The sequence below is a fragment of the Leptopilina boulardi genome, unplaced genomic scaffold (assembly GCF_019393585.1).
Source record: "Leptopilina boulardi isolate dan_hultmark-lab unplaced genomic scaffold, ZJU_Lbou_2.1 LbouV2_213, whole genome shotgun sequence".
Classification (NCBI taxonomy): domain Eukaryota; kingdom Metazoa; phylum Arthropoda; class Insecta; order Hymenoptera; family Figitidae; genus Leptopilina; species Leptopilina boulardi.
Window position 1 is genome coordinate 3,368,304 of NW_026137767.1, and position 57,953 is coordinate 3,426,256.

Genomic DNA, 57,953 nt, shown 5'->3' on the forward strand with positions numbered 1-57,953 from the left:
AATTAAAACGAATAAGGAGTACAAGACTGATATGAAGACGAACAGTGAGAATAGTTTATGTATGTATAAAATCAATTTGTGCTATTTTAATCTCTGACTATAAAGTAAAGAGAAAATTATTTTTAATTTCAATAATTAATTATCCATACTCAGTATTGTATAAAGTTTTTTAACTGCTGTTTTTAGAAAAATCGACTCTTTTAAAAAGGGCAACACGAAACTTGAAATTTATCTAATAAATAAAATTTGAAAAATTTATAATCAGCAAATTTTCATTTGTCTTAAATTTTCATCAAAAAGAAAATATTATTTTTGATACATATATGTACTCTTATCCAATCTTCATAAATTTGTATTAAACATTTTTTTAATTTTGTAAATAGATGTCTAGATAATATGCATTGCCTAACATTATTTAGTATAATAAAATATCTTGAGCTTTCTTATTTAATTTGAAAAATATATATATATCGATATAACCTAATATTTATTTCTGTAGTAAAACAAAGCTATTTGTAGAAATTAAAAAAGCATTTAAAATGCTCAAAGTCGTCTGTTATATAACCGGTGATGTTAATCGCTTTGGGATTTAAATATTACATTAAGTACAAAGTATATTTTTTATATATCGAAAATATTTGTAAAATTTTTAATTATTACTGGTAGTACTGGTATTTTATGTCATTATATTGTCTTAAATTTAATATCAACACTGTTCCCTCGTTAAATATCAGAACAATAATGTTTGTATACTGTTTTATGTTTTTCTTCTTCTTAATTTTTAAAGTACTACTGCCATTATGCGTACTTTATCATTTCTCTTTAAGTGTAATTATTATTTATCATAACATCTTCATTTTAGAAAATTAAAATTTTATTTAAATAATTTTATAAAAATTTTGTAATATATTCAAGTAGCTATAAGAATTAATCAAGTGCAATCTTTAAAACTTTAATTAATTAATATTAATGTTATTATAAGAAAATTATATTATTAATCATTACACTTGAAAAGGATCATTTAAAAAATAAATTATATTGTATACTCTATATTTTTCAATTTAAAAGGAATAACAAAATTATTTCCACACTATAAAATAATTTATTAACAAAATAATAAGTATGTATTGTTTAAAAATATTTTTAATAATATATAACTTTTATAATTGAAAAAATGATTACTTTAGAAAATATATTAAAATAAATATTGTTAAATAATGTCTTTAATATACAAAATTGTACTATTTGGTTTATGAAACAGATAGAAAAAAATTTTTTTTTTAAATGACCTACAATTCGTCGACTCGAAAATGTTCAAGTTCTTGATTTACTAAAAGCATTGTAAATTCGAGTTACTTTTAATTAAATTATTTATATTTATAATTGCAATCCATATACTCAGATACCAGAAATGTTTTTATATATTTATATTTTCTACGAAAAAGTATACCGTTTACGTAAAAAAAAGAAATAATAATAATTGCCATTTAACAGATTATATCTTCTTTAATTTATGTAGTTTTTTTATCAATATTATTAAGCTTCTTGCGGATCAAATTATAATAACTATTAATTTATAATAAACAGTTATAATTACAGATTTATATATATATGTGACACTATGTTTTATAAATTAAAATAATAATTATTTATTAATAGGTAATTTTTTATTACTTTATGTTAATTACTACAAAGACCGAATTTAGGGAGTTTTATAAAAGAATTTCATAAAAATCTGTAAAGATACCTAACATTTTATTTTTTTTGTCAATTTTCAATAGACTTACAATTTTTTTATATCGTATTATTAATTTTATTCATGAAAAAAATATGAATTTAAAAAAAATTATAGTTCAATAAAAAAAATAATGCGATTCACTATAATTAAAAAAGTTCGAAATTTCGAATTAATAATTTTAATTTTTATTTATTTATTTTCTCACTTTTTAATGGTAATAAAATTGACTTAAGGAACGCTTCGAAATGCCCATGTAATATTTGTATACTGTCTGTAGTAAAGTATTTTAACTTTAATATTATTCTTTGTATATAATATCATATTTTAATAATAAACTCTTTTTTATATGAATTTTCTAATTGTTTCAATATTTATTCATGTAAGTGAAATTTAATACTTCTTTTAAGATTTAATATTTTTTTTTGTTTAGACGATAACTTTAACAGGTTTTAATGGATTTAGATAAAATTTGGTAGGCTCATTTATCATATTAATATCTCAAATCTGACCAAAGGATTTTGAAAAATACCTCAAAAAAAAAAAAATTTATCCTCTTTTTTCCAAAATTTTTTTTTAATCGAAAAAATTTTTAAATAGAAAAATTTAAGGTTATATATAATAAAATCGTATTCCTTACGTCAAGACAAATCGATTGGTATATATAAAGTACCTATAGTTTCAATTTAAATTTAAAGAATTAATGAAAATTAAAAAATCAAAAATTCACATTTTGGCAATAAAATTTTGTGATTTTTAAAATTGAAGTTTATATATAAAATAATTGTATTCCTTGCATAAAAATCAATCGATTGGTATATATAAAGTATACATTTGAGGTAAATTTAATAAATTAATGAAAGTTAAAAAAAAAATTCCCATTTTAGCTGAAAAATTTTGTATTTATTTAAATTCAAGTTTAAATATAAAATAATTGTGTTCCTTGCATTGAAACAAACCGATATAATTGTAAATAATTATAAATTATATATTATATTTCATTAATTTTTAGAAATTTCAGCTAAAATGTGAATTTTTGATTTTTTAACTTCCATTAATTCTTTAAATTTTACTCAAATGTTTATATTATTATATTATTTTTGTATGTTTATTTCAATGTTAATGCTTTCTCCACGAGGAAGCAAATTTTTTTGCTGATCGTAAAGAGGAAAAAAATTATTTTCTAAAAATATAATTCATAAAATTTGTTCATTTTTCCATGTTAGGTATATATACTACTTTTGCTACTTTTTGATCATTCTGAATAAAAATGATTGATTAAACTCATTTCATTATTCCCGAGATTATTCCTTTTTTAGGGAATTATGTTTTCTTTAAATAATTGTTTTAGTATTTATTCACGTGTCTTGAAAAAATACGCTTAAAAAAGTAGATAAATATTTTGTTTAAAAAAATGTATTATTTTCATTATCGAGGATTCATTTCATAGACACCACATTGACAAGCAATTCGCATTTATGGTCTCTAAATTGATTAACAATGTAAATTCTAAACTTACCTTATATAATTCATGTTTATATTTTAAATTAATATATATATATATTTATATTTATAGGTATATTTACGGTGTTTATTGAAAATAATAATTATGGTGATTAATTTTTTTCCGTGTAATCGATACAGTTATTGTTTTTCTGCTATAGTCTAAAATTACAATTTTCTAAAAATGTTTTTTTATTTCTCCGTTTAACACAATAGGTATCTTGTAATATTTGTAAGTTTTATATTTAATATTTGAAAAAAAATCTCACCTAGCCTGGGATACACGGACTTACGCATAATGTATAATAAATTACAGAAATGAAATTTTACTCATACTTAATAAAAAATAAAGAAGTATAATTCTCTCTCATTTCACTGCACATTTATCTAAGGAATACTATGAAATAAAATGGAAAATTTTATTTAAAAATCAGTGCAATATTGTATATTCAGCATCGTGTTTGGAGATAAAATTTTAATGGAAAAATCGTTTTTTAGGGGAAAAAGATGCAATTTTTTCAAATCCTTAATAAGAATATGTTTTAAAAATTTCAAAATCTTGAAATCCTTTTCTTTTTATCTGGAACTTGTGAGTGGACACGTGACCTATTGAAAGCACGAAGCTGAAGTACGCAACGTTTATGATAAACGATTTTTAAAGAAATAATTTTTTAAAATGAAAAATTCTATAATTTTTTGCCTATAAAATATTTTTTTATAATTTGTTGATTAATGAAAACTACAAGAAATAATATTTAAGAAAAAAATTATAGAATTTTTCATTTTAAAAAATTATTTCTTTAAAAATCGTTTATCAAAAACGTTGTGTACTTCAGCATCGTTTGAAAGCTGCAAATACGTTATTCTTATCTATAATCCCTTTTTTAAGTTTAAAAAATTAATTAGCATACTTTTTTAAATACAAACACTTTTCTGCATTGAGTCAATAAAATATAAACGTGAAACTATTATTTTGAAAGAGATACTTGAGTTAAATTTGAAAATATGTGTATGCGAAAGCCATAAAAGTTATTCTAAAAACGAGTGGGAAGTACTTTTTTTATTAAGTTGTATTTAGGTACTCTTCTTTATATAGTTTCCATTATTTAATGTTTGCATTTAGCCGATTACACTTATCACCTTATGACTAAATTATCGTACAAATTAACATTCGAAGAAATCTTGTCATTTCCTAATGCAAAAAAAATACTCCACTAAAAGGTTATCTCAAAACAAAAATTATTTTAGAATGAAAATTGCATTTAATCATCGAACCAATAAAATGTAGTAACAAATTTTTATTATTATTCAAAGATTGTTCAAATATTACTTATTATGGAATCTAATTTTTCAATATTTTCCCTTTCCCACAAAGAATATTTACAAAATCACAAAAAGATCTAATAAAAATAATTCTTATGTTCGATATTTATACAATATTGTGCTACATACAGCAAATATTATTTAAAGTTTTAGAAAGAAAAAATTTCAAAATGATTCATAATAAACACATTTTTAGTTCAAGTTTAAATTCTAAATTATAGTAGAAAAAACAGAATTTTTAGGTTAGGAATCCTGTGAATTGACTTAAGTACAAGTGCCAACCATGCAACAAGAAAATGTAAATAATAGCGCTAAATTTTAAAATTGTTCAAATAAATTTTAGTAGGTAGTTAAAAATTATATTAATAAAGAGAAATTTTTAATATTTTCAGGAATTATTTTATTATACGAGAATGGGTAACATATAAAAATTTCTTAAATGCAATTTGCCCTATAATATATATATATTTTCTCCATAATTTTACAAGGTCTTGCAGTGCTACCAATATAAGAATATTACAATATAGAACATAACCTACAATTTGACAGTTTATCTCTAATATGAAAACTTGAAATAAAACAGATAAATTTTGACTCAAAAATATATATCAAACGATAAGCCTTATTTATGTAATTTTTGAACAATCCGTGATTATTAAATTTAATGATTGCGGAAGAATAAAAAGGGAAAAAAAAATACTTTGATAAAAATATGTTCGGAAAAATTATATTTATGTTTCCCATACAATATCTATTTCTATCAGTGTCTCGGAGAGAGTAAATAAAAAAGTTAATTTAAATTTTGAAAAAATTGCCAATTAATAACCAGAAATATAATTTATATATAGTATAATATTATAATCGTTGCTCTGCAACCATGCTAATCCTGCTAGCACGTTTATCTCGACTTGACAAATATATTCCTAATTAAAGCGTGCGATTATTGTTTTTATAATTCGCAATTTATAACAATTCGAAAACAATTTTTTACAATTACATATCGTTAAGAAATAATATCGCAAAAAAATATTGTACGATGTCTTTATAGGTGAATTAATAATTGTACATTGTTTTTTCCTATAAAGCTTTCTCTTCGTGAATGATAAAATATTCGATTTTAAAAATATTCAATGTGGTCGAGTGCGAATCGCAGCACAATTCGTCCTATCCGTTCGTCCTATCCGTTCGTCATCATCATCTTAGTCTACATTTTAATGTCACTATATAAATCGTTGTTAATTAGATATTTATATTTCATATATACTAAAACTATAAAAGAATGTCGTAGATTAATTTATTAAATTTGAATTCTATTTTTCCCCCAGACTTGGTTTTAGCGATTATATTATATGAAAACGTATTTTATGTTGGTCTTATATGGTATATGAATGCGTATACTGTACAATGTACATGCTCAAAATTAGATTTACAAACTTCTCTTTATTATTATAGGAGCGTTTATCTGAAAGCAATCAAATCTTCACTGCAAAAAGAAACATCTTAAAATAAGATACTTCTTTTTGCAGTGTTTTAATGTATTTTAAATAGAAAATGAGAAATAAAACCAACTTTTTATCAATGAGTCAATTTAAAAAATTTAATGTAATTTTCATTCAAAAATTATTTTTTTAAAGAATTTTACGGTTCATTTTTATTTAAGTCAAATAAATTTTATTTAAATCAATTAAAATATTTCTCTGGCTGTAAAGACGTTGCGGTCTATTTTTTGAAAAATCTTATAATTTCCAATAATTATTTTTGATATCCATACAATTCATATTTGACAATTATTTACATGGAAAAAGGTTAATTTAACTGCGAGGGTAGAAGAATTTCAAGGGGAACTAGATTGTGAAGAGAATGACCTGCCTAGGAATTATTCAAAAACAAGGACATCAGAAGACACACATCTTAACGCGGAAGGAATTAAATTAACAAAATTTTGTGACGAATTTGGAATGATTATATTGAATGGAAGAATTAAGGAGGACTTAGAAGGTAAATGGACACACATTGGAGAAAACGGAGGCTCGGTGTTGAATTATTTAACTGAATTGCAAGAGGAAGGAGACAGCATTATTAAAAAAATGGAAATAATAACAAGAGCAGAGTCTGACCATTTCCCTGTGACATTTCAGATAAAAGCGAAAGAGAAAAAAGGAAAATTGAAAAAAGTAGAAGGGAAATTATTAGTACAGATAGATTTGAATGGAATGAAGAAAAAGGTGAAGAATGCAGAACAGCACTGAAGGAACCTTGGGGAACAGAGAAAATTTCAGATGATGGGAAAGGTCAAGATAGATAAGAAAGAATAATATACTGTATTAAAAAAGCGGCAGAAAAAACGGGAATGAAAAAAACTCACAAAATATTTGAAGGGAGTATAAATTGCAAAGCTAAAGAATTTAAAGAAGATCAAGAGTTGAAAAATCAAAGGAAGGTAATTTGGTCTAAAATTAAAAAGTATACTAAATCTAAACAAGAAGTGGACAAGGACGATTTGAAAATGGAAAAAAGAAAACTTAGGGAAATGATCACAAAGAAAAAAAATGAAGAAAGAGAACAAAAATGTGAAGAAGTGAGAAAGAGCAAAGATATGCAATTCTTCTGGAAAGCTATAGGAAATTTTAGAACAAAACGGAAATCAAAGGGGAAATCTATTGGCTTAGAAAAATGGAAATCCCATTTTATGAATCTATTGGAGGGAGAAGAAATAAAAGAAAAAGAACAACAAAAAGAGGGAACAAAGGAAACAAGTCAAGAAAAAACCATATTTGTCCCTGAGGAATGAAAATTAATTTTTAAACTTACCTGTACAGTGTCGAAATTTAAAACATTTCGATTAAACTTTTCTAAAAAATTTGTAAACGGATTTTTTTATTAAATATAACAATTATCTTTATATTATAGAAATATGAAAAAATTTACCTTTAATGTTGAGGTTTTGAGAATTTTTGCAGAGTTTGAACCTAGAAAGCACAATAACTGAGGTAGAAAACTACCCCAGACAAATTTCAAACTACGCTCCTGGCTCTGTCAGCTCAACTGTCATGATGACACCCTAACCATAATTTGACGTAGTTAAGGCCTGAGCAGAATAAAAACGTAACCAGAATAACAATATGTCTATCCTTCTCGAACTCATTCTTCCGGTTGCATTTGCGATTACGATTCCGATTACGTTTCTATTCTGCTCAGGCCTTTATCTGGCATTCGATTTTGGCGATGAAGCAAGTTATTTTTGTTCAAGTTTTACTAGGGGTCGTTCACAAATTACGTCATGCTATTTTATTCCATTTTTCCCCCCACCTCTTTAAAGCGTGACGTAGTTTGTGAACGGTCCCCTCGGTATTTTTTTTTAAATTATGAGTTTAATAACAGTTTGTTTTCGTTTGACGTAGAACGTCTCCTAGAAAAATTTCTTTCATTAACTGAATTTATTCTTTATTTTGTCTTTAAGGGTATGTGAGCAAAGAACGTTTTTTTGTGGTTTCAAACTTTCTCTGAAATAAAAAATGATTTCGAGTTAAAATCCAAATTATGCGAGTCCGACGTGGGTTTCACGGTAGTAAAATAATGTATTTTATCATAGTTCATTCAGCGGCCACTAGCTCGAATTGGCGCTGTCTCCTGGAGCATTGACGCACTCAAGCAACGTCTATGTATGCGCCGCCATGTTTGTTTCCATTTTCGTTTAAAAATGTCACTTTTTAAACTTCATTTTTTAATAATTTAACGCAAAAATATGTATTTTTCGGAGTAAGATGTATACTACCAAAACACATTTTCCCATACTAGGTCACATGGGAGGTTCCCACATACCCTTAAGTTTTACAAAACTTCATGCTTTTTAACCTCTAAATTTGTTTTTTAAACAACATTTAAAAAATTCAATAAATATAATAAGCAGCACGTTCCTCTATACAACGCCTAACTTTGATAGGACGAAAAGGAAGATTTAATTTAAGAGTTATTAGTATTCAAAATCGTCGAAAATTCTCATAACCTCAACATTAAAAGATACCCGGCTGAAAAAACTTGTACAAGAAAATGTACAAGTTCTTGTACATGTTCATTAATGAACTTGTACATTTTCTTGTACGTTCAAGTAATGTTCTTGAACAAGTTCAGCATCTGGAATTGAGACATGTTCTTGTACCAGAACTTGTACATGTTGTACATGTTCATTTATGTTTTTTAAATTAAATATTAAAAACGCTTTAAAGGCTGCGCAGTAGTTTTCATAAGCCTTTACAGCTGCACAATAATTTTTAGCATGCATAAGTGAAGAATCTTAATAATTATAACTTATTAAAATTTCAAATTTTTTTCAAAAACATTTTTAAACAAATGTTCTTGTACAAGAACATAAACGTGTTCTTGTAAAAGTACTTGTACATGAAACCTGCACAAAAAATATGTACAAGAACATGTACATTTTCTTGTCCTGGATCCTGTACAAGTTCTGATAGAAGAAGATGTCTCAATTCCGGATGCTAAACTTGTTCAAAAACATTACTTGAACATGTACAAGAAAATGTACAAGTTCATTAATGAACATGTACAAGAACTTGTACATTTTCTTGTACAAGTTTTTTCAGTCGGGTAAATTTTTTCATATTTCTATAAAATATTAAAAAGTCATCATTAAAAGTATACATTAAAAGTACCTAATATTAAGCTGTATTTAATAAAGAAAATCTATTTACAAATTTCCTACAAAAATTTAATTGAAATGTTATTTTTTACGTTTCACAGGTAAAGTTTAAAAATTATTATTTCTGTGCTTTTTTTTATTAAATTCCAAAGAAAATTTATAAAATTTTATTAAATAAATTCTTAAAAATAAATTGTGCGAATATCAAAAATAATTATTGCAAATGATAAGATTTTTGTAAAAATAACACGCAACATCTTTATAGGTGAAATTATATGGATGATTGACCCTTACATATAAGAAATTAGTTGTAGGGGAGAGTGGATAATAGTGGTTTACAGTGAATCATTTTAGTTTTCTAAAAATTGAATTACAAAAATGTTACCGAATTTTTAATAGAAATGAGTGGGTATACGTAAACTCTATTTATATTTAAAATTTAGTAAAGTTTTTTAAATTAATTTTCAGAAAACTGAAATGATCCACTGTTGTTCACTCCCTATATTTTTTTTATATTTGACGAAAATTACTAACGTATGTTCAATATTTTATGAATTTGTTAATTTTGCAATATAAAAATAATATTTCACTAACGAAAAAACCAACAAAAAAATTTAAATTAAAAGAATTGAACGATATATTTGAAAGTATATTTCATTTTTGTTTTTTAATTAACCACAGTTCTCCTTGACAGTGAAGAGAACTATAAATTTTTTCAGTGAAAGAATCGACTTTTCTTACTTTTACATTATTTAGGAATAGGTAATAATTTATCTCATTCAGCAAATTTAATTCATTAATGTGACTCTATGTAGTAAAATCAAATTAAATATCATGTGCTAAATTATATACACGAATTTTGATTTTACATGTATAGGTTGACTGTTGAACGACCATTTATTATTTTTTTCCTTTAATTTAATTTTAATATTGTTTATCATTTTATTATATGCTAAAAATTTTAATTCTTCTAAAATTGTTCAATTCACAATAAAAAAAAACTAAACTATACGTGCATTAATAAAAAAAAATATTTTTATGAATTTTAAAGTGTTTAAAAATTTTAATTATTATCAACTACTTTTAAAGGTTAAAAATGTTATTTTCTTTTCTTTCTATCAAAAGTATTAAAAAATCTAATTTATTTTGGTTTTTTTTTATATATTTAAGAAGATTGAGAATTGAACAATTTTCGAAATACTTTAAAATGTCTTTAATTTTACTTTATTTTTGGACGTAAAAGAAAATTATAATAAATATAAAACAAATTAATTTTGAAATTTTTGTTTTAAATAATTTTATAAATTTGCAAAAAAATAGATCACTTTAATGTAGTATTTTTAAATAATTTTTTGTATGAGAAATTTTTTGTTGTTATTGATTTTTTTTCAAAAATTATATTGAACACAGCGGTTTTTTTATAGAAAGTCTTACTACTTTATTATACGTTTGCAATAATATTCTTTCTCTGAACACTACAAAACGTGACAATCGCATTTTTGAGAAACTGTTTAAATGCGGTGAGCAACGTATTTCAGGTTTTTGTTTTTAAGTAATATATTCTGTAGCGATTTATATTTATAACATCATCAAGTCATTTGTAACATCATTTCTTAGTTTATCTCACACATAGTATTAATCCATTCTTCCATTTTATTTATTATATCCAGTGTAAAACGTCGATTTATATTTATTATATATAGTTTAGAATATATACTTTGGTATGGCTATCCAATTAATAGTTATACATCATTCAGTATGAATTATATTGATGAATTGTATATTGATTTGCTGAAAAAGTTTTTCCCAAATATCAATTCGAATAAATTCTCTTTTTAAATTTTTCTAAATAATCCCAAATTGAAAACTTTTTCAGACAAACAATTTACTAAACAATTTTTAACATGATATAAAATATTTAGAAATAGATTAATAAATATACGTATATATTTATTCTTATATATCCAGCAGTGGTTGATGCGCAATATTTTAAATATAGAAATTTCAAATTTTTTAGAATTTAGAACTTTGTTTCATTTGTAATATAATTCGCATTAAAACAAGGATAATTTAATTTAATATAATAATTAGAGCCTGGCTACACCGAGAGCCAACCAGGAGCATTAAATTTGATGATCAGGCGTATTAAACGAGTAGATTATATTTGCGTCTGCGCAGAATGTTTGTGTACATCTGCGCAGACGCGAATATAATCTACTCGTTTAATACGCCTGAGTATCAAATTTAATGCTCCTGGTTGGCTCTCGGTGTAGACAGGCTCTTAATATGTTTTATCCAAACAATTTTTTTTAATTCCCCTCTAACTTTGAATTAGTGAAAAGTGAGCTACTATCCGTGTGGAAAAGTTGACTGGGCGCCAATCTGTCCCAGATTGGGTTTCCCAATGTCCAAAATGGGCCTTCCCAAAGAACGCCCAAACTTGGCTTGTAACGATGATTCCAATCAATTACCAAGGTTGGAAAATTCTAAATTTAGCCTATTTATAGCTAAATATTCTAATTGTTAAAATAATGCATATATATAATTTTCAACTAAAATAAATATTTATTATTACGGCGCAATAAATGTAGATTTTCAGATTTTTTTAATGTTCATACAAATCCCAGAAAATTCTTAAAGTGACCCCATTTATGCCCAAATATTCTGAGTGTTAGATAAGTGGATATAATATTTATAAAAAATAGGTTATTAAGGTACATGAATCGCATATTTTTCGAATTTGTCATATTTAATAGATGTACCTTACAATTAACGCAAACTTATGAAATAAATTCTCTAACACCCAACGGGATTCGAACCTACAACCTAACGCTTTAACCAACTACGCTAACTAACGCATATGAGAAATTGAAAGTAAATATCATACAGTAATTAGATGACGGGGTAGATTAATAAAAATTGCAATTAATTAATGGTATACTTTTAATGTATAGTATAATAATAAAATTTATATAAATAAATAATAATTTAGTTGAATAAATTATTTTAAAAATTGTAGTTAAAAATTATTAAACTTTTAACCAATTTTTTGTAATTTATTTATTTATGTCATGAAATATAAGTTTCTACTGTAACTAAATTTGTTTGTAATACTAATTGTTTAAAAAATATTGATGTTTTTTAATTTTTACTGATATGTAACAGTAATTTCGAATAAACTTCACTTTAGGAAATCCCAGTTGGGGCGCGGACATAAAATCTTTGACATTTAATATATCGAAAACAAAAAAAATCGGCATTCTGAAAATTTATATACATATTGGAAAAACCTCAGCTTACGTTTGCAATTATTTATTTAAAAAAAAATCACATCGATTTTAGTGAAAAAAAAACCTTCAAAAAACACACCTGCCAAAATTTTTTTTATTGCATTTATAGACAGAAAAAATTCAAATAGTAGGCAGTGTCAGGGAAAACTGATAAAATTGACCCGCCTCTATCTTCCCCAAAATTTCAAAAAAGTAAAAAATTTTTTTGGGTTTATTTTACTATCAAATAGGACAACAATTTCCCTAAGTTTCACTTTTTTTCGAGAAATCAATTTTTTAACTCAAGGCATTACACGTAAAATGCCTCTAATTTAAAGTAGTAGCTCACTTTTACGAATTTAGATTTAGAGAGATCCAAATGAAAAATAAGGAAACATGTAGTTTTTTAAACTTTTTTTTAGATGTTTTCGTTGCAGTTCTAACAAAAGCTGGATATATAAAGATATAACACTGGCCTGCAAATTTCAACTTTTTTTCTCTGAATGGAATGCGATATTATAATTTCCCCAAAAGATTTTTCATTATGAAAAATGTCTCAAACTATTCACATGCAGGCAAGTGTAATTTATTAAACTAATTATGTACAATATGTATATCTATAAATGTAATGATAACAATTTATATATAATATATGTATGTGTATGGGTCAAAATTCCTCAACTGTAACTCTCCCACCTCAAAAAAAAAGTTTCCAGATCAGGCCGATCCAAATTTGTTTTTATATAATTTATTGTAGGAAAAGTTGAGAAATTTTGCTGCGTATGCACATGCATAAAGAAAAACTCTTAAAAATTTTTTTTTTCTTTTAATATTTTGAGTGTTAATTTGTAAAAAATGTATTCTTTGAGAAACTTGAAGATAACCCTATTAAATAAACATTGATCTTTTACAAAAATGAGTTTTATAATAACGAAAAAAAACTATAAAAATTCTGAGATATAAGATTTTGTAATAAAAAAAAAAATTGTTAAAAAAATAAATTTGAATGTAAAATTTTTGTTAATTGCGTATACTAAATACATTTGTTAAAATTTAAAGTTGAATCGAAACAGCGCTATTTATTTTAGAGTAGGTATGTAGCGTATAAACCCATCGATTGAGTCATTTTTGGCCTTTACAATATATTCAAGTGACGTTACACTGAGCTGCGACTTTAGAGTAACACGAATTTAAAATTTTATACAAATTTATAAGCGTATATTATTTTCTTTCCAGTATTCGTTAATTGTCTTAGATTATACAAATACGTATTATGTACACTGAGTCTTTTCTTTATCAGTGTACGTGAAATTTACTAAAAATTCACCTTTTACAAAACCCTACCGATAGAAATAATTCTCTAGAAGCTCACTGAAAACTTCCTGAAAACTTATTACTTGAATGCGTTTTCAGTGAGCTTCCAAGGAGCCGTTTCGGTAGGAAACAATGGCAGATATACTGAGCTTGTACTACAAAATCAATTATTCGCTTTGATTTTTGTTGTTCTTCGCAAAAAAATGTCCAATTTTTAAAATATTATCGATATTTATAAAATAACTTTTTAATTTCATAGTTTAGTTTCGATATATTTTAATCATTAAGATAAGTTGTCATGATTTTTAGGTTATGTTCAACCCATTTACATAACCTCAAACTGAAGAGTTGATTTTAAGTGGTTGATTCAACCAAAAGTTTGGTTAACTGTATAGGTATACATTTATTAGATTGATTCAAACAAATTTTTTCTGAATATAGTTCTATTTGGTAATAAAACCAATTTTTAGTTTGAGGTTATGTCAAGGGGTTGAACTGCTTTAATCTCAGAAATTTTTAATGGTTCAAAGTTATGTCTTCAATTTTTTCTTAATAAACTTTCCAAAATTTTTTTGTAATGATTTAAAAAATTATTTTTCAAATTATTATTATTATTATTAATTTAAATATTATTTATTTAAATTCTATATTTTAAATTATACAAATACAATTATCACTGTAAATTAAAGCGAATATTCGTTTTCAGCTTCAAAGTCAGGTATACCTGTATATAGTGCCAGTAGTCCCATTTACTTTGCTTGCATTAGAAACATAATCGTACAATTTCAAGGTACGTTTTTCATGTAAGGCAATTTAGTCAAATGTAACATACATAGCACATTGTAGCGATCGACTGTTATATATTGAAATTCATGCACACAGTTCAGATTGAAACTTTTTGCCGGCTTTATAGAAATTAAAAAGCAAGTTAGTAAAGAATGTACTTTGAATTTATATTAAAAAGTTTTCTCTCTCTCTCTCTCTCTCTCTCTCACTCTCTTCGTGGCTATTTAAAAATGACATTAAAAAGATGTAAATTATTATAGGATCTCGGAAGTATTTCTTTAGGAAGAATAATATTATTATTTCTCAATGTTGTGTAAAAAATATTATTATTAAACAATATTCATAATGCTTCAAATCTTTTAAATAAAAAATAATTGTTAATTTTAATAATAACTTAAGAAAGTTTTTGAATAAATATATATATAATTTTATTTACTCTTCAAGTTCAATATTTAAATATGTATTAGAAGTTTACGATCACTTCTATATTTGCAATTTTGTTATAATGGTAAAAAAATGAATTTTATTCACTATAATATACGTATATATTTTTATCTTTTTATCACATAAACAGTATCAAAACACCAGCCCACGCTTTATTTCAATTATTTAAATAAAATGACTTTTAATTTATTCGGTTTATCCCAATTGTTAACTTTAGAATATTATAATTACAGAATCATTACAATGATATATTAATTCAAATTATTTTATGTAAAGAAAAACATAAAGAATTCCAATACAAAATAATAAAAATAAATTCCAAGATATTTAAAATTTGCTTATTAAATTCCAATACTGTTAAGCTCCCTGAGTATATTACATTATTTATAAATATTAAATAATTAAATGAACCAAAAATACCCGTGAAGCCATTTTTAATAAAATTCATCTTGTAATTGACCAAATGAAGGAAATAAGGGTATTTACTTATGTTCTTTTTCTGAAATTTAAAAGCTTTTTTAAAGTTTATGTAGACAAAGATTCAATACTGTGGTCTGAAAAAAAATTTCATTTTTTCTTATTGCAAAATACTCATGGAAATCTACACTATTGGAATCAGAAAGAAAAGCTCATTTAAAAAAAAATTTTACTTGATTTTACTTAAACTCGGGGCTCATTCATAAACTACGTTTTGTCAACTTCTCGATTTCTTAAGATTTACTTTCAACTCACATTGATTATCGCAAGATTGCTCAGTAAGTTTGCACGGTAAGCTTGTAGCAAGGTTGATGCACGGTTGCCAAATAACCTTGCTTTAAACCTAAAAAATTTTAAAAAAAAATGTTTCGTCTAATTTAAATAATAAAATTATATAAATTTGACGAAAAATTAAAAAAAAATTTTTTAGATTTAAAGCAAGGTTATTTGGAAACCTTGCATCAACCTTGCTACAAGCTTACCGTGCAAGCTTACTGAGAAATCTTGCAGTATCCTTACACTGCAATCTTTCGGTAAGCTTACCATGCAAGCTAGGGTCAGGTGACACATTTGAAGCTTGCGGCAAGTTTGCCGTGCAAGGTTGTCAATATTGCATGGCAAGGTTACATGCTATTTGGGAACCGATATTATCGATGTTTGAAAGCTTTTTAAAATCCAGTTTCTGATAAATAAGGAACTTTTTCCTTTTTCGTATGTATGGGAAAAAGTTCTTTATTTATCGGAGACTGGATTAAAAAAAATTTCAAAAATCAATCAATATACTCTCTAAATCTGAATTAGTAAAAATGTTTACTAATTTAAATTAGTGACTCACTTTTTGCTTTAGAATTAGTTAAATTTTACTAATTGTTACTAAAAGTTACTAATAATTAGTAAAATTTTACTAATTTTAAAGCAAAAAGTGAGTCACTAATTGAAATTGTTAAACACTTTTACTAATTCAGATTTAGAGAGTATTTAAAATATTGAAGAAAAATCGAACAAATTTCATATATAGATAATATTATTTTTTAGCTGTTACTACGACAGAGAAAAACATATTCATAAAGATTTCGAAAAAAATGTTCCAGTAAAAAATAAACTTTGAATGAAAATCTCACGTGAAACGTCCCTTAAATATAACTAAAATTCTACACTGTAAATCGATAACGTAGTTTAATATGAATGAGCCACACATGGGAAAATAATATAATTACAATAATTAATATAAAATAAAATTTGATATACGTATACTATAAATTTTGCATTTATTAATTGATTTCGGGTATAGTTCGTTGACGAATATGACGATGGATGTTGGGGACGGTAAATAAACTGCCTCCGTTAGGCAGCGATAAAAATAACAACAATAACAAATTGCAAAGAAGAAGTAGTCCAGGAAGCAACGTGGGAGAGTGCGAGGGTCGTAGCGTTTTATACCACGTTGCAAGCATCCACGGTCACACGCTGTCGGGACTACTCGCATCGTCGCCGCACACATGCTCTTGTTCCCCTTCGCTCTCGCTGGGTGGGCTCGGCTCCTGAATTTGGTACTGATTAAAATTGTGACTGTGGCTCTGAGTCTGATAATGGTGCAAGAGATTGTGATGATGATGATGATAACAGTGATGTCGATCCTCGACACGTTGTTGCAAATCGTCGATGGGTACTTCTGGAACGCGTCTCTTCAACTTTCGATGACACAGAAAGCAGAGTATTAGAGCTATGAGGACGGCAATGACAGCACAGCTCGCTGGAACCGCGTAGTTATCTTCGGGAACCTCCACACGACCTAGAAATTTTTACATTTATTATTATTATCAATTTCAATTATTATTGCCCTCACTATCAATAGTTTTCGAAAACTCAATTTTTTTTTGACAAATCTATTGTTTAATTAAAAGATATCTCAAGGATGTCGGCGGATATTTGAAGTCCCAATGTAATAAATAATATAGATAAGGGAACTTATTATATTCTGCATGGAGGAAAAAGGTTGTACAATGCAAAGAGTAGTACACAAAGGAGACCGAACGACGTACACACTATTTTTTTATACTCGATAATCTCACACTCAGAGAGTGTAATTTTTTTACCAAATATTTATGTTTTATATGATTTTGAGAAGACTTATTGTGAACAGTGTACATTTTTTTTAAATAGTCTTCAACAATTTGCTCTCATTGCGTTAATTATTATCAATATTTTTTGATAAAAATTTATCTAAATATTCTTCAACAGATGTATAAGAGTGAGAGAAACAAAGAAGGCTTTTATTTCTCTCACTCTTATACGTTACCATGACAAAAAAAACAACAAACTAAAAAATATATTTATCACAGAGCCAAATAAATATTTATTTAGGTTAAATAAATTTTATGTATAAAATTCGTTTGACTCCTAGAGCGCGATCCAATAAATGGAATAAACTCACTAAAAACTCATTGAAAGTTTATTGAGGTAATAAGGTAATTAATTACCTTATACAATAAACTGTACTTGAACCAATAATTGAGCCTCAGCGTACAATAACAGGTGACTGTCTGTCTCAAAAGGAATATCTACTTCGAGTTGCGCGGTGGAAACGAGAACGGGCCAATAAGGAAACTAGATTCTATCCCCCTCTACGCAACTTGAAGTAGATATTGCGGTTGGGACAGACAGTCCAAGCGTACCCAAATACCTGTTGTTATTGTACGCTGAGGCTCAATTTCTGTATTTGAAACGAATACCATTTAATGGACTCAAATAATGATTATTTGATATAAATAACACAGTAAAAATTAAGCCCATGTATTGTGCATGAGTCTCTCATTGTCTAATTGGTCTTACTCCGTTTACACTTTAAATTCAGCTTCAAAAGTAAGCTGAAATCAAGATCCCAGCAAATACAATATGTGTTAGATTTAAGAAAAAGAAACCAATGATTTTTGTTGTTATTCACATGTAAGATTCTAAACAGATTCTCGTTTAGATTGAGTCAGTGCAATCTTCCTGGTTGAAATAGTTAAAATTGGATGACTTATTAATTCAGACGTGAACAAAAGATTGAATCAGTAAGAAAAAGTAACTGATCTTGATTACAGCTTGTTCCTATCAGACAATATTGGTGTTCTTCACAAAAATATTAGTGTTCGGGACCTTAATATGCCAAAACACCAATATTGCATTAAATTAAATTTTTTTTTTGATTTTGAAAAGCGATAACAATTAGGAACGCCATTTTTACTGCATCTACCACTCAGGATAGTTAAGATCATGCGTGACTATTAGGTCTGTAATGTTAATTCGTCCGTAACTTATCTCGTAAAATGCTGAATGGATTAAGCTTAAATTTTGTGGAGGAATTTCAAATATGATAAAGAATTTGTGAAGTGCGAAAATGTTGATATATTGTTAACACAGTAAACTTGGTTGTATCTTTTTCTATTGCAACGTTTTGATGCACATAAGTTATATCCATGAAGTAGGATAAGGAGAGGTAACGGCGTATATTCATTGGCCCTCAGATAGACGGACCACAGTAGTAGGCTTTCTTTTTTCCTAATGTCGCGAGCGCTCCTTTGGGGAAAGCGAAGAATTAAAATTTATCGTCTGCAACATGGCTGCAAGTCAGCTGTTTACAACGTTAGGTTAAGTTAATGAATATGAAGGTATTATGCAAATACATTAACTGTAAAATGTCAGAAATATTTTAAAAATCAAATAATAGTTTAATATTGACACTGGAATTTATTATGTTGTATTGCCTAATGGATGAGACAACGCTTGGCAAATTGTTTTGTGTTGAATGTACATTGACTTCGAACACAACCATCTCTTTTTATTTGGGTTTTGGAACCCGAATCGCAATGCTTTATAAAACAACTCTTCATTTTTCAAAACACTAACACATTACTGAAATACTTCATGTGTAAAACAAACGACTGAATTTTAACAACAAAAACACCATGTGAAACATTCAGGTTATGTTTCTCTTTTCGCGGTAGGTCACGTGATAAAATATAATTCAAATATTTCCCACCGCAAGCGCTGTCAACAGTAGGAAAATAGAAAGTCGTACTACTGTGGTCCCCCCTATATGGTGTCAAGTTTTCTAGCGATTGGCTACAGGCGTTACCTCTCCTTATCCTACTTCATGGTTATATCAAAAAGAGATCGTTTTGTGTATCATTTTTAGAAATGATACAATATAGCCGAGCTTTTTAGAAGGTAGATGGCAGCACTCATCTATTTTCTTTCTTTAAATTTTTTCTGAATCGTTTTTATAAAAAGCAAAACTGCCATCTACCTTCTAAAAAGCTAGGCTATATTGATTTTATCGACAAATTTTTTCTCATGCATTTTAGGTTATATTTATAAGCTGTCACTTTTTAATTATCGAATTGCACATTGTCTTTGATTTTCTGTTATTTTCATTTTCAAATTAAATAGTGAAATGGTCTCCGCAATTGTACTATTACTAAAATATCTGAAAAAAATTCGTTTAATTTTGAGTCGATTCAATTCGGCCATGATTCATATAAATTGATTCAATTTTTTGCATCAAAAAATGAGACCGTTTCGTGTATCATTTCTAAAAATGATACACACAAAACGATCTCTTTTTGATATAACTTATGTGGATCAAAACGTTGCAAAGATTTGATGCAATTTTTGGTCTCAATTTGATACTTTTAGGAAAACTGTGAAATAAATATAATAAAAGGCTTAAAAATTGTTAGAAAATCCGACACCCCTAACCCCACATTTTCTAACTATTTTCAAGTATTTTATAATAATAATTTAACAATATATCAACATTTTCACACTTGACAACCATTCCTTATTATATTTGGAACTCCTCCATAAAATTTCAACTCAATTTATTCAGTATTTTACAAGGTAAGTTATGGACAAATTAATATTACAGACCTAACAGTCACATAACTTTAAATTCATTTCTGTGACCAGAAAATAAATAAAAAGGGTTTTACAAGGTCTGTAGGGGAGAGTTCAAAAATTTTGTAACATATTTCTCACCATTACCCTCTCCTTCTCTTAACGTATTACTTAATTTGTGTAAATAATCGTTAGATAGATAATCCTATGGTACCCTGAGATATCTCTTTTAACCCCATTGTTCATCTCAAAATTTATTTTATTCTGAAATATTATTCACAAATTATTATTTCATCTCTATATATCCCTACTTAAAGTATGGATCGCTATTTTTTGGTAGGGATGGTAATAAAATTCACAAGAATGATAGAAATATTAAAAATTTTAAATAACAATATATAATCAGATACAGATATACAAAAGTATTTGAAACATTTGATTTTGTTGTCATAAAAAAATGTCGAATAAAAATTTCAGAATAATTCAAAGTAATAGATATTTTAGAAACTTTCACTTTACTTTATACTATATTTTGTTAATGAATGATTTATGAATGAATATCCGATAATATTTTACTTCGCGAATTTCGACTAAAAATGCGAAAAATTGTAAATTATTAATTTTGATTAAGTGACAATTTTTGCAGAAGTGAAGAAAAATATTTATATTTATAGACAAGAAGACAAAGGAGAAAGATAAATGCATATAGTTATTTGATATAAAATTCGAGAAAAGACCAAATTCCATGCATTCATAGATAAATGAAGTACAAGATGCTCAAAAAATCTAGATATTTTCAAATATCTCGAAAAAAGAATGAAAAAAGTGATTCAAACAAAAATTGTTCAACATTGATCCTTGTGTTAAAAATTTTTGTTTCACTTTTTCCTGTAAATATTCCGGGATAATTGTCCGTGTCCATACTTTTTGGACACCCTGTTCATATATAGGTATAAAGAGATAGATCAAAAATTGAAATACAAAAAAGCATGTCATATTACATTCGTCTTTTTTTCATGCATTTTGATCTTGTGTTGGAAAAAATATATGAATACAGTGAATAATTATTATTATTACTGATATCGCGTTTATATTTTTTTCGTGGCCAATTTTGATGTGTTTTTTTCTTTTTTAATTTTGATATTGATGAGTGATTAAAAAATTGAGGTAAAGTGTGAGTGAACTCACGTGATAAGGAGATCATAACATGCCGAATCTTGCGACGGAAGCCTTGAGAAGGACTCAGATGGTCACGAACACAAAGCACAGAGAGAGAAGCATGGCAGAGACTCCAGTCATTGTTGGTGCCGTTGGAGCTGATGCTGTACCTGCGACACCATACAACCATTCACCCATCCAATCCCACCACCATTCTCACTTCTTGTACGTTTACATACGTACTACTTACCTAAAAAATTTAAATCTAATCTTATAAAATCACCTGTACCTTTATAATTTTCATTTTACACTTTACTCTGCTTCTTCGTATCACATACCTATCTATTATTATGTACGACTGAAATTCTAACAATTTTCAGCCACTAATAATATAAATTATATTATTTTTTTTTGTAAAATCCTTTTTAACCCAATAAAGCTTAAAAGTTCAATATTTTTTGTTCATTTTCACGTTATGGTTTTTATAAATTTTAAAAACAAACGTTCTTTTACTGGAGACACTTTTTCCACAGGTTTTAGATTAATAGCGTTTGGTTAGAATGTTCCACATTGGAATATATCACTAAAGTCTAAATCTCCTTACTTGGTTAATGACTGGTGTTCAACCTGAAATCAGTCTTGAGGAAGTCTGCTTTTAGTTTGGCTAAACTGTCATAGTGACGCCACCACAATTTAAACCCAACGGTTCGGATAGAGATAAATCTCCATGAGCACCCGGATCCTCATGGTACCGTTTATACTCTATAGTAAGAGTCAAATAAGTGGTATTGGGTAAATCTAATAAGTCAGGGCGGAACGAAAAAAGTAAAAGATGATTTCAAGTTATCGAATACTGTTTCTCATGAGAACAAGACAAAAACGGAAAACCTCACCGTTAGCATCAATAAAGAACACAAAGACTGCGTTGTGTTCAGAGCAGAGGAGGAAAAATGTGAGACAAGATTTATAAGAGGAGGTACAGGTAGATGTCCTCTAATGTTCAAAAGAACGTAAACCAAACAATAAAAAACGGTTTTTTGTCCGACAATTATATTTTTTATTAGGGAACATGATAACTTATATGTTTAAATAATTATTTTGTATAAAAAACACTTTTTTTTATCAATCAGCAGTTACTCAGCAAAACGCTTGGCAACGATGCAGACGACACAAAGCAAAACGGGAAAGTAACAAATGCAATATGTTACCAAGCGTTGCATTAGTACTGATTGGTTCAAATGAAAACTTAAATGGTTGCTGTTTTGACTAACTATGCAGGGAGGGTTCTTCCTTAACTGTAAATTTTATAATTTGTTCCTACTTAATCCAACAAATTTGCTTATTGGTATTTTCCTTTTGAAGATTTCGATCAAAAAACTTATTCCGAAGTTAATGCAGAATTTGTATGTAGGCAATTCGCAAACAGTTCGCAACAATTCAAATTTAAAATAAACAGACAACCCGCACATATATCTGAATTTGAAATCAGTTTATAATATAGAGATCAGTGGTTTGAAGTATGTACATAATATAATTCGAAATCTGTACGTGGAAAATCCGCATTAAATGTGCGCAATATTCCAAATTTTGTCTAGTCAAAAATCCGAATTTGAAAAGAGTTAAAAAAAAGTACCTGTGAAAAAATATGCTAATAATTTTGTTTATAAAAACATATCTTGAAGATAAACATAAAATATTGAGTTTTTGCGGGCACAATGGGATCTTTGGACACTTATAAAAAAACAATTTTCATGAATTTTTTTGCATTAACGTTTTATTTTGTCACTTTTTAACTTTAATTTATTGATTCATGTTAGTTTTAATGAAAACTACATTTTTTGATACAAAAAAAAGTTTTATATTAATTTAAAGAAGTAGTAAATTATTTTCGTTCATTTAAACAGCAATATTATTTTCTATTTTATTATATCCTATATTATTATATGTAAATAGGTATAAAATTAAATTACAAATAACGTTTTCAATTTTCAAAAATCCATAAAAATTACCTTATTTTTTTAAGTGACTAAAGATACTTCCCTCCCTTTAGGCATAAATTTATCGCACTTGTGTAAAAATGCACATCAAACTAAATTTTCCTTTTTACAACTTCATTTTTACTCTTTTGATAAAAAAAAAATCTTCTCTATTTTCCTCAGATTCGACAAAAATATATAATAATATATGAGAGATCATCAAAAGACATCGGAAGAGGGAAAATGATGGTGTTTATAGAGGTTGGGGTAAAAATTGTTTTTATGTGCTCAGTATATACTTATTTCATTGAATTTTAAACGGATCATACCGCTATAATTATAATACATAAGAATCATGTATTTGTATGTATATCACGAAATAACAGTAAATTAAAGAGAAAAGTATAAAGTTAGAGAATTAGAGAATTTTTTGTGCTCAAATATAACAACACGACGGAAGAAGATAATAATCAATACAGATTTGAGTTTTAACAACATAGCATATTCTAAACATTCTAGAGAGAGGGATTGCACCTAATATATTAGAAAATAGTATATATATGAAGTATATACGAGTAATATATTAAAGAGGAAAAGCAAAATCAACATCAAACAGACTGCCATTAGAGTGACTTTTGTTAAATGCTTTAAAGAAACTTACAGTTTTCTTCGTCCGACAGGTCATCTGGTCCACAATTATCAATGCCATTGCATCGTAAGGATGAGGAAATGCAGTATTTGTTTTTACTGCAAAGGAATTGGTGTTGGCAATCGGTGTCCGTTATCACTTCCGTCCACACTGCTCGAAATCCAGTCTGGCCAACTGCTTTCGCTGCCGCTATGAAACTGCAAACATTTATTAGTACTATTTATTATTGATATTATTTTTTTATGTTTCAGATGTTTTATTTTCACATACTATTATTTCATTTTTTATTTTGTTCAATTTTTCTTTGAAAAAAAAACTATCATTAATGAGAATGAAAATTTTAGAAAAGAAATCAGTTTGGAATCATAGTGGAAACCTTAAACGCATATTGTTGTTTTCCGAGAGATAAAACCAATGTTCCTCAGGATTCTTAACACCACATAATTCGAGTGGTGAATTCAAAATCGAAAACCACATACGTAACACAGCAGCTGGACAACCTCGGTCTGAAAATTTAAAAGAAAACATTGTTGATAATTAAAATCCATAAAATTTTATCGTAGTTAGATTTGAAAATGACTGTGTCACACAACTTTCTATAATTTTTTTTAATTTAAAAAAAAAATTTAAGATACTATTTTAGGAATTTTTTAATTTCATATAGGACAATAATTTACTAAAGTTTCAAGTCAATCACAGAACTTTTAATTTTTGACTGAGATGTTTGAGGAAAAATCCCCCAAATACAATACTTACTTATTTGGTCTCCTTCCACAGAGAAAAGCTCAAAATTCAAAAGTATTTGATGATTTGGTTTCACACTTATGAACCAATTACATGTTTTACTAGCTAGATTTTTTGCAGGACCATCATAGTTATTTGGAAAATTGGGACTCGTAATTACTCCATAATCCAAACTACTGATATTTGTTCCACAATCTGAAAAAATATGTTTTTTATATTGAAAATAAATAATTAAAAATTTTTTTTTCCGCAGGTACAAAAATTGCGCCTTTAAATAAAAAAAAATATTGGCATTTGATGGAAAAAATGTTTGAAAATTATTGATTTAATGAACAAAAATTCTTACCTCCAAAAATCGATTTGGTATTTTCAAAAATATATCGTGCTTTAAAGCCGCTGTACACGAGTTCAGAATCGGAGTGGAGAATTACTTTTAATCCCCGTGCACCAAGATTTGATTCCACAGGTCCTGGTGCTGTCATTTCACAATACCTTCCTATTAATTTTTCGGTATTATCTTGATACATGTTATAAACCTCTACCCAATCGTCTTGGCAAAGGTCAAGTCTGTAAAAAAACAGTATTCTTCTTAAAACAAAAGCAAATATATTGTTTTAAAAATAAAATACATAACACAGGTCTACAAAGTAGGACTTTTTTTGAAATATATCAGAGTGATTTCCAATGTATTTTTATGTCCTGAACTCGATCCCAGGCTTCAGAATTGCGTATCACGTTAGGATTTTAAGTAAAGCGAGGGTAAAGTCTCCAAAAGTCGTGTTTTTGAGGGTTTTCAGTATTTTTTTTCTCCTTAACCCGATGTGCTAGACACTTTTATATACATATAGGCTTAAATTAAAACTTACACGGAAAATTAAAAGGCATTAAAATAAGCTGCAACGCTTATTATTTTAATCCAATTTTGCTTATTTTAATCCATTTTGATATTAAAATAAGCAAAATTTGATTAAAATAATAAGCGTTGAAGCTTATTTTATAATGCCTTTTAATTTTCTGTGTAAATCGTACACTTTAAGAACCATATCCTCAAGATAAAAAAAATTTTTAATTTTGAAAAATATGTGGGTAAACCACCCTGAAAAACCTGTTTTTAAGGTAAAGGTTTTCAGTATTTTTTTCTCCTTAACCTGACGTTATAGAGACTTCTTTATAGGCCTAAATTAAAGTTTAAATCGTACACTTTAATACCCATCTGTACAAGATAAAACAAATTTTTAAATTTTGAAAAAATGGGAGTAATGACCCCAATAAACTTTTTGGGTGTTTTGAACCTAATTTTTTTAAAACTTTCAATTTTTTTTTATCTTTAGCATATGAGTCTTAAAGTGTACGATCTAAGATTAAATTTAAACCTATATAGAAGTCTATCACGTCAGGTTAATGAGACAAAAAATATTGAAAACCCTCAAAAACACGGTTTTTGAAGACATTACCCCCACTTTACTCAGAATCCTGATGTGACACGCAATTTTGGAACCTGGGATTGTGTTCAGCACACAAAAATACATTGGAAACCACTTTGATATCTCAAAAAAAAACTTTGTAGACCTGTGTAATCTAAAAAATATATAAGAGACATTTTACGTGTAATGTCCTGAGTTAAAAAATTGATTTCTCGAAAAAAAGTGAAACTTGGGGATATTGTTGTTCTACCTGATAGTAAAATATCCCTAAAAAATTTTTGACTTTTTTGAAATTTTGGGGGAGATAGAGGGGAGGGGGTCAATTTTATTAGTTTTCCCTGACATCGTCTACTATTTGATTTTTTTTCTGTCTATAGATTTAATAAAAAAATTTTTGGCAGGTATGTTTTTTGAAGGTTTGCTTTCGTTTGCAATTATTTATTTTAAAAAAAAATCGCATCGATTTTAGTGAAAATAGGAAATTTATGTTTAATTATAGAAAATCAAGGTCAAAATTCAAAAATTTTAAAAAACGAATTCACCATTGGAAAGAGCATGAAAAAACCTTCAAAAAACATACCTGCCAAAATTTTTTTTATTGCATTTATAGACAGAAAAAATTCAAATAGTAGGCGGTGTCAGGGAAAACTGATAAAATTGACCCCCCTCTATCTCCCCCAAAATTTCAAAAAAGTCAAAAATTTTTTTGGGGATATTTTACTATCAGGTAGGACAACAATTTCCCCAAGTTTCACTTTTTTTCGAGAAATCAATTTTTTAACTCAGGACATTACACGTAAAATGCATCATAAATATAAAAAATAAAAATAATATAGGGGACGTAGGGGCAAAACGGGATAGTTGCCTTTATTCACACATTAATGGACCAATAAAGGTCGTATTGCACATAATGTGGAACCAATATGACAGTTTTTAGGTGGTAAAAACATTGAACGATTATATCACGTTTTTTCTTTTTACCACGTTGTTTTATGAAAAAAACTGTTTTTGGTGATTTTCTTCTAACTTATCCATTTTGTTCAGAACGTGTTTATTTTGTAAATAACAGCATTTTATATAACATTTTTTGCTCTTCATAAGTGTTACTCACTACTCTAGCAGGTAAACATTTGTATAATTGTTTGTTGAATCATACTTTTTATTGGTTAACTTTTTAGTGTCATTTCGCATGAGGGGGCAAAATGGGATATGGAGTTTATTTTATCATATAATTAAAAACATATTATTGTAAGTACAAGAGTTAATTAGTTTTGTATAAATGTTTCATTTTTCTTGTAGAAGGGTAAAAAAATTATAAAATAAAGACATGTAGAGAAAATTGGTCAGTAGAGAGCATGAAAAATGTGGTGGGCGAAAAATGGGTTTCAATTTAGCAGAAAAAATATTTTCTGTCCCACAAATCAGTTTGGAAAAAAGGTGAAGATGCAACCTTCACTTTTGAAGATTGCAAGCAATAATAGATTGATTTTTTTGTAAACCCCAGCTTGCTTTTTATATAGAGTATCCCATTTTTCCCCCAGGGGAGGCAAGATGGTCATATTTCACTTTTCTACGTTTTGTTAATTTTATATTTTATTATGTAACAAATGTTCTTAATAAGATTGTGCCATGGAAGGCTGATTCCCAAAGATGATTATTGTAATAAACAATAAAAAATTGATATAATAATGTTAGTTTAATTAAACTTCAAACCTTAGCCATCGCATTTTGCCCCTAAATCCCCTAATATCCATGCGTCCTGATTTTAAATATTCAAAATCAAAATTGTCAAATTAAGTTTAAAAAAAAATTGTTGGATTTTCATGAAAAATTTTATTTGATGCCTGCACAAGAGGAGCAAAAACGACTTACCCATAATGTCCGACAGTTATGTTGGCATTTTTCGTTTTCACTTTGAAATGATCGAAAATTAACGTCACTTGTTCGTTAGGAGTTGCTAAGAAATTATAAGTACAGTTTGTGTCGCTTGGATAATTACTAGGATAACGTGGAGAATTGAATTCTCCCTTTTTACGTGAGGAACTGCGATACGTAAATGTACAACTGCCGTCAGGCTCTGCAGTACCAGGTATCTTGTACTCCGTTTCAAATGTGTATCTGCAAATATACAATTTTTTTTAAATTTTATACACTTTCTTTATTTGAAATAACTAGGACATATTACATACTTTATTATATACCGAAAAAAATTCTCTAAATAAAATGAATAATAATTTTTAACTACAGAAAATTCTATAAATGAATCAAAATAAAAAAAGTTTTCTTTTCTTCCATTATACGTTATATATGATTCTATAATAAGTGCAACTTTCAGTAGGGTGGTTGGACACGCACGAATTTTCCCCACATTGGACTTATTAGAATTTTTGAAGTGTTGGAATTAAAAATTATTGAATCTATATTTAAGAGAATTTAAAAAAATAAACTTTAAAATTCAACAAAATTTTTATTTAGCCGAACTTTGTAAAGCAGATTCTCTAATTCACTAAATTATCATTTAACGCGACTTTCGTTAAGGGAGAGTAACACCTTTAAGGTCTCTTTTGAACCTGTTTTTTATAAATTTTTTTAAGACACAGGAATATAGGAAACAAAATTTGGTTTCGAGGACTTTATTTGTTAACTTTTTAAGTTTACGAAAATATATTTATACTTTGAAAAAGTTTCAATTTGTTGCCTACAGAGGCCGCTAAAGGCTATTTTAAAAATATTAATTTTTGTGGATTTGGCAGCTATTTGAAGGAAAAAGTCGATTTTTAGGTCAAAATTTTTTCAAAAAGTCTATTGCCAAAAAAAACAAACAAACCAAAAAAGAAATCCGCTACGTATTTTAAAGCATTATTAAATGACGATCAAAAAAAACTTTTCCCGAAGTCAATCCAATCAAAACTGCCGAGCTAGACTGCCCACTGTTTTGAAAAATGTCATTTCGAGAAAAACGCGTTTAAAGTTTTGACATATGAAAACTTATACAAAAATAAACTCAACGTTAATCTGCGATGCCTGCACCGTATAATTGGCCTTCTACATTAATATTGGCTTCATCTTCAGCCTTTTGAGCGGCTGTGAGCGTAGAAGAACGCAATTGTTACCACCGTAAAAGAGAAAATAGCCGATAGCTCTAACAAGCACTCCAAGCGCTCTTGGACCCTTTCTGCAGATTTCGAATTTTTGAATATAAAATAACTTCGAAATCGCTTTTGATAATATAATTTCTAATCTACACATCATAAAGTATCGTTAAAGCAAACAAAAAAAAATCGATTTTTTTCGGGTCAAAGGTGTCACTCCCCCTTAAAGAGAATTTATATTTATCTAAATTTCTACAAAATAGAACTTTCATTTAACAGAATTGAACTTCAATCGAATTTCTATTTATCTAAATATTCCCGGTAAGAAGCGAATAATTGAAAAGAATTTAAAGTTCCAATTCTTTTGAATGGGTGAATTTACGTTTTTATTCAATTCCTCGATGAAGCAAAAAAAAGTAGAAAAATCTATTCTTCTTAATTGACTTGGTCAAAATTTATACTCGACTAAATTATACATATAACCTGACACAGTCAATTGTAAAATATAGAAATGCCTTATTTATTCTCCACATTTTCTATTCCTCTAAATGCGCTCCAAATGGCCTGAGCTATAGTCAATTTATAAAAATAACCACATGTACATCACTTTTCAAATTTCTTATTCCTTTCAATACGCTTTGGAAATTTTGAAGCTGGCGATTGAAAGGAATAGATATTTAGAATTTACTCTCCAAACATTTAATTTTTTCTATTCGCTGCCAAAAAGTTTGAAAATAAAGAACTTTGCGCATTAAGAAAAATAGGAAGTTTGAATTCTCTTCTATTGACTTATCTATACTGGGAATAGAAAAGAATTCATTTTTTTGATATTTAGATGTTCACTGGGAAATTGGGTAAAAACGTAAATTCGACTATTCAGAATAATTGAAAATGATCAACTTACGCTTAATATATACAAAATTTAAATCTTTCTCTATTTCTCGCTTCTTACCGGGTTCTCTTAACAGTATTTTATTTAACTAAATTAATTTTTAACACAATTTCTCTTATTTAACCGAATTTTTATTCAAACAAATTATTATTATTTAATAGAATTTCTAATTGGGTCAATTTACAAATGGTATAATTTTCTTTTTCATCGAAACTCCATTATTTTGATAGAATTGTCATTTCAAAGAACTTTTACATTTTATGTGCCAAAATGGCGAACGCAGACGTCTATTTCACCAAACGGTGTTTATTTCCTTGATATTGAAATTTTATTTAAAATTATAAATTTATAAGTTAAAATCTTATTTTATAAACAAGAACATGTATAAATTGAGTAAAAAGCAATTTTTTAATTCTGAATCTTATTGGGATTGGCTAAACTTCAATACGCCATCTGGTGTTTACCTACTTCGGACAACCATTTTCCTTTTTCGTCTTTCTTTAATTTATACGATAGAAAGAGAAATAAAAACCAAAATGTCTGACCAAGTAGGTAAAAGTTACTAGACAGCCAATTCAATCAAATGTAGTTTCGATGAAATGAAAATTATGCTATTTGAAAATTAAGCTAAATAGAAATTCCAATTCATGAGAATTCTGTTGAATTAAAATTGGTTAGAATAAAAATTCTCCTTCATGAAAATCCGGTCAAATAAGAGTTATGTTACATATAAATTCTTTTGAATGTGAATTCATGGTGAAATGAAAATATTTTTAAGTAAACATTTGGATAAGTAGTAATTCTATTAAAGAATATAAGATAGAATTCTGTTGAAACGAAATAGTGCTAAATGAAAATTCGGTGAACTAAAGTGTCTGCTATATAAAAGTTCGGCTAAATAAAAATTTGTTTGTTTGGAAATTCGGTTGAATATAAAATCTACTTTATAAAATTCTCTTAAATAAAAATTCTTATAAGTTCAATGTAGGGAATATTCATGTATCCCGGATGGTTGTGAAAACGAGTTTAAAAAAAAAGAATTTTACTGTAAAAAAGAATTTGAAATAAATAAACAATGAATTTTCAAATATAAAGAAAAATAAAAAATATGTATAAAAATATAAAAACATTTCTTTTACTTTGCTTTAAAGCCTATTCCTTGCAATTCTCCGCTGCTGAAGACCATAACTAGTCGCGGACCATCGCTAACCACATTTGGAGGAATAGTATTCATTCCACACAATTCATGGTCAAATTTATCGTAAGAATCAGTTGCTTCCTGACCCTTTAAATATATTTTTAAATATCCGTCTGTACATGTTGTTCTAGAAAAAAAATGTTTTATTGATACTTTAAAAACAACAATAGGAATAACAGTTATATAACAATATTTGGCAGGAATGCCTTTGAATTAGTAAAAAGATCAGTTTAATAAAATCTAAGTCGAGATTACTTACTCGGTGTTATTCGAAGGCTTTATAGGAATGGAGAATATAGAAAATTCCAATCTCACTCGTTCGAGGTGTTGAAAATCTTGCATTCCATAAATGAAATATCGACAAACTACTTTCGGAATGTAAGGAAATGGATAATTGGGACCGACAACATACCCTGAAGATTCCTTTTTACTTAAAATTTTTTGATCGCACTCTGTGCCTCTAATGTGTTGCCCTTCAAAATTAAGTATGAAATCTGAAAAAAATAATTTTTAGAAAAATATCTTTATATTTAGTTATATAAATGAAATTGCAAAAAAAACGTATAATTGTACCTAATTTTACAAAACTCTCTGAAAATTCAAATATCCCTTTGAATCCTCGATTTTGTGTATTTGCTGTTCTTTGGAGTGTTGAGAATACAACAAATAAAACAGATTCGGATGAATACAAGACTAAATTTCTTTGCTGTCCACAGTAGGTTCCTATCACCGCTGACGAAATATTTAAGCCATCATATACTTTTACATAGTCAAATGGGCAGCTACAAAAATTTTTATTTATTATTTTCATTTTATTTATTTTATAAAATAAAATATTGTTAAATATTAAAGAAGAAGAAATTTGTACAACTTACTGAAGACCTCCAAAGAAAAGGTCGAAATCACGAAATTCTAAACGTATTCTTTGTCCAGGTATTCCAATAAACTGATAAGTACAAATAAGATCTTTCGGATACGTTCCCGGATACGTGGGAGACAAAATATTCCCAGTGCGCTTTATAGTTGAATTTATTATAAAAGAACATGGTAGACTGGGCAGAGGTGTTCCAATTTCATATTCAGCTGAAAAATAAATGTATGTAAATCATATTTCACAACATTTAAATGCAGTAGGTATTTTATTGATTAGAATCCGTTTTTTATGTTTATGCTCATCGTTTTTGATGTTGGCATCATAACAAAATTTGCAATAGGTAAATCTTATGTATTTTTATTTAACCTGGAAGGAAAATTGACTTTTGACTTGAAAAAAATGAGTTAGGAATTTTTATTTTGAATTTTGGAAATATCATCATTTTGGAGCTGTCAGTCAGATGCGAGTCTAGTAAGCAGTACCTAGATACACTGCTTTAAAAATCATCCGTGCATTGTTTTTATATAAAATAGTCATAATTTAATAACCAGTAAATATTTTTAAGTGCTTTAGGCTTATTTTAAAGATGAAATCCTCAGCTTTTATTTGGATCAATTTCAATTTTTTTTTAAATACTCGTCTAAAAATGGTAGGTTGTTAAAATCAGACAATGAAAATTCACTAAAATTTTAAATTGCACCTGTCTTTATTGCATCATATTTCCGTTTCAATTTATTAATAAAGCTTGGATATAGGATCATTTTATGGCAAATTTAAGGGGAGGTACTGATGAAATTTTAATGCATCGAAATTAATATTGTTAAGGGATGTCAATTTTTTTCTGGCATTATTTGGGATCTAAAATTATTCTGAATTAACAAAACTAAAAAAATTTTTTTTGACTATTTTAGAAATTTTATTTTTTGAAAATATTAAAATTTTAAAAAATCCATACGATTGATTGTTCAGAATCATAAAAAAAGTGTATAAAAAAATCATTTTTAGTTTTTGAAAATTTCGCGTTTTCTTTTAAAAATTAATCTACAGGGCTGAAACAAGTCATTTCACTTAAAACTCATTTCACTCAAAAATCAATTTCACCTCCTAGGGCCATTTTTAAACTGAAAAGAAAATTTTATAAAAAATAATTAATCATAATATTATAAATAAATAATAATAATATTATTATAATTTTATTATATAATAAATATTATTACAATAATATTATAAATAAAACTACAAAAGATTATAAAGGGACTGTTAAAAGACTTTCTAATTAATAGAAAACAAAATTACTTTTTTTAATTAGTGCGTGAAATTGTAGGAAATAAATAATAATAGATTCTTACAGGCGTTTATAAATGAATACCAGCCGCTAAAGAGAGTAGACAAGGTTATATTTTTGTCTGTATAGAAGCTAAGTGCTATTCCCTGGTATAGGGAAACTCTCTTCCTGGGTGGAATTGGGCCACAATATCGTCCTCCGAAAGGAGTATCTATCAGCTTACTCGCATTATCCGATCGTATTTCTGTGTATACATCCATGTATTCGTGAACACAACTAAAAAAAATAGAGTATATAATTTCAAAATCATCATATCTTGTAAAAAAAAATAACAAAAATTTTTAAAATCATTTTCTGTAAAAAAATAGATAATATATTATATTTCACTTTTTTCTTAATTTCGCGCTTAATTTTTATTTTTGTTGAAGCTGCAATAGCATTTTACTGCAAAAAATTACAGTGAAAATATGACCAAAAATAATGTACCTTATATTATACGGATTATTTTTATTATTTTCTTTTGCATAAAAATAAAATAAAATTGTTGCATAACAAAAAAAGGAGTAGAATCATATTCCTCTGTTATAATAGTGTTACAAGGGGGGGATAAAGGGTTAAAAATAAAAAAAATCATTACGTAATCATTGACGACCCTTATTTAATATAAATAGCTAATATTTTATATCTTGAACTAGATTAAAATTTTAGATATTAAAGTGAAGGTTCTTATTATTCAGTTTAATATTAGAACTGTAATTTTCCACTCTTACACAGAGTATTCGCGTGCAAAGAATACTTTTTAAATTCCGTAACACTAAATCCACTGCGATTCAACATGCTTGCTCGTATGTTATGTACTTATACATATTCTTCACTCTATAAATTTGAATTAGCAATAATTCACTGATTTACAGGTATTAAATTTATGCAATTGTTCATTTTTATATTACCCAAGCAACGAATTCTTCCTGAATCAAATTTAGAAAGCGTACGATTTTTTCACATCAGAAAACGAATATTCAATACGTAAATCACAATTTGAGAGTTTAACGAAATTAAAACTCTGCAAAAACAATGTAGTAAGTTTTAGTAATTTTTTTTCATTTTAATTTTTATTTTATCTCGTATAGAAAATATTAAATTTTATAATCAACAAAACCATCATATAGTGTCTTTAAACTATTTCGCAAAATACATAATTTATTGTAAAAAATTTATTAATATATTTTTATTCTTGATTAAATTTTTATATGGTGAGCTTACAGTAACCATACAGTAAGCATTATATCATTTAATTAAAAATAATTTTCTCCATAAATATTTCTCCTTCATGAAAAAAGTAAATTTTTATATATTTTCACCTAAATGCATGCTCTTGGTAAAAACATCAACTTCAACTGATTCGCAACATTGAAATTTACAACTCCTGTGATAATATTACAATAATTTAGAAACGACAAGCATTGAATTAATATTATATATGCTTTTTTAGCATCATTTTTAGGGTTTCGAGGCCCAGGGCCGAAAGCCTTATAGTTTTGCTTTGGCATCCGTCCGTCCGTCCGTTCGTTGTACACTCGAATGGTTCTCATGGAAACAGATACCATAGCAATAATCGTCTGTCCGTCCGTCTGTCGTACACTCGTATGGTTTCCATGGCAACCATTTCCATGACAACCATTACCATAGCAACCATTTCCATAGAAAACATTACCATAGCAACCGTTTCCATAGCAACCATAGCAATTCACAAATAATGTAATTACAAATTATTTATTATATACAAATAACTTTTTATCTGAATTTAAAAAGCCACGAAACCCTAGATGTAGGCGCTTTGCGCCTGCTCCTTTTCCTGATTTTTATTATTATTTTTTGTTTCCATCAGTTCAAAATGAAATGAATAAAAATTTTGTTGGTATTAAAAATTATGAAATTTTAAGGGGGAAGAAAATTTTCATGATACTCACGCGGGTATCTCTCCAACAGCAGATCCACTGCAACACCCCAAGCAGCAAGCACAAAACATACACAAATTCGTATCAACGAAATACATAGAAACAATCCTCATAATCACCATGATTCTCTAAAAGCAGGCCTTTAATTAACGAAACACTCATCACAAGCGCAAGCAATTGCCACTTTAAAATAATTTTTCAAAAAATTAATTATTAATATAATTCAGAATCACAGCATTAAATATCATCACTCAATATAATAATCATTGATTTAAAAATTAAATATTTGTAAAAGATTAAATAAATTAATATTCAATTATTATTAACTGTGAATAAAAATTTATATAACGAGTCTTCGTTTATCTGTTCCTTAGATATCGTTTGTTGGAATACATGATTATTCCTCACATTAGACCTGTCGGAATGTTTGTGGCGTCGAATTAAAAAAATTATCCAATTTTTATTTAGCAGAATTTTATAATGAGTCGAATTTTCATTTCAAAGAATTTTGATTTAATTAAATTCTGATTTGGTAGAATTTCCATTAACTGAACCTTTCTATGGCAAATTTTCTAATGAATCGAATTTTCAAATATTACAATTTCCATTTAACAGAATTTATTTCTAGCATAATTTTTATAAAAAACAATTTTTATTTATTCGAATTGTTCTTTTATCGAATTTCTATTTATCCAAATATTTATTTGATAATATTTTCACTGACTAAATTTACCATTAACATAATTTATATTTTACAAAATTCTTATTTAACAAAACTTTTATTAAAGACAATATTTAGTTGAATTAATTTTTTTTAACAGAAATTTTACTTACAATTAGATGAATTTTTAAGTGAGAGAGTTCCAATGTAACCGAATTTAACTAGTTTGAATTGTCATTTGATAAAACTGTTACATATCCGATCATACAACCGACCGAAACATTTCAGCGGGAGTTTTAAAATTCACCAATAAAAAATTATCAAGAAAATTGTGATTGGTTGATTTTAAAACTCTCGCTAAAATATTGCGTTCAAATGTATGATCGGATAGGTGAAAGATCTATCAAATAGAAATTCGACGTTTTAACAGTTCTATCAAATGAGAATTCGGACAAGTGAAATTCGGTCAAATAGAAATTCACTCACTTAAAAATTCAGCTAAATAAATAAAAATTAATTCGAATAAATTTTAATTTTATTTAATAAAAGTTTTGTTAAATAAGAATTTTGTAAAATATAAATTACATTAATGGTGAATTTAATAAATGAAAATATTATCAAATAAATATTTGGATAAATAGAAATTCGATAAAAGAACAATTCGAATAAATAAAAATTGTTTTTTTATGAAAATGTTGTTAAACATAAATTCTGTTGAATGGAAATTGTATGACAGATTTGAAAATTTGATGTATTAGAAAATCTGCCATACAAAAATTCAATTAAATAGAAATTGAATTTAATCAAAATTCAGTGAAATAGAAATTCTTCGATATGAAAATTTGTCTGATTATAAAAGCAACCTTATCAAATTCTGCTAAATAAAAATTCGACACTACAAAAATTCTGACGCGTCTAATGTAGGGTAATATCATACGTTCCCGTTTGTTGATCAATAGAATAGTTAATTTTACCCTCAGATAATAGTGAACTCATTCCTGAAGGTAAGTAACTTCCCATCATGATAATTTGTTTTTTTCTCTTAGGATATAGATTTCGGTGTGATGACTTGATTTTGATGGTTGTTTTTTGAGAATTTTGCATATTCACTGTTCTCTTAAATCAACTTTTAATTAATATAGAATAATTTTTATAAATTTAAGATGAATCGTTTTTAACTAAAAAAATAACTATACAGTTTAATCATAAGAAAAAATTAGGTACTTTAAATGTTAAATGAAATAATCCTATCTCAAGAATATTTTCTACATACATATTTGACAGTATGTTATTAATTTTCTTTTCATGTATGACAGCTGTTGACTCTCCTAATATAATTACTTTAACACTTCATTTTCCTCCTCGCAGTTTTTAGAATTATACATATAATGCCTTGTAATTTATATGTTGTCCATTTATAATTGAAAAATTTATATTAAATAAAAATTTCAATTTCGTTATATCAAAAAATATTTTTTATGTTAAATAAATATTTCCTTAAATTACATTGAAAAAAAATTATTTGATTCAAATAATCGGTTATTTGACTATTATCAAATAAATATTTACTTGAACCCGAGCTAAATAATTTTTAATGAATTAAATAAACTGTATTTGAACCAATAATTTCTGTATTTGAAACAAATATCATTTTATATAATAATTATTTGATACAAATAAATATTTATTTAGTAATAGTCAAGCAACCGATTATTTGAATCAAATAAATTTTTTTTCACTGTATCAATTTTTTTTCTTTGACTATATAAAAATTGCACAAATTTTTCCGATTCAAGGGAGCAATTATCTTAAAACTGTTTCTTGGGAGCTGTGCTAATAATAAAAGTTTCTCGATCCTTTGATGAATTCTTTTTTTTTATCCAAAAAAAGATATGAATTTTGTTTTTTGACGACTGCAATTCGCATAACAACAATTCTTCAGCTTGTGCAATATACTGCTTTGAACTCTATTGTCAATTCTGTCATTCTCATATGGACCTGTACTCGGCACAACATGCTGCAAAAATGTGGAACACTTACTCTGGTGGCTTGCCTCGAAGACCAAATGTATCAAAAACAAGTTCCACTCTTTGCTGTGGTCCTGCGAAAAATGTATAAACACACTGCCTTGTCTCTCCATCGAGAATTGTCATATTAGGTGCATGAAACGTTCCATTTTGCGGTCCATCGGGGATGCTTATGAACCTCTGGTCACACCCTGTCAAAATAAAAAAACAAATGCTAATATTTTTTTTTTCAATCTGTGAAAATATGTTTTTTTTTGTTATTTTTTCTTATCAATTCTCTCTTAATTTAAATTATATTAAAAAATTTTTTAAATTCAGAAACATGTTTTTATAAGATTTTCTTGCAAACCGTTATTAAGTATTATTGTAATGGTCTTCTATACACATCCTAATTCTACGTCAAGTACTTTTTCGACTATTTACTGAACTGATATTCACTCTTAATATTTTTTTCAGGGACTCTCACGGAACAATTGTATCGTACCTGGTTTGGTACTATTCGATTATCAACTTTAGAATCGTATCGTGTCCGGATACGATACTAATAGCAACATGAGAATCGTATTGTATTCGGGCACGATACGAATAAAGACTTTAGAATCGTACCTTGCTTATAAACAATTTTATTATTTTCAGCCAAAAGTTCTGAACGTTCAAATGAACAAAATATTTTTTTCAATCTATAAATTATTAAAACTTATGATGGAAATATTAAATTTTAAAAACATACTTAGAAAATATTATAATATAATATACTATTTCGTGAAACGATACGATTTTAATATTACAAATTGTATCGTGCACGACACTTTTCACCTATTAACTATAATTGTTTCGTGTCTGGGCACGACACTGTTCACCTATTTACTAATTGTATCGTGTGGGGGTACGATACGTTCCATCTATTACTAATCGTATAGTGTCTTGGACCAGAGCCGATACGATATTCATATATCGTATAGTTTCGTGCAGGTGACAGTTCCTTATTTTTTTTACTGTCTTAAAGATTTTTGTATGCTGAGCTACTTTTCTTTTATGTATCAAAAACTTTAAACGTGTTTTTTCGCGCGCCGTGCAATGTAGCTCAACCAATTTTAATTAAACTTACCACAAATCTTCTTTATCTTACTAGCTATTGCATGACCAGCTCGCTTTTTTAAAAAAAAATTTTAACAATTGTTTTTGAACATTGTTTATAAAAAAAGTGATTTTTTTCAAAATGGTCCTAAATTTAAAAAAAAATAATTTTTTTTAGTTTTCTCTTCGTTGCGCAAAGCGTATTTGCATATTTCAACGGTAAAAATTTTGATTTTTAATTTTAGTTGAAATTTGTGACCTGTAGGCTGCACGGCGCAAAATCAAAGATGCATCTTTAAACATTTACACATTTCTGTAAAAGGACTTTATTTTTTATTGCGTTGTTAAATTTTTTTAATAAATAATATTAAAATCATAAATAGCATCAAATTTAATTGATTACAATTCGATGGAAAAACAAAATAAAGTGGTAAGTCAACAATATTATGCGAATAATTTAATAAGGTTAAAAACATTGCCAATAATATTAATAATAAATTATTAATTTTAATTTCATATAATTTTAATATCATTTTTTTATTAATTTTTAACTATTTTTTATAATTATAATAATTGCTAACAATTAAATTTGAAAATGAGAGTTTGCTCGATTGCAAAGCAAGCACTTAATTCATAGTTTTTTCGAAAACAAACAACTTTTCTAAAGCAAATTTTTTTTCATTCAACTCGTCAATTTAATAGAAAAAAACTAATTTTCCAGTTTTTCTTTAAATTGTATATTTTTTTCACAATTACCCTGGCGGAATCATAAAATCGGATTTAAATTGAATTTGATTTAATTTTGATTGAGTTTGATTAGGCGCAGAATTTGGCCGCTAATTGATGAAATTTGATCAAATAAACCATTGCTAATGAAAATTTATTATTATTTTAATTGATTTGTGCAAGAATTGAGTTCAATTATGCATTAATTAAATAGTAATTAATGCACTTATTATTATTAAATTAACACATAATTGAAATCAATTCTTGCACAAATCAACTAAAATAATGATACATTTTCATTAGCAATGGTTTATTTGATCAAATTTCATCAATTAGCAGCAAAATTCTGCTTCTAATCAAACTCAATCAAAATCAAATTTGATTTAAATCCGATTTTATGATTCCGCCAGGGTAATTTTAAAAAAAAATTAATGTACGCAGTCGATATAACCTAAAAAAACCACTTTTTTTATTTTTCTCGTTAATATGTAGGTTTATTTCAGCAAATTGTTGTTTATTAATTAAAACATAATAATATCTCGCAACGGTTTTCTTAGTTTCTTTTTAAATGACCTGCAGAATTTTTAAATTTTTTTTTCAGTTCCTGTAAAAACAGTGAATTGGCACTTGTCCCTTTTTATTTTGTCATTCTACCATTTAAATGACTATTGAATAATAGAGTATTTTATTGAAATTTCTTAAAATTAAAATAATTATTATCATGTTTTCATATAAAATTGCGTAAATTAGATAATATTTGTGGTGGCTGACTATCGATGTCAAATTTCAAAGACGGTATAGTATTAGGCCGGCCGGTCAACTTGCTGCACCTGTACATGGATTAAAGACAGCAGAGAACCCAAGCAGCACGGTATATCCCCTGAATATCCCTTGGATACCACCGTGGAATATTTCCATGATCTTCCAGGAAAATCAAAATGTCCGCATCATGGGAATATTCCATAGTGACATTCAGGGTATATTCCAGTTACATTGAGGGTAATATTAAAGGAATATTCCAGTGATATTGAGGGAATATTCCACGGTTATATTGAATTTTTTTAAGTGTTGAAATAATAGAAATATGTTATAAATTGTTATTTGAATAAGCAGGAAGATTAAAAACACATTTTAAAAAAAATTCAATATAACCGTGGAATATTCCCTCAATATCACTGGAATATCCCCTTAATGTCACTATGGAATATTCCCATGATGCGGACATTTTGATTTTCCTAGAAGATCATGAGAATATTCCACTGTGGTATTCAACGGATATTCAAGGAATATAACGTGCTGCTTGGGAAGTCCGACACCTAGAATATAATTTAGTCTCAATGTTCATTTATAATTTCGTGTAAGTAGAATATTCATGTACAACATATAATTTCCCATACTCTTTTGCAATAATGTAAAATTAGCCTCATTTAATAATTTATACTTTCGTAACTTCGTAATAATAAAAAACATAACCTCACTTCTTTCTTATCCACAATTTAATCTTTGTTATTATCAATTTTTATTAATACTAAATAATATTTCAATATTTTTATAGTAATATTTATCTACATAGAAGTATGTATTTTTTGGGGGTGGTAGTGATTCTACGCAATTAAACTCTACGAGGTGAAACTCAACGCAGTTAATCGCCAAAAGTTTTGACTATCGCAACTAACTGCGTTGAGTTTCACCGTGTAGAATTTAATTGTGTGGAATTTTTTTTTATTTAAAAAAATTAATTTAAATTCATCGTATATATTTGTGTATAGAATTATCTGGAGTTCAATTTAATGGCGTAGAACTAATAATTTAATTAAAAAATAAGACTAATATTTTATTGTGTTTTCGAGTAGAATTATAAATGAAGATTTTTTTATGTAGAGTTTAATCTTCTAAAAATTAATATTAAAATAAATTCAATTGTGTAGAATTTTAAAAAAATTTATTCAAACAAAATGTTTTTATTTGCGTAGAGTTTTCTGGTGTTCAATTTAACAGCGTAGAGTTAAAATTTAATTAAAACAGAAAGAATAATAGTTTCCAATGTGTAGAATTTAACGGTGCGTAGGATTTAACTGCGATGAATTAAATAAATTATATTAAATTTTTATCTAATTATAAAGTGTAGAATTGTTTCGTATAGAGTTTATTTATGTAGAATTAATACCACTTGCCTAAATTCATTATATAGAGTTTTCCTGTGTAGAATTTAAATTAAAAAATTTAATTTAATTTAAAATTATTTTACGCATAAATATTGCTACGAATCGACGTGCTGGTATACTTATATAATAAACAAATAGACAATCTAAAAGTGATTTTGACCCACATAAAAAAATTATTGAACGACGTTATTTTTTTTTCTTAAATCATTTGGGTCCTAAAAACATAAGGTGATCAAAAAAAAAAAATTTTAATTTTTGACCATTTTAGAATTTTTTTTCTTTGAAAAAAATTATATTTTTGAAAATCCATGTGAGAGATTCTGAAGAACCATTAAAAAAGTGTGGGAATAATTTGACAAAGAAAAATAGTCAAAATTGTGAAAAAAGATAGATATTTAAAATATAATTTTTTTAATAAGACTTTAATTTGTGATCAAAAATTAAAATTTTTTATGACCATCCTGTATGTTTTATGGACCCAAATGATGCAAAAAAATATAACCTCGCATTTAATAATTTAAATTTAAGTGCACCCAGAAAAAAGATTTCTTTGAAAAAAATCGTTTTTTTAAACAAAGAAGAAAGAAATTTTTTTCTTTGAATGATTTTTTTAACCTAAAGAAAAATTTCTTTGAATCAAAGAAATATTTGTTTCGAACTTAAGTACGCTGAGTTGTCACGACTGCTTTTGCGCAGACTACGTAAATTAGTAAACAGCTGTGTGTGCCTTATTGCAGCGTGTTCATGGCATGATAATTATAATCGGATTTATGGTCTAAATGTTTTGTATTAATAGCTAAATTTTGTTTTAGTTTTTCTTACAGTGAGTGATAAAGAAGTTTGGGAATTGTTCGTGTCTTTTGATGGGATTTACGAGTGATATGTGAAATGTGTATATAGTGACTCGCAGTGTATTGATTGTTTTCTTCTTGATCAAAATTCTGCCATGAAGTTTTGTTCAGTGTTTTACATGTAAAAATTCGCATGAAATTAATTAAATGTCTTTGAAATACATTTCAAGTATTTCAAAAATATTTAATTAATTTATTATTTTTAAACTATAATTTAATCAAAATACGAACGTATATACAATCTCAAAAAACGAAATAAATATGTAACAAAAATGTCATTTGACATAAATGACATGATACAAAAATGTCATTATGGTAAAATCACATGTGTGTCATATGCATTTCGGTTAACTGACATTTCTGTCACATGTCAATTGGTCAATATTCATTGGCCTCAAAATTTTTCATTAATTATTGAAGCATTAATAGGTTAAAATTTGGATAATTTGAAACTTAAATCAATTAAAATTTTGTTAAATTATGGCGCACTCACACCTTTTTTGGCTGCCTGCCTGCCTGCAGGTTACCATGGCAACGCACGAGTGTGAGTGAGAGAGAAAATTTGAATATTCAAATTTTTAAATTTTCTGTCGCACTCACTCTCATGCGTTGTCATGGTAACCTGCAGGCAGCCAAAAAGGTGTGAGAGCGCCTTTAAAATTCGAATAATTTGAAAATTCAATCAAGTAATCTTTAGATATATTATATTGAAATTTCGTTAATATTATGTTTCGATTAATTGAATTTACATTTGATTAAAATTTTAATTTATTAATTTGTTTCGACCAATAAAAACTAAAATAAATTGATTGAAAGTTGGATCATTTGAAATTTAAATTGAATTGTCATTTGTATCGAATTGAATTTAATTAAATTGAAATTTGAATGAATTAAAATTTGAACAGATTCGAATTGGAATAAATTGAATTTTGAATTGATGATTGATTAGAATTAGAATGAATTTAAATTTATTAGAATTTTAATTGCAATAAATGTTTCAACTAATTTAAATTTAGATTCTGTTTAGATTTATTGAAATTTGTGAAATAGGCGATAATCTATTATCCCTTCCAGAAGAAAAAATTGGTAAAACTTTTTACATATACCTCGACATATACAGAAAGTAGGTACACATACTTTTTTCTGTAAATTTGTTCAATTTCCCAATTTTTCCTTATTTTTCCTGAATTGTGGCTACCCTGGCATTACAGTCTCACTTTAAATTTACATAACTTCTTAGAAAATACTTCAACTTTAGAATGAAAATAAAAATAAAAAAATTAAATAACCAAATGGGTAAAACTTGAAAAATATAATGGTTAATTATAAGAAAAAGGGTGTTAAAAATGTTGTTTTTAGGGATTTTTTACTTTTATGTAGAGGACAATAATTTACCAAATAATCAAGCTGATTCAAGAATTTTTAATTTTTTACAAGGACGTTTTAGAAACAGTCCCCCATATATGAATCAGTATGGGTAAGTGGTGGTTTGTCTTTATCGTGTTCCTTTTAAAACTCATGTCTCAGCGGAATCTCCTCTAAGGCCTTTGAGATTTGTGATGTTAGTTCAAGTTGTTTAACGGTTTGTTAATTCCTGTATAAAGATTATAACTGGCATCTGGAGGTGAGGGAATTTGTGGTTAAATACTCTTTTGAAATTTCTGTAGTTTTCATTGTTTTATAAATGTAAAAAGGGTATGAGTTTTAGTTTCCTATATTCTTTCAGTCAAAAAGTTAAATTGGATTGGCTTGTAACTTTGATAAATATTAAATTGTCGTTCTGCATGAGAGTAACAAATTCCTAAAATATTAGCTCATAAATATTTGTTAATAAAGTCTACAGAATAATTATATTTTTTACTAATACTTGTTTGACAAATTGATAAGATTTTTTGAATGAAATTTTTTATATCAAAGATTTCTAGCTCTATTAATATACGTTATAGAGGAAAACAATTTTTACTCAATACGATAAGATAATTAACTCAAATTTTGGACCAGAACTGTTTAAAAGAAAATTCAATATTCAATCTATACCGATCAAATAGATTGATTTTATAGATGATATGAATATCTATTTCCACTTAGAATTATATAGTCCCTGTGGGAAATTGTCAATCTTTACTAGTATAGGCATAGGCTTCTCCAATATTGACTGCTAATACATTTGCATTTACGCTAGAAACTAGATTGGGTTCCAATATTGATCCAAAATTGCCTATTTTTATTGCCTTTTTTAGTTATATGTGGGCGTCCGCATGAAAATGGACCACTTTGTCGGTTTTAGTTTCCGAGATAATCACAATTTTCCAAATACCGAGAAAATAATCAATTTCAGTCCATTGTAAAACTCGTGATTTTCTATTTTTCCCAAAGTTTATTACTACAATAAATAGTACACGGAGAGAAATAGATGGTAAGAATTTATGATCTTAAGATGGTAAAAAGTAGATGTTATCCGGTACGATCATAATGCTACTAGGTACTATCAAAGATGTTACAAAAAGTATGGTTATGTTACCCACTACAATCTAGATGTTACTCCGTACAATCTGGATAGTAACTGATAGAATCTAGATAGCTGTCCGTATATGTAAGATCAAATATGGTACCTGGTACTATCTAAATAGTACTCCGTACCATCTATTTCTTTCCGTATACACATTGGAAACCAAATACACGGAAAAAAATTTCTTGTAGCGAAAACACTACAAATTTCAGAAAAGACAATTCTATAAATTGTCATGTAGACTACTCTCTAAATTTGAATCAGCGAAACGTCGCTAATTTGCAGCTATAAGTATGCGGCTGATTCAAACAGCGTATATACACTGATATAGTGTATATGCGCTAATTATCAATATACGCTGCTTGAATCAGCTGCATACTTATAGCTGTCCAATCAGTGATTTTCCGCTGATTCAAATTTAGCAAGTATAAGAAAATTGTGTTTCAAACACATAAATTGGGAACAGCACAATCCGATTTAAATATTTAAACTCGACAGATGATAAAATTCTTTTAATTGATTTAATTTAATTTAATTTTCCTTTGCCCTTAGTAATTATTTCGCTCGTATATACTATATAGATATAAGTCCAACAGTACCAAAGTGATCAAATAAATATTTGCGTTAATACATGTCGAACAATCCGATATATAGTCTAATAGTTTTTAGAATCGCTGATTACGAATTTGAGGTCAGTTTTTAAAAATTCAAAATAGCGGATCTAATATGGGACGCATGAATAAGTTCTAAAAAAAATTTTTTAGAATTATGATTTGATATAATCTTATTCTATAGAATATTAATTTTGTAGAATATTTATTTGTTAAAATATTAATGTTTTATAAAATGCAAATGGTCGAAAATCAATTTGACAGAATTTTTATTTAGACGAAAATTAATTTGCCAAAAACACAAATTTCAACACAACTTGTGTCTTTTGAGACTCTTTTATTGGCTGACATTAAAATCTACAATTGCCTGTAACTAGAGAAAAATATTGAAAAGTAACGTCAAGAATATAATTAAATGATTTATTCAATTATTAATATAAATACCGAGGATGAGAAAAAGTACACAATTTTTGATAGTGACAAATATAAATTAAACTAATGATTAATTCTGAATATTTAAATATATACTTTATCATTGTCTGGTTTTCCAGATACAAACAACTATAATCGGATTTATTTATATAATTTGATGTTCTCTGCAAAACTAATGAAACAATGGCTAATTATGTAAAACACATACTTGATGTTTTAGCAGAGGTGAAAGCTCCCGGTGGTGGTGGCGGCGGCAGTGACGTGAACTGCAGTTGTGGCACCTCAATTATCTCGTGGGCTGAATTTGAGGATAGTGATGATTCATAGAATGCGAACGATAGATCCACCGCCACCGGGAATACACCACATTATATTAATTTAATTCTGTCACTTCAAATTTTAATATTTGTCTAAATATATAGAACAATTTATGTAACAATTCATTCATTTTTATGTTCGAAGAACAAAGTTTATTTTTTATATATAATGTATAAAATTTAATTTTTAGGACTGCTGTGAAAGCTGGTATTCCCTAGGAGAAACTAGGTTATGCCATTATGAAGGTCAATTTTCTAACATAAATTTACTGTACATTATTTGTTAAATTTCATATTCACATTTTACATATATTATATATTAGTAGACAAACAGCAGAAACACACACTGCTAAAAATTTAGCTGAGATCTTTAACTACCGTTATTGGATTGTTAACTGGAAAGTAGTTAAAGTATGTAACTACTTTTTTTAGTTATAGTTTAATTCTGTGTGTGTAATTAATTTAACTATTTTTTATGGAGTTAATAATTAGCAGTTCAGTTTACTAAAAAATGTAGTTGAATCAACTACAAAAACTGAAACAACTACAAAATCTCGTTTTGCCTTTAACTACATTCTTATAACTTTTTAAATTCAGTTCAGAACCTATTGTACTAGGAAGTGTAGTTAAAAAGTAGTCAAATCTAAATATTTATTTCAGTGCGTAATCATTGGAAATACCTTGAAAGATGCGCAACGTAAGACGAAAGTTTTTCAATATCTCTTTAAATAAAACTTCAATAAGACTCAAAATTCGTTAGGAAATTTGTACTGTTCCACTCTACTACCCTCTGTCATAAATACAATATTTTATCTTAAATTAAATTAAAAAAATAGTTGTATAGGGTCAGTTGGGGTAAATGGGGACAAAATCTCTATTTTTCACAAATTACGTAAGTTTCTTCCTTTAAAAGGTAATATTTGAGGGTTTATTTTTTTTAAGTTGTTATTTATGTTCCCAGCATTAATTGAAAATTTCATAAAATTCGGGGTAAATGGAGACAGCATAGTTTCTAAGAAAATTTTAAGAAAAAAGTTTCCTTAAGTATATTACTGTATTAAGGGATGAAAAAACTTGAAAAAAATTTGTAGTAGATATATAATAGTTGAACCAATTGAAATTTTTTTATTTTTTTTTTATTTCAGTATTTTGTCTCGCATTTGAAAAAAAACAGACTTAAAAATCATACAAAATTTTTTTCTTATTTTTTATGACTCTCATAACATAAATTCACTTGAATTTTTTATTTTGTTAATTTAGTTAATAATGACAAGCTGTCCCCATTTAAAACTGTAAATTAAGCTCCAAAACCTCTTGTCCTCATTTACCCCAACTGACCCTATTTATTAATTGAAAGCAGCATCAAAAATATGTTCTGTAATTATCAATGAAGACTTACCTGTAATAGCAAGCGGACAGAGTAATAGGAGGAAGATGGAGGCAAGTGAAACGAAACTACTCCCAGAGGCGTGCCAGAATACTGAAGCCATACTGCATCCTGAAAAAACTTTATTATTTTATTTGTATGTCTACTATATTTTTAAATATTCTATTGACGGTAAAAACCGTCTTTATCAAACTTGAATTAAAAAGTTCGGTGATGGATTCAAGGGTAGGACCATTACCTCCCCCAAAATGCGAAAAATTGAAACTAAACAAAAAATTACCACATATACATACGTGGAGAATGTATACATTTTGATAAACAAATCCGAATTTTAATTTTTACACTGAAAAAAAAGTCTGGTTAAAATAACCAGAATTCTGGTTAATCTAACCAGAATAAAAAGTTATATATACCCTTACTACTTTTTCTGGTTAAAAGTACTAGAAAATTTGGTTAAAAAATTCTGGTTAATTTTACCAGAATTTCAAGTTAATCTTACTAGAATTTCAAGTTAATCTTACTAGAATTTTTCTAGTTAAAAATTTTTGGTAAAAAAATTTCTGGTTGATCTTACCAGAAATTCTAGTTAATCAGAGAATTAATTAAATTTATTATTATTATATTATATTATAAAATATTATAAAATATGAATTAAAAAAATTTGTATTATGTACATATAAATGCAATCAAACAATAACACCTTTACACTGCAATTCTCTTAATAATGTTTATTTAAATATGATTATTCAGAACTAAAATTCTGATAAAACGTGTCGAGCACGTTTTCAACATAACCTTCAAACTATTTTCCACACGAAGGGGTTTGCCGTTCGTCAACAATTTTTTCACTTATATTATAAAATTAATTAACCAACCTTTAAACAGATCTTTTAATTCTGCCAAACCCCAATTTTCCAGAGCTTGGTTAACTTTTTCATCCATTCTTGCGATCCGCACGATAAACTATTCGAAAAAGAACAACAGACGCTATGCAGTGTCCGCGAACGCGCGTTTTTAACCAGAATTATTTTAACCAGAATAATTTAACCATACTTATTTAACTAGAACTGTTTAGTCTTTTTAACTATATTTTCTTGTTAAAATAACTAGAAATTTTTTAACCAAACGCATCTAGTAACTTTAACCAGAACTTTTTTTTCAGTGTAGCAACCGTAAAGTAGGTTGTAATTTCAATACATTTAGACCCTTGACTTTAATGAAAGATACACTTAGTGTACTCTACTTTCATACTCTCAGACCCTACAATTTAAAAGAAATTGTAAAGTTCTTTTAAGATCTTTATACTGAAACACGGCAAATAAGTAAACCATTTGTCGTGCTTCAATCAAGATCTGACAATGAGGAGATCTTTCCAAATTTTTGTTTTGAAATTGTAGGAGCATAAAAGTAGAGTACATAAAGTGTATATAACTATATCAATAACTTTCAATAAATGTTTTTGGAGTCGAAGTAAGGTCTAGATGTATTGAAGTTACAATCTACTTTACAGCTGCCAGAAGTTAAAATAGACTAAGAATTCAGGTTCAATGTAGAACTTAAATTTCGACTACATATTCGTCCATGTTTAGATAGTTCTAAATTTTTCAGGGATATTGATCCAACATTTGCTCTAGGGATTGTTATCCTTAGGTGCAAAATTCCACGAACAAAATGAGGTAATATTTTTTTAAAGCCCAGGGGGAGGTATCACCCCTAGTTGCGCCACTACTTTGGGGCCAGAGAAACTTTCTAATGGGGGAGATGGTACCCTAATTCGATTTATTTTTGAAAAACGTAGGACGGCCCCAATAGAGGTTTGTGTTCTAAATCGTGACATTCGTGTTGTAATAATGTAAGTAGATAGGTCCTGGTCATTTTCTTGGTAGTTTGGAGGTTTTTCCATTTTTCTCAAAATCTAAATGCAAAAAGCTATAACTTATTTTATTTATTTTCAGTGGGTTTCTCTATTAAAATCGGTATTGTCCGGTTTATTTTCTGAGGTTTATATTTTCAATTTACGTGCGTCTCTTCTACATTGTTTTATCAATTAGAATAATTAATAGAGCGTAAAAAATATTAAATTATTTTTTTTGTTTTTCTTAAAAAGTTTTGAAATAATTTGCTTTAATATCTATTTAAAGTATAAATGTTTACGAGACATTTTTTTATGATAACATTTCATTAAGTAATTTTTTTGATTTTCGTAATTTTCTTGTCACATTTTTTAAGTATCAAAAAGCCATTGTCTTTTGCCATAAAGTTTCTAGAGTTTGGCAGATATTTGCTGAGCTTCGCAGATGAATTTGATTAAGAATTAGTTGAAGATTAACTTTAATAAATGTTCAGAAAATTTCTTTTACTACTGTGTTGTTTTTAAGTGGTTACATGGGTCAAAAAGTCCAAAAAATGTATGTCTTCTTATAATTTTTATTTTCATATAATAAATAAATTATTTTATTTGAACACTTAGTTACCTTAAAGTACACTATAAAATAAGTTATAAAATTTTTGTTAATAAATATTAATAAATATTTTAAGTTTATGGCCTTAGGTCCGTAAGTGTAAAAAATTTAAAAAAGGTTGAAAACTTTTAGATTTATAAAAATTTAGTCTTTATTTTCTTTCTCTCTAATGCATTTTCGTTATGAACGCAGCTCATCAGGACTACAAGAAATTTATAAAATTATAATTAGAAAAAACATGGTTGGCACGTTTTTATTTTTATGTTTATATTTTTATACGTCACTTATGTTTTAGTGTTTTTTTATTGTTTTTTTATGTTTTTTCACCAAAAAATGTGCACCAATTTTATTTAACTTAATTGTGTTCCATCTTAATGATGTGAGATACCATAAGTTTTTTGTTGGTTTCATACCTTCCAAATAATATTTTTAATCGCTTCATAATGCGGTAAGAAAATCTATAAAATTTAGCATAGGTATATTAATTTAATTCTAAAAAATGGTTTTTTTCTAATTATAATTTTATAAATTTCTTGTAGTCCTGATGAGCTGCGTTCATAACGAAAATACATTAGAGAGAAAGAAAATAAAGACTAAATTTTTATAAATTAAAAATTTTTTAACCTTTTTTAAATTTTTTACACTTACGGACCTAAGGCCATAAACTTAAAATATTTATTTCAAATTAAGGTCCTAAAAAGAATAAAATACTGATTAATAAATGTTAGAAATTAAACCAATGGTAACAGGTTCTTTGAGACCCCTTCCAAAACAAGTGATTTTGCGGTAGCCACGATATCTATAATAAAACCAAATATTTTCTATTAGTAGATGAGTATAGCTCGTGATTGAACGAAGGGTTTTTTTTTAAAAAAATTGAATTTTTGGCAGTTTTTTGTCACAAATTACGATTTTTTGAACAATTTTATTTAGACCATGTAAAATCGGTTGTAATGAATAGAAGTGTGCCTTTTAAAAAAATCGGTTTATTAGTTTTTGAGAAATCGTTACTACCAACTTCAAAAATCGGATTTTCTTTATTATTACATCGGATTCGTTTGAAAATCTTTAATCTGGGGTTTTTGGGGTCGCTGATGACGAATCTGGTGTCAGTTTTCCAAAATTAAAAATGTCTGATACAAAAAGGCGGACTAAGTAATTATTAGTGGTTAAGATGTTAGAAAATTTTCAGAATCGTAAAAAATCATAAAAATTCTAAATCATTTTCTAACATTTTAACTGCGCGTTAATGAAATCTCTAAACATTATTTTTATTAATAAATCGATATTAAATTTATTTATTTTTCAGAAAGAAGTTGATCAACTAATCTTTTATGACAACTTGTATATAGTAAGCGACTGAAAATACATAAATTGTTTTGTTTTTACATATTTTTTGTAATGTCATTATACTCGAAGGCAGACCATAATTCTATTTTAAAAAGAAAAAAGTAGGGCTTCTTACATCTGACCTTTTGCTTTATAAAAAAACCGTCTCTCTTAAACATACCTAAATATAATTAATTAATTTCTTAGCTTAATGCCTCGTAAATTTTCATTATTTAAATATCAAAGGGAATTTGAAGAGCTTTTTAAGAGAACCAAATAAAAAAATTATAATTTAATATTTTTTACGTTTTATTTTTATTCTAATCGATAAAGCAGAGTAGAATGAAATATAAACCTCAGAAAAGAAACCACAAAATTGGATAGATAAATATTGCTGAAAACCCTTAAAACCGCAATAATAGAAGCGATTTGTATAGTACTGAAAAGAATATCTATATAGATATTATAGACTTTTCATTTCATTCATATTAAATTATTTATATTTTTCATTCAAATTAAATTTTTACACTAAAATTGACACAGAATTTTAGTGCAAAGATTGAGGCTCCCATAAGATCAAAGTATATTTCATTAGATACCGTAACAATTTTGCAACAAACTTTTTTCCTATAGGACAAACTAAATTTTACAAAATTTTGAATAATTATTAGATTTTTATGAAATTTGGTATTTATATAGGATTTTTGGTTTTGTTATTTACATTTTTATTTTCTAGTTGGAAATATGATAATTATTTATTCCATTTTATGTTTTCAATTTTACAATGGTTGAATTTTCGAAGTGCGTTTTACAATGGGATCAAGTTACAAATCCTATAGAATATTTACAAAGCAAAAATGTGATCATCGATGAATCAAAGCCCTTTGACCAATGATGTAACCTGAAGTCACATATGGAAACTATTTTGAATTCTGATGAGAAAAAACAAAAATTTTTAATTGATGAATTATGTAGGTGACTTTTTTGAAATGCTCTCATGTATTAACATTTTTTCAAACTTCTTAACTCATTAAGGCCCATAGATTACATAGCGTTTCTAACGTTAAACTAACAATATTGGATTCATAACATAACCGAAAAAAAGATACACCTATTTTTTCTTTTTGCAAAATAATTTGTTTATCTAAATTATTTAAACAATTTAATAAAAACAAAATTTCAATTTTTTAAAAACTACACGGAGAAACTTTGAGTATTATTTTTTCTTAAACTCACTATGTATTTTTAGTAAATTGACTACTAAAGTGGAGAAAAACTGCAACGATATCAATTTTTCTTAGTCTGACTACTAAAATTTGTTATTCGATCGAAAATTAAAAGGTATTAAAATAAGCTGCAACGCTTATTATTTTAATTCAATTTTGCCTATTTTTATACCAAAATGGATTAAAATAAGCAAAATTGGATTAAAATAATAAGCGTTGCAGCTTATTTTAATGCCTTTTAATTTTCTGTGTTGGTGTTTCCGCTGTCTTGTCTTGATTAATAACTTTGTCGTATAAATATTGTATCGCACCTAACCTCACTTTTACTGACACGAAGTAACTCAAATACACTTCAACTTTACAAAAAAAACGAAAATAGTGTTCATTTGAAACTGATTCTCAATAATTAAAAGAATTATAAGCTTGGATATAAGAGATGTACATCACAGAAAATTAAAAGGCATTAAAATAAGCTGCAACGCTTCTTATTTTAATCCAATTTTGCTTATTTTAATCCATTTTGGTATTAAAATAAGCAAAATTGGATTAAAATAATAAGCGTTGCAGCTTATTTTAATACCTTTTAATTTTCTGTGATGACATGATATATTTTTTGGGGGGGTTTCATAGACAAGCTCACATGTGCTCAGAAGAGTAGGTACTTTATGTTTTGAGCACCCTTAACTTCATAAAAAAAGTATTTTCGATGTATAATCTAACCGGATTGTGAATTTTTCTTAACTTGACTACTAAATATTGAAAAAAAGAGGTCATATATTGTTAAAGAGACTTCTATTAAATCAGAAATTTCGTCTTTTTCTCGTTTTTTTCCCACTTTAGTAGTCAATTTACTAAAAATACATGAGTTTAACAAAAAGTGATACTTAAAGTTTCTCCGTGTAATATCAAATGGCAGCATTGGTTTTTATAAATCAAATTTTTTTTATTAAATTGTTATTAAACAAATTCGATAAACAAATTATTTTGCAAAAAGAAAAAATAGGTTTATTTTTTTCGGTTATATTATGAATCCAATAGTTAGTTTGATGCTAGAAACGCTGTGTAATCTATAAGCCTTAAGAGGGGAAATAGATGTAAAGCTTCAAAAAATTCAATTTTTCAAAAATCGGTTGTAAAACTATTGGTAAATATAATATGAAAATTCCAGACGAAAATTTCGAGCTGTTTAAAAGTTATAAACAATTAAGTAAGTGTCCCTCGATAATGGGTCAGGGGGTGCTAGGGTAAAAACACGCCATATTGGATCCGACATTTTGAATTTCTAAAAATTGACCTTAGATTCGAAATCAGCAACCCCGAAAACATAGTATACGCAGTACTGTTTGAAACATTTCGATTATTTCCAAATTGTGTTATTCAAACGGTTAACCTCTGACACTTTTTTTCAAACACGTTTTTCTCGAAACGACTTTTTTCGAAATTGTGTACACTCTAGCTTAAAAAGTTTTTAACCAATCATTTTGAAATTTAGCGGGTAGTTTCTTTATATAAATACACTCTATTTGAACCTTATTCCTGGACAATATCTTTGTTTAATTTTAGTTTTTGTTATAAAAAATAGCATGAAAAACTGGTAAAAAATCATGTTTTTTGTTCATACCCCTCTAAAAATGAGTGATTTTACTCATTTTTTTATGGAAATGAGGTTCACTTAAAAGAGATACATATAAAAAAGTATATTCTTTGTGCAATTAATTTCAGATAAAAATTGTGATTTCCACAATGTACACAAACCTCTGAGACGGATTCGCGACCTACAATGTGCGGCAGCAGATATTATTATGTATTAATTTTTGGAGAAAATGATTGAAAATTATCAGAATATACTCTCAAATATGTGTATAAAGTAACCTCGCAATAGCAATAAATTGTATAAATTCCTTATGTATTAAAAAAATACACAAAAATCGCTGCAAATCGACGCCCTACACCTATTTTCCCCCTTAATGGGTTAAATGCACAAATGCTTAGAAAAAATTATAAAATATATAATGCAGAGTTTTTCACTACATTAGGTGAAAATTTTTTAAAATGATAATGTGTAAGCCGTACTTCATTCAATTTTTTGAGTAAACGTTATGCATTTCGGTTAGAAGTATTAGCAAATCTGGTTAAAAAATTCTGGCCTATTCTTATTAACCTTTTCTAGTTAAAACAAGTAGAATTTTTCAACCAGATTAATCTGGTAAATTCAACTATAGAACATTTTTTCACTAGACTTAGAACTATGGAGCGATAGAGTATAGAGTATCATTATAGATCCTTTGAACTCTTGGCCACCAATAAGCCTTAGAAAGAAATATAAATTTATCTGCACTTTCATATTAATAAATCATAATGGATATGCAAATTTACAACATAAATATATACTACATGCAGTGAAAGTCTGAAAGTTACGTGATAATATTTCCAAGTGGAAACGAATAAAAGATTTAAAAATTAGATCCGTTAAGTGGATCTTTGTTTTTTTTTGACTCATTGCGAATGCGGAACACGGAAAAACGGAGACGCGTGGTGTGGTTTAAAGTGATGGATCGAAGGAAATCTTTGCGCGCGTCGCCTACTTTTCGAGATGTGTGCGATCGTATTCACATGGAAGATATATATTTGCCACGCCCTTGACGTACGGACGTTGCTCTATTTGTTGTCCAAAGGATTAAGTGAAAATAACGCGAGCTTCAATTCATGAGAAGTCATTAACCCGAAAAATGATCAATGCAGTTTCTCCCCTGTATATCTGATATACGTCGTGAGGAAAAGAAAATACATTGCGCACTCCTTTCATTTAGGACCTTATATAAGGAAATCAATTATAATACTGTTTCATTTGCAATGATAACAAAAAAAAGAAAAGGTTAAACTAGAAATTTAAAAATTTGAAGGGAGAAAATAGGACGAATGAGGGCAATAGGATCTGCTGAACCGCGCCCATGCGCTCGGCAAGAACAGTGCGATGGTCAATAGTCTCTGATTATCTCTTTAGACACTGTGACTCACGTCTTAGAAAATCAGTATTATCGAATTATCTCCCAAAAACTTTATCTAAATCAATCACCAACAAAAAAGAATCCTATTCTCACAATCAGTATTCTTAATACTTTTCGTTTGTTTTGATTCATGTAATCAGCAACTTTTATTCGTGCTATCATTGGAATTAAACACAAAAATAAAAGTTGTTACATTTAAAAAAAATGTACTTAATTCGTATAATTTATAAAAATATTATTATTTAGTAATAAAAGCAAATAAATACGAACGAAATATCTAGTCTTTCTCTAAATTTATTGTATCACTGTTAGGAAATCATTATCCATCGATGATTAACGTTATTGACTTACCAAGGTCGCTTGCATTTTCGCAAAATGTCCAAATGTTGAAGACGTAGATTCAGATTTAGCATTTAATCTCCGTTTGATTCAATTTGAGAGTCGCATCGTATATCACTCTATTTTTCATAATAAAATATCTTGACAACACTCACACAAGACAAGAGCAAGTTAGTTTGCACTTTTTTTTAAGTGCTGTAATATTTTTATAATGCTGCACTGAACTATTTTTTTGCACGGTTACATTGTCAAAGAAGACACGAGAATCATTTAACCGTCCGAGTAAATCTCGTCAGAATAATAATAGTTGTAATGCGGTGATGACACCATCACAGATTCCAGATGCACTTTTTTTGAAATGTACCACGTTCCGTCCACCCCAACACGCCCCAACTGACGATCACTGACGATAGAACCGATAGAGGTCGTCGGAGTTGAAGGGGATGAGGGTGGCGAGTGGCGACTGCCAGCGACTGCTCAGTGGTACGGTGCACTAGGGAAGACAGAGAAATAGAGTCAAACTCTGACAAAATACGCATACAATCAGATTTAACCAGATTGAAGCGCACTGCAACAGCTGTTTAGAGTCGGTGTATTGCCGGCAAATTTTGCGGAAACTTCAATATAATATTTTTCACATAATTATTATCAATCCTGAAAATAGTCATGTCAACAGATTTTAATGCATAAAATTTACATAATGAATTTATAAACAGATAGAAATTTTTTATTTCAATGTTAAGTTATTTCTTCTTCTTTTTCTTAAATGACTTGTGACGTACCGAAGTATCAGAACTATTTATTATAAAATACATAGCGTAAAAGAGCTGTTTACACACTGAGAAAATTTTAGCACAGATGCTGTACTAAACACACGTTCATGGTGTACCTAATCTGTTAATTAATAGATTATGTACAATTATAATTAGTCACATAACATTAAAAACAATAAATACTTGAACAGAAAAAAAGTAAATTTAATGTGAAATATGGGAGTCTATTTTAAGAATTAAAAACTCTGGATCGTACAAATAAAATTATTTTTATTAAAAAAAAGGATTATAACTTCTTTTAGTATAGGTTACTGGGTTTTTTGCAATCTAAAATGAATTTTATTACGAGTTATTATGACTTTTTTCTCAAGAGGTCAAGTGAGTATTATGTAAGAATAATATTTTAAAGATTTT

The 57,953-nt window shown here is 27.3% G+C and overlaps 1 protein-coding gene across 6 annotated transcripts; it reads right to left on the reverse strand.

The window, feature by feature from the left end:
• Positions 1-11,503: 11,503 nt before the first annotated feature.
• LOC127278900 (tolloid-like protein 2) lies at positions 11,504-57,154 on the reverse strand. 6 transcript variants are annotated; one of them, XR_007842563.1, is made up of 17 exons: positions 56,779-57,154; positions 48,415-48,513; positions 46,907-46,996; positions 38,341-38,518; positions 35,652-35,678; positions 33,746-33,957; positions 32,398-32,605; positions 32,096-32,304; positions 31,782-32,016; positions 31,464-31,649; positions 28,213-28,458; positions 25,263-25,483; positions 24,929-25,111; positions 24,549-24,678; positions 24,185-24,369; positions 21,578-21,717; positions 17,159-17,300 (listed from the first exon to the last, which is right to left on the reverse strand). XR_007842563.1 is itself a non-coding variant. In XM_051300836.1 (16 exons), the coding sequence occupies exons 2-16, from the start codon at positions 48,503-48,505 to the stop codon at positions 16,969-16,971; spliced, it is 2,733 nt and encodes a 910-aa protein (XP_051156793.1). In that variant the 5' UTR covers positions 48,506-48,513; positions 56,779-57,154; the 3' UTR covers positions 16,436-16,968. The 6 variants fall into 6 exon arrangements, 5 of the variants coding, with proteins under 5 accessions (XP_051156794.1, XP_051156797.1, XP_051156793.1 ...); XM_051300836.1 differs by lacking the exon at positions 21,578-21,717 and having other exon boundaries at positions 16,436-17,300; XM_051300841.1 differs by lacking the exon at positions 17,159-17,300 and having other exon boundaries at positions 21,664-21,797.
• Between the last annotated feature and the right edge of the window lie 799 nt (positions 57,155-57,953).

Bases quoted from the DNA above. Each gene is read 5' to 3' on its own strand.
- LOC127278900 (XM_051300836.1), bottom strand. From the start codon at position 48,505: ATGGCTTCAGTATTCTGGCACGCCTCTGGGAGTAGTTTCGTTTCACTT. The intron at 31,650-31,781 runs GTAAGTAATCTC...TTTTTTTTCTAG, and splicing joins AAGCCTTCGAATAACACCGA to AACAACATGTACAGACGGAT. The intron at 25,112-25,262 runs GTAAGAATTTTT...ATATTTTTTCAG, and splicing joins TACCAAATCGATTTTTGGAG to ATTGTGGAACAAATATCAGT.